Source organism: Semicossyphus pulcher, unplaced genomic scaffold (assembly GCF_022749685.1).
Source record: "Semicossyphus pulcher isolate SPU_LCO1_2020_fin unplaced genomic scaffold, fSemPul1.0.p SCAF_21, whole genome shotgun sequence".
NCBI lineage: Eukaryota > Metazoa > Chordata > Actinopteri > Labriformes > Labridae > Semicossyphus > Semicossyphus pulcher.
In genome coordinates, this window is record NW_027211695.1 from 19,795,549 (window position 1) to 19,867,562 (window position 72,014).

At 42.5% G+C, this 72,014-nt stretch overlaps 2 protein-coding genes across 2 annotated transcripts in view; both read left to right on the top strand.

Annotated features, from left to right (window-relative positions):
• The first annotated feature begins 861 nt into the window (after positions 1-861).
• On the top strand, positions 862-53,950 carry LOC138600873 (NACHT and WD repeat domain-containing protein 2). Its single transcript, XM_069672402.1, has 8 exons — positions 862-876; positions 1,838-2,009; positions 13,076-13,164; positions 27,721-27,837; positions 41,546-41,749; positions 43,095-43,245; positions 46,299-46,888; positions 49,638-53,950. The coding sequence occupies exons 1-8, from the start codon at positions 862-864 to the stop codon at positions 53,532-53,534; spliced, it is 5,235 nt and encodes a 1,744-aa protein (XP_069528503.1). The 3' UTR covers positions 53,535-53,950.
• Positions 53,951-60,482: 6,532 nt separating this feature from the next.
• Positions 60,483-72,014, top strand: part of LOC138601049 (uncharacterized) — a 21,502-nt gene continuing 9,970 nt past the window's right edge. The window contains exon 1 of the mRNA XM_069672624.1: positions 60,483-60,708. The gene's annotated coding sequence lies outside the window, so the exon portion shown is untranslated. The remainder of the gene's footprint in view (positions 60,709-72,014) is intronic.

The following is a 72,014-nucleotide window of genomic DNA, read 5'->3' on the forward strand; positions in this document are numbered from 1 at the left end:
TTTTGTGAAAGATAATTGGGCCATATTGCCAAGTCAAATATATTTCTGCTAGTAGGCCTACTTATTTTAGCTAGTTTAGAGTGTTAGTAAAGGAAAAGGCTGAAAATATCAGCCCAGGGAAGTGAAACAATTCAGGTACTTGACACTTTATGTGACTAACAAAACTTTATTTCAGGTATAACGACGGGTGGGAAAGCAATTGTCACTGAGTACCCGGTAATGTGGTTGACCGTTACTTCTACTTTGTTCATGTGACCGGTAAGAGTGCTAACGTCATTTACGAGACTTCACTGCTGACTTCGCTGTCCAGTGCAATTTTAATAGGGACGGGGAACTAAGGGAGGAGAGAGACAGAGAGAAAGACAGAAAGAGCTCCTTCTGTCACCTCCGTAAAGTTTTACTCAAAAAGCTAGAGCACGCCCGGAAATGGATAATTAGCTTTCAACGTAAAGGCACACATTTTTGTTAAAAGCTAAGTGAGTATACGGAGCTGTCATCAGTGAAAACATACTTTAAATTACATTGTTGTTGTTATTCTTCTATGTTTAGAATAGCTATATACGTCGAAAAAGGCCCTGAGTCTATTTTGGTTGAGGTGTAGTGTCAGTTTGCCTAAGTAACTATCTTATTTTGAAAATACAAGCCGGTAGTCGCGCTTTTATTTTGCCGGGCTTCACTCTCGCTCCATCTCTCAGAGCTCGGTCGGCTCGCAGAGACAGCAGGATGCCTAGGAGACCACTCCGACACACGGCGTCCGTTTTACCGTCTCCCGGCGTCGTCTCTCGGCCACAGCGACTCTGATGGGCGTTTTTATCTTCCTTTTACCGTCCTCGACGCTTGGATATTTTCGGAAGCCACGAAATGAAGCGAATGAATGTGAGCAACAAGAAGTGTCCTGTTGTTGTGCCTGTCTCCAGCATCACTAGTAGTCAAGTCCTCTCTGTGGATGCGCTGCCTCCGTGGTGTTTAGTTGTCTTCTTTTCAGAGGATTTTATTTAATATTCAGTAGCGGACTACCCAACTTTCCCTCGCTTTTTTTGTTGTTTTTCCTTTTGAGGTTTTCCGTCTTCGAAACAAAGATTTCAGGAACTCCGGAAAACCAGCGACTTGACAGCACCAGGCGGAATAACCTTTCTTAGCGGTTATTCGCCTTTACAAGCATCTTCTCCTGGGTGGGAATACGACTGATGCTTGCCTTGCTCGCCTATCCGAGTTTTGTATCGTCTCGTTCTGTTTTGTCTGTTTTGTCCCACAGTGGCATGAAAATTCATGAATGCGTCCAAGGACATGTACTATACAAATTACGCATGCACCATGACAGTAGTAGGCTGTGCGTAATATCCTATTATTATATCCCTACATCACGAATGCAATAACAAACAAATTCAGTGATTCATTTCTGTGTTTGGAGAAGATTTGGTGGATCCATCCTAACTTGATTGGTGTGTGTAACATGGGCGTTATGTGTGTGGCAAAGTGGATTACTGTCACGCTTAAAATTATTGTAATTTCCACAATTTGATGTCAGAAAAATCAAAGTAATGCCTCATTTAAAGTCTCACGTTGCACCCAAAGAAGAATGGAGCATACTGAAGTAATTCCTCCATGTGCTAAGCATCATTTTCTATTCTTGTGTCCAAAGTTAGCAGCAAATTACAACCTCCATGCCTTTTGCCACAATTAACGCCCCATGTGTGTGTGGATGAATCAGGGGAACCCGCGCGCAAGCATGCACTGTCTGTCCATGTGCCTGCGTGTGCGCCCCTGGCCGCGCTAACATTCCCCCTTCTGTGCCTTCTGTGTGTGTGTGTGTGTGTATGTGTTTGTTTGCGTACAGCCACGCTGGAAGTCGCCCCCCATGTGGCCGTCGGGAGTGGGGAGCAGGCAGCCCTGCCCGCGGGAGTCGGCGCTGCGCAGGGCGGCCATCAGCGGCAACATCAACGCGCTGCCGCCGCACAGCGTCCCCACCGGCCGCAGCGTCCGGGTCTTCATCTGTTCCAACCCCGACGGTAAGAGTCAGCCTGACACCCCTCCCCCTTACTATAACCTCATCCTATTCTGTTCAGCCTCTACATAAACTCACAATCATGGTGTGGAGTCTAAGTAGATTACCCAGAGTTTGCATCCATTTTTTTAAGCATTCTTTGGCCCATTAAAGGTAGTATTAAAGTCGTGTGTAGAAGTAGGATTAACATATTTTTCATTCAGACTTCTTTGGAATTTTTAGGGTGTTTTACGTGAAACAGGAAAACTATGAATGTAATGCATCTGGATATGAAATATGGGCACTTTGCACGCAGGTCAACTTGTAATCCTGTATTGATTCACGGCTATTTTGAAGGAAAATCAGGGGGCTTGGTCTGTGCCGTTCCAAGAGCCACGTAACGTCACAGAAAAACTGGAAAATATCTTCAAATAAGGTCAAACGTGGCCACCTGACATGTTGACAAAATAATGAATTGTTGCTTTCGACACCGGGGTGCATGGTGTGAGAGTGCGAGACAGATGGGTCGTGAGGAAGACACCCAATTGCAGCTCTGTATTTGAATATGCCCTCTGGGTGAAGGGGTAAAAATAGGCTCAGTAAAAGTGGAGTAAACAAGACATTGAAGTAGAGTAGGCTAAAAGAGAGAAGGAGGGCATGCAAGGATTAAAAAGGGGAGCTTCTTTTGTCATACTTCGCTGTCATTTAGTTTTCCTTATCGTGCAAATTGCTCCCGATGCATAGAAGGAATTGACCTCCGATTATTGCCCTGTGATGGTCCGCAGTAGACGGTGAAAAGGTCTGGTATTGTTAAGCCACCTGTAGCTGACTCAGACATTCACATCATCCCATCACAGTAAGAATTTAACGCTCTGATCGACTCATAGACGGAAAAAAGGATGAGGGAGGCAGCTCCAAGCGGCTCTTTTCACACCGTCGGCACAAACAGAAAGACACATGTCTAAGCTGAGAAAGAGCTAATTGTGAAATGCTGTTCGCAGTGAAGCGAGGATAAAGAAAGGGCGAAGGAGGTGAAGCCTGATATCGAGTGACATTTCCTTAAAATTAAGCCATATAAGGGTAGATGAACTCTCAAGCTGCGTTTCCCCCAAAAGAACCAGGAACATTTGGTCCCAGGAGCTTAGAATGAAGGTTCCCCCAATAAAGTCCTTCTCTTATTGTATCCCTTGATTTAAATACTGATCTTACAGGTGTAGAATGGGGAAACTGAAAGCCACAGCTTCATGCAACTGTTGCAGATATTGGATATGGCAACACATTAAGAAGGTCACACTACTTGCTGTCCTATGGGTCTTGAATGCTGCGAGAACTCGACCAATCAGTAAGATTAAGTGCTGCAAGGCCCGCCCCAAAAGTACCTGTACCTTCAGAAAGTACTGCCACTGGAGGAGGGAGCTTTGTTTGGGGGGTAAAATAAAGTCAGTGGGACTTTATTTAGATCCTCGTCCTTGAGGTGAAAATGCACCTCCCAAAGTCCCTAGTTCCTGGGCAGAGTTCCTGCAGTGGAAACACAAATGAGTACCTCCTAAAGTCCCTAGTTCCTGGGCAGAGTTCCTGCAGTGGAAACACATATGAGTACCTCCTAAAGTACCTATGAGTACCTCCTAAAGTCCCTAGTTCCTGGGCAGAGTTCCTGCAGTGGAAACACAAATGAGTACCTCTTAAGTCCCCAGTTCCTGGGAAGAGTTCCTGCAGTGGAAACACAAATGAGTACCCCCTAAAGTACCTGTGAGTGCCTCCCAACGTCCCTAGTCCCTGGGCAGAGTTCCTGCAGTGGAAACACAAATGAGTACCTCTTAAGTCCCTAGTCCCTGGGCAGAGTTCCTGCAGTGGAAACACAAATGAGTACCTCTTAAGTCCCTAGTCCCTGGGCAGAGTTCCTGCAGTGGTAACACAAATGAGTATGTCCTAAAGTCCCTAGTTCCTGGGCAGAGTTCCTGCAGTGGAAACACCAATGAGTACCTCCTAAAGTACCTATGAGTACTCCCTAAAGTCCCTAGTCCCTGGGCAAAGTTCCTGCAGTGGAAACGCAGCTTAATACTTCAATTAACAGGGTAGAAACAACGATGACTCCCCTACAAGTCATATTAATGATCTGATATTTTTTGATTTGTTTTTATCTGTTTTGGACAATCAGATTAGTTCGATACATTACAGTATTACATTTGCAGCTACTGAAGGTAACAGAACAGTTTGAGAATGTTTGCCTTCATTCTGGACAGACCTGCACATGGAGAAATACTCCATGTGCAGGTCTGCCCTCAGTGATGCCTCATAGCCTACTCCTCCATGTTCACTAGAGGGGGCTATCCATGCACGTATAATGTATAATAGCAATCACCTTACTGTACAGGTGCTGTTTACATTACCAAACTTAGACAACAGTGAACATGAGCCTGAGGGATAATAATCACATTTTAAAGGCAACCCCTCACAAACGTCCCCATAGGCACGCATACAGTAGTGAAACAGTTTACAGAATATATGTTCACATAACAGTGTAATATCACGATTTGTAACACCAGACACTAGTAATGTGAACACTGATATCCGCAGTCATGATCACAGCATCACAACAGCATAACTGCACCCTTTATTGTGTCTGTATTACTGGGGGACCTCTCTCTGCTTTGATCTACAGCGCCAAGAGTTTTATGCGCTCTCTGGCTACAGCGTCTGCTCTGCTGAACACACTGACCCTAATGCCCTTAATCAGAAGCCATACACAATTGCACCGTGCTCCCAACACTGTGTCTGTTATGTTATGTCTGTTTGTCTCTTCTGTAAAGGGGCAATTTGAGCGATAACATAGAACACAGACATTGTTGTGTCTAGTGACAGCATGCAGAAGCTATAATACAGATCGCATAAAGCAGTGGTTTTGAAATGTTTTTTCGCCAAGCACCCTCCAACCAGCGCTATTTTTTTTCTGTAGAAAACTGCCTTAAATAGAGTGGCAGACTACAGCGCTGCCCCATCAGTGTCTGATTTACTAAACAGCAACCTTGTAAGTGAAAAGCACTTCATGACGCGTTGTGGCTTCATGCAACTGTTGGCTAATTTAGGGCCTGTGTCCATTAACAGAGTTTTTTTGCGCTGGCAGCGCCCACAACCTCAATTTCAGAGCGCTTCTAACCGGCGCTTACTGTTGCTAGGTTACGAAAGCTTACGAAAAACTAAAGGATTAGCTTCTCCTCCACCATTGTTGTTGACAAAGTTGATAAGTCCCGCTTTTTCCCCCTACTGTTGTTAAGGCAACCACCGAATCATTAGCTGTCATTAACCTAACCGTTACATTGTAAACTGACAGAAGGCTCGTCTCTCCTTTCATCCGACTGGACAATGAGAAAAAACGCCCATGACGTCGGGCACTTTTCTGCTTTGAGTTGAAGTTTTTTGAACTCGAGGTGCTCCGAGCGTTTCCTCAAAAATGCGAGGCGCACGGAGCGGAAAAAAGCGAGGCGCTCTGCAAAGCAAAAGCAGCGCGCAAAAAGCCTCTCATTGAAAACAATGACAAAAAAGCCGCCCCCAGCTGCTAAAACACGTCCTGTCTGATCGGGCCCTTAGAGCCCAAACGCTGATTTAAGAGCTTATGTTGAACCGTAGTCATTCAATATCGAAAGTAGCTTCCTGTAAACATAAACAACGTAACAAACAAACTTTTGCACGGTTGGTATTATTACAACTGTTTATATTGTTTACGGCAGTGGATCCAAAATAGGAATCTTATATATAAAATGTGGTTTATCGAGCTTCCACCTAGATTTTTTTATTAAATGTACTATAGCATAATTATTCATGATTATATCTTGTTTCAATGTAATTTAAAAGAAAAAATCTACCCCCTGCAGCCCTCCAAAGCACCACTAGGGGCACTAGTACCCCCAGTTTAGAAACACTGCTATAGACTATACACGGGTTTCTTTAAAGTGTTTGCCAAACTCCTAATTTGAGTGGATTTACATCCACCTCCCATGATGTTAATGAATCACTCAAGTTCTTGGCTCAGGTCGAGGAATGTGTGTGTGTTTACGCGCGACTGTGTGTGTATGAGTGTGGCCACAGTTGATCAATTAAAAAACCCTGCTATCTGTTCTTTGCCAGTAACCAGACAGCAGCAACGAACCAGAGAAAAGCCTAACGTGATTTATTTTTGTGTGCATTATGCAGCCTGTCTCATCTGTCAATATGTGTGTGTGTGTGTGTGCGTTGGAGATCCATATAAGCATATCTAGACGACTCCATTACCTCGCTGTAGTCTCCTCCTCGGGGGCTCTGGCAGCGGCTGTTTGTATTTTGCATGCAAGCTATCACTTAAGCTGTTTAAAGTTGATAAAAGCACGAGGCCTTAGGGATGAAATCTTCTTACCCTCCAACGTAGCGCCATCAAGGCTATAGTATATCGCCACAGAGACCACTAATTACATTACTTATCACCTTGCAATTATTCCCAGTGTTCTGTGTTTATGTTTTGCAGGCTGAGGTTTTGTTTTTGGCTCAGATTTCAGTAATTTAGCGGTCTGTTTCCTTTAAAAATATATGCCTCTTCTTAAATGAGCCCTTTTTTGAATGGAGTCTGGTGTAAGAGAACAAAGGAGGGATGGCAGGGAGGACAAAGGGAGAGATGACAGGTGGATTAGACTGTGTCAAGGGTGGCTTTTGTTTAATAAATTGCTTCTCGGTGCCAGATTTTTTTGGGCGAGTCTGTTCTGCGGCATTGTGGGAGTTTATGACGCGTGCTAGCTGCTTATTTCTGCCCCTGGTGTATGCTCCTCTCCTCCTCCTGAAGCAAGAGAGGGAGCTCAGTCTGACTGGTTTTTGGCACAAGCAGCTTTTCACTGACCTCTCTCTGAGTTTTCCGGAGAGCTGTGGAGCGATTCTGCCCCCCAGGACGTCGTTCTGACAAATTCAGCAGTTGCCCTCTCGCTCTCGTCTTAACTCCCCGGGTGTTGGAGCCGTTTTATGGAACACGCTGTAAAAACATTTCACCGGGGAATGATGGCGATGATAGCAAGCAGCCCGCTAGAAACTGTACACCTGAGTAAAATTACACTGTGATTACCAACGTAATTAACCTCCAGAAAACTAGTGTGGTCTGCAAGTGGTTTTTAACTAATGGGAATTTTATTTTATGGGCACATTAAGGGCTCCACTGGGGAGGAGTTTGTGGGCTTTGTACTGATAATTGAGGCTGAAAATGAACTGAATCTTAACAGTAACTTCCACTGAATGTTTCTTGGACGATATTATTAATTTTAGACTTTAAAAAAGGGCCGGACGCTTGTATTTTTAAGCACTGGCCCAATGGGCAACCAAGCCCCAACATTTGGTAGCCAAAGTACATTTTTGGTGGCCCAAATTTAAACGTTTGTTAAAACAATACAGAAATGGTAATTTCAGGCTACTTTTCACAGCCTTTCTTAACTGAGACAGTACATGAAGACATTAACATTTTTTTAATGTTTAGTTATTTAAATTTGAGATGTCAGGTTCTTTGTAAACTAGGGATGCATGATATTGGATTTTTTGCCGATATCCGATATGCCGATATTTTACAACTCATTTAGCCGATACCGATATCGATATTTTTTTCCCGCATTGCAGAGATCATCAACTCTCTTCTGTATTGGAATTAGCGTACAGTATAATGGTGATACTCTTATCACATTTGTTACAACGGGGACATTGCGCCGAGGTCAGGCATTTGATCAAGTATGCAGCAGCCCATAATTTTATCGGTGAATTATATCGCCGGATATCGGTGTGTTGGCCGATATCCGTTCATTTTTAAGCCAATATCGGCCGATACCGATAACGTGCCGATAATATCGTGCATCCCTATTATTTTTCTCACAGTCATTAAATGTGTTCCAGTTTTGAATCACATATGATAAGCTGCATGCCATGAAAGCTGTAGAAAAAGATGTTCACAATGACATCGCAAAGTTTAAGGGCTAGGCTCAGCAGTAGCGTTAGCATTAGCGTTAGCGGTGGCTCATTAAAGGGGCAGAAAACAATATCTGATTTTAAAAATACGAAAAGCACAAAAGGAAGCGAATTTACGACATAAAATGAAACTGAGGTGTTCATTTGCTGTATGTTCGCTAAAACTACAAAGATGGCCTTTGCTAATGCTAATGCTAATGCTAACGCTAAAGCTAAAGCTAGGGAATCAAATGTTAATGAAACCGTTCAGTGGTAAAGGCTTGCACTTTGGAGATGTTGAACCTCAGATTTATAGACAAAAATATAATCTTTAAATCACATTTTGCCTCTTGTGATGTTTTCTATGAACTTTCTGGGGGGAGAAGTTCCTCTTTTCAAACTGTAAAACTTTCCTTTATTTTGAATATATCTCATTGTGATGAATTGCTACCTCACTTCAACACTCACATGAATATTTAACACGTCCCCTACACTTAAGTTCTGCTTGAACATAATACAGACTCTCTTCATTTCTCCAGATGCACCACATCAAGGACACGGGCGGAATTAAATAATGCACGCAAAGATTTGTCATCCTAAGAACAGACAGTTTCCAAGATTAGAAAGTACTACTGAGGATTATACAATGAAATGTGATGATGTGGCTGTGAGGTTCCCAGTGAGGAAGTATAAAAGCAGTGCTAGACCAAACCTCACTATAAAAACAGGCGATTGTGTGCTAGCTTCGCATTTGATTACACAACCATATCAAGGATGCTGCTCGTGGTCGTGAAAGGCAAAACCATTCATTCTGTCCATGAGGTCAATCATAACTCGAGGACCTGCCTTATCACGTGTGCAGGTTTGGCTTTAATTTTCAAACAGAGGAGATAAACAGTTATAAGCAGTTATTAGAATCTCTTCTCTTACAATAACTAGGCTGTAAAATGTGTAGTGTTCATAAACCTGAATGTGAATATTTCATGACACTAGTGGCTTTTGAGGCAGCAGCTGCTCGCACAGATGTTGTTCGAGTGCATTTTTACGTCGGGTGGACTAACACTTGTTCTGCTGTTATGGACGCTTAATCAGACATAATTTTGGTCACTGGCAGGGAGACGGGGAAGTCCCCCTCATGTGACATTCGGTTCCATGTTTCACTTCACAATCTTCCCTAGATGCTTCACACCGAGTGTGGATGGTGGCCAGTTTTCTTTGGTGGTACTGAAATAATGTGTGGGATTTTCTTGGCTCAGGGTATTTAAGAACATCTGGCCTCGATGGATGGCTGATTCACATTGCAACTGTTTGCCTTTAGCGTCTTCATTCAGGCCATTTGGTATCGATTTGCTCACCGGCTGTGCGTTTGAATTATGAGGATTCAGCTTTATATCTGCATAGAAGTGTGTATGAGAAGCTGAAGTCTGTTCTTGATGTAGTTTAGGCTTAGTGTTGAGGTTTTCAAGACATTTTAAGCTAATTTGAAAAATGCAACAAAATAGTGCCAGTCATGTTCCAGGGTGATGTCTTCAAATGTGTTCAAACTAAGGCCATGTCCACACGTACACGAGTACTATTGAAAACAGAGTTTTTGCCGTCCACACAAGCACAGTTATAAAAAATCCCCGCCCAAACGAAAATGCAAAATCACAACAGAAACGCTGTCATGAGAACGCCACACCAACAGGCGGCGATATAACCCGGTCATACAAAGAAGAAGAAGAAGAATCACAGCCAGTCAAAAGTCTGAAAAAAGTTCTCCCCACGCCTTTGTTCCTCAATATAGCAGACGAGTGACTGTACATATATGTGTAAACATGTAAAAAGTCCTGTTAAGCATCAATGTTTCTGTCACGTTCGTCATTTACCAAGGAATGTCGCCTCATTAGTGATGCGTCACCATGGAGGCGCACAGCCTGACGTCACAAGCCAAAAACGCCATTTACCCCGTACGCACGTCTCCGCGGAAACCGAGTTTCTACAAGTCTTCACCCTGGTCGGAGTTTTACAAAAGATCCGCTTTCAGTATCCTAAAGCGGCGTCTGTGTGGACGAGAGGCCAAAACGTTTAAAAAACACCCGTGTACGTGTGGGCGTGGCCTTACACACCAAAACGCAGACCTTTTTTTGCCTGTAGCCTTTTAAAAATAGTTTATGTAGCCATGACTGTGACCTTTGTAACAGTTATGAGTTCAACCAAAGAGTGACTTTTAATTTGTAGGAGCTGGAAGAGATAATCCAACTTAACTACCAATATGACGACCGAAGCACTAAGATGTTCAGCGTTGCTCTAAATATAAAGTACTCGTTTTAACTTATATTTACCTTTAATCATTATTTATCGAATTACTTTCAATGTTATTGAATTTGGATAGTTCATTTATGTAGTCAGTTTTATTGTTGTTGTTTTTTAACACGAAGAATTGACACACTTCCTGTCTGTTTCATAGATTATCCAAAGTAACAGAGGCACAGCTTCTGGAGGCAGACATTGTATAAGCAGATATCTCAAAACATGGGGAACCAACCGTTTACACACCTTAGTTTTACACCATGGACTTTATATGAGGAGTTTATAAGTAGTGGACGCAGCAACCATGAGGTCCAGGTTTCTGGACAGCCATTTTGAAACCTCCCGAAGGTGACCATATTTGGACGAGAGGGTGGATACACACTGAAATGTCCCTATCTTGTTTCAGAGGTCGCCACAGCAATAACTTCTCAATCACAGGTAGCCATGCCCTGAAGCATATTCTGCTTTATCATCTGTTTTACTCTAAATGTGACCGTGTTGTACAAAAGTAGCATCATGCCGTATTTAAGAAGACTTAAAGCTTCCAACTGAGACCATAAACTTGTTATAAAGATGTTTACAGAGCTGTAAATCAAGTGAGAAACACAATCGTTTTCTCATAGACTTCTATAAAATTGTACTTTTTTGCAATTAGCACAGGCGCCCCCTGCTGGCCATTAGAAATAATGCAGTTTTAAAGCACTTACAGTCTATGATACACAAACACTGTACCACCCATGTTAATATGTATACCCACAGTGTCACAGCGTTGTTCCATTTGCTACGACACTTGTCTCGTGGCCTCCCTCTCTCTCGTTTAATCAGAGATCTCTGAGCAGGTTAGCACGCTGAGAGTCTCTGGAGTGTCGGTGTGCGTCGCGGGGCGAGAGCAGAGTGATTGAGTCGTGTTGATGAGACGCAGAGAGGGCGGCTGGAGAGTGACCGCAGAGGCGATGTCAGGATAACTTACTGTTGTGGAAGATTGTGGTGTAGCTTTTTAGCTTGTCATACACAGACGTTATTAAGGGAAATGACAAACAGTCGCTCTGTTTTAGACTGTAGATTGAATATGTTACGGTTTGGACTGTTTTAATAAGCAGGGAGGGAAACAGAAAGGCAACCACACAGATGTGGCTGTTTTTCTGTCCCTAAAGGACGAGGGAGGACGAGAGAAAAGAAAACGACAGGAGAAAGAAAACAAGCTGACAGGACATTTCTGAAAAGGGGGGGAGACAGATTGGTCGGCACTATTGAAATAAACAGATTGGAAAATTGGAGGGAGGGACACACAGCGAGAGAGAGGGCGAACGAAACATCCAGTCTTTGTTTTCTTTGCATGTGGGTGCGTGCACGACAGACACGCACATTCTCCGGGCTGCCATAACTCATCATCATCCCACAAAAAAAAAAAAACACAAAATAAAGACACTTTCCAAACAGGTTTAAATCCCATAAACGCTTCTCTTTCTGCGGTTATGATGTCACCTGGGAGGTATTACCCATTTATTCACTGTAATGTTTCTCTGATGGGATGAGATGAGAGCTCCACTGATGCCATTTATTTCATTTGCATACTATTACCGCCGCTAGCTTCTGATTTGACATTTTGCCCGCGTAGCTGTGGGCGGACACTCGCACGGTCACGGCCCAGAGCCTTACTAAAGATAGACGAGAGGAAGATACGTCAGACTAAATTTGTTAGCGTTTTCGTGTGTGTTTGCGTATGTGTGTGCAATGTGCAAAGTCTTGGCCGAGCAGGGTTTTCTCTGTCGGGCATGTTCTGTTTTTTAAAGCATCCATCCTCACCCTTCAGAGGAAGAGAGGGCGGGCCTGTCCGAATACATTACAGTAACCATTTGGAAGACAGTGAGAAAGAGAGGAGAGGAGGGAAAAAGAAAAGTGGGACACAACAACAAGCCGTGGGCGCTCGCTGTGTGTGTGACACTCCGACTGTCCAATATGATCACTGCCTGTGTGAGGCCTGATCCCGCATTCTTCAACAGTGTGTGTCAGCATCAGCCCTCCTAACGAGTCATGGTGTTTATAGGTTTATAAAAAGGATGTTTATGTCCAGAAACCACATTTTGATGTTAAATTTACAATTATTTGATTCGAGGAGAAACGATTAGTTGATTAATCAATTGGTTGATTTATTCGTTACCTATTTGATCAATTTTTTGCCATTTTTTAAGCTGAATATGAAACAATTTGCTGATTTTCTTTGTCACACATGACAGTCGACCTTGACTATTTGATATTTTAGGATGTTAAAATGATGACCAACTATTTGAAGACATCACCTTAAGTCTGGGAAAGGATAAAGGGCACATGTCACTCTTAAATTTTGTTGTGTAATACAGAAATTTAGTGCAAGAACTTTACATTCAACTCATTATTCAACTGTTGTCCTTATTATTCAATTAGAGAACAACATCCTTATGAATGAATGTATAAAAAAGGTAAAAACACCTTGCAAAATCAAAACCGGCATTCTTTTTAAAGGAATTATTCAACGTGTTTTGGAAATACAAATATTTGCAAAGCCTCAGAGGGATTGGTGGAAGTATTAGTACCACTGGCATGGCTGTAGGGCTTTAGAGATGCAGATTAGGGTGTTTTTTATACTCTGGAGAACTTCATGCTATGCTAAGCTACGCTAATCACCCCCTGGATCTAGCTCTGTCCTTACCGCAAATGCATGAGAGTGGTATCAATTTGAATTCTTTAGGATCTAACAAAGTAAAAAAAGTGAATTCTGAATCATTTCTTTGCTCCTGCCCCTTTAAATAATGTTTGCTTTTCTTCATGTGTTAGTTCAACCCTTCAAAATCCTCTCTTTCTTTTTGCGTCCAGACACAGAGGCGGAGAGGAACGCACTGAAAGAGCACGTCTACCCCAAACTGCGAGACTTCTGCCGGGAGAACTATGGGATTGAATTCCAGGTAAAGAGGCTGTATTCCCTTTTATTCTACCTTTATTTCCCCTTGATTCCTTCTCTTTCTGCCTTCCCTTCCTCCTGTTTAAGCGACCTGTAACTTCCAGAGCTGTAGTTTGCCAGTTCTGACTGTTAAGTGCCTCCAAATGTACATCATGGCTTACACAGCCGTCAGCGCCTGCAGGGCCTCCCAGTGCTGCGTGCAGAGGTCCCTGTCGCTTTAAGCGGACAGAAGGCCAGCAGAGATAAGACATCCATCAGAGAAGGCTGGCACAAATCTGGCTGTGGATAAGGCGGGCGTGATGCGCGGGGCTTTCCCTTTGTTGTTGTCAGAGAATCGCCGCATTCTCCCCGCGGTGTCCGCTGATCGAGATCATTTGCATTGCAAATCAGCATCGGTGTACACGGAAAGATTGCTATCAGAGGTTTGTTTGTTTAACAAATCCAGGAGAGCCCTCGAGTCAGGGTGAGATCTCCGACACTGATTGTTCCTGGAAGGATGTGGGGAGATTTGTAGCCGATGAGGCGAGTCATGACCCCTGAATTGTTTCGGAGAGAAGCTAATTCACATTTCATGCTTTGAATGTTTGGATGGAAACGGCTCCAAGCACATTGTACCGTCTTAAATCTGTAAAAAAGAAGAGGTAGACTCCTGCTGCTCACAGGGTTTGGTTTGTTAAGATGTCGCAGTACAACAGTCTTTGAATATATTTTCATGGCTCTTGAAATGTTAACGGCCTTAATGAAGGACTTGTTTTTGAGGTGTGAAGGAGATATAAAGAATCTTGACTGATGAGGTGTGTCTGATGTTCAAAAGTTTAAATAAGAAAGCCATAAATATTCTCTTTCGTGCTGCGCACAAGTTGAATGTTCACTCTGGTAACCTGGTTTTTACTCGAGTTGCTAATTTTAGGGCAACGTGGCTACACCGCACGGAGATCAAAGATGGTACACTCGTGTATTGCAGCAGGATTTGCTTTGTTTGCTTGTGTTAAATAATTCATGTGTAATTATTATTTTTTACCCTGTTAATACTGTTTCTTGTGAAGCTTTGCCATGCTTTCTAAGTGGTCGTTGTTTCACTCTATTTAAGGCTCCGCTCTGGTGGTGTCTGTGGTTACAGGTTGTCTATGCGTCTGTTCCATTCTTTACACATAATATCTCAGGAACATCTGGGGAGAATGTATTCAAATTTGGCACAAACATCCACTTGGAGTCAGTGATTAAAGGATATGAATTTGTTGGTCAGAGGTCAAAGGTCAAGGCCTCTGTGATCTCTCAAAAATAACGGTGTTGGCCACAATTCACAACAAGAATTCATGTGTCAAAGGTTAAAGGTCAATGTCACTGTGATCTCTTTTAAAAAAGAGGCCATAACTAAAGCATGAATTCACTATTATGACACAATATCACACAAATTGCTAATAGGATAAAAATTACTGTGACATCATCATATCCTGAAAAATACGTTTATTATTGATTATTCCATCCCGTTCTTGTCTTTGAGATATCTTTGGAAAGCTCAGAGGGAATATTGTCAAATTTTGCATAAACATCCACTTGGACTCAACGTTTAAAGGATATGAATTTGTTGGTCAAAGGTCAATGTCGCTGGGATCTCCTTCAAAAAGACTAACTAAAGAATGAATTCACTAATTATGACAGAATATCACACAAATAACTGTGACATCAATATGTCCTGAAAAAACACTTTTATGGCCATTATTCTCGTCCCATTCTTGTCATTGCGATATCTCAGGAGAACCAGGAGGGAATATGTTCAAACTGGGACCAAACGCCCACTTAGATATAAAGATTAACTGTTCAGAATTTGTTTATCAAAGATCAAAGGCGACAGTCACTGTGATCTCTCAAAAAAAATGTTTGACCATCACTCGAAAATTTAAATGCATAATATGACAAAATGATACAAAAATGTCTAATAGGATAAAAAGACAAAGTGACATTACATTTAATACCCAAAAGGTCAAAGGTCAACTTATCTGAGATATTATCATACTGGAAAAAACTCTTTTTTTGGCCATTATTCGTCCCATTCTTGTTATTGCGATATCTCAGCAGGACCAGGAGGGAATATCATCACACTGGGAACAAACGCCTACTTGGCTATGAAGATGAACTGATTAAAATTTGTTTATCGAAGGTCAAAGGTCAAAGTCACTGTGATCTCTCAAAAGTATGTTGAATTAATTTCCCAACTAGGACACAATTTTACACAAATGTCTAATATGAGAAACCCATCGAGTTATGACGTGTAAGACGCAAAAGGTCAAAGGTTAACTTGTCTAAGACATTATAATTTACTGGGGGAAAGAAAAACACTTTTTTGGCCATTATTCCCTTCCAATTCTTTTGCGATATCTCAGAAGGTCAGTGTCAAAGATCACGCTCACTGTGACCTCACATTGGTCCTATCATTGTGAGCCTGATATCTCATTAACGCCTCAAAGGAACGGCACCTTTTGCGATGGATTAGTGGACAACCTTCCCTTAATATTTCCTTTAAATATACTTATATATAAAAAAATATCCCGAGAAGTATGCCCCGCCCTGGCCTCATTTTTTGGAAAACACCGATGGATGTAAACTGCAACCTGACAGGTTGGTGGAGGCAGACAGCCGCAGATATTCTGGTTTGTCTGTTTCTGTTCGTTAAATCAGCTGAAATTGTTGTGCTTGGAGAAGATCCAGTCGCTGAATGGGATGAATCATGCGGCGTTCAGTGTATAGCTCCAAATCAATGTAAATCCCCGTCATAGACAGATTCTCCACGGACTGATTGTCCAAATGAACCCGTGTTTAATGACGAGCACATATCTTACAGCCAATTTGCATAAATCAACATAAATTACTCTTATTACAAGCGGCAATTATATAAGGTGAAAGGGTCAAAGAGGCAGCGGAATGATCTGGAATCTCTGAGATGTGTGTAAGTGTGTGTGTGTGGCAGAGAAGTGGCAGTTAGAGCAGCAGCAGCCTGGCAATGACGTTCTGGCTCGGGTGTCCGCGGCCACGTGTCTGTCTGGTGATTCAGCGCTGTGACGAAGCGTGAGCTGAAATGATTATGCAGAAGGCCTCGGAGTTAATACTATGACTCACTTACTCGTCTCTCCCTCCTCCTCCTCCCCCAACTCCTCTTCCTCCCCCACGTAGAGTGAGAAATGGCACCTTGGCGTTTTTTTTAACGTGCGCTATCTCTTAGCTTCTTTTTCATTTGTTATTTATGTGTGATCCCGCCTTCCCCGTTCACACACACACACGCACGCTCTGTCTCTTTCACTGACACACATACGCCAAGCTGACGAAACCCAGATTCTCCGCGCTCCCTCATCACTTGACTCAATTTCCAAGCAGAATGTTCCCGTAAGAGGATGGAGAGGGATCGCGGGAGACGGAGAGAGGGATAGAGGGAGGAGGAAATCCAGCCCAGGGGCGGAGGGCTGCGTCCTCATTCAGTCAGGCGAGGAAGGGAGGGGGGATCAGGACTCTGTGATCCTCTTTTTATACCATTTCTATCCCCCCGTGTGGCCCCTCTCTCTCTCTTTCTGTCTTTCATCACTCGTTTGGATGCTCACGTTTTAAAATGACACAAAACAGACCTTAAAATGCAGCGAGGAAACAGAGGAGTGAGGCGAGATACTCAGAGGTCGCAGCGTGTTCGTAACCACACTACATCACTAGATTACTTACTCCTGCGGTGTGTGTGTGTGTCTAACCGTGTGCTTTGATTGGTCGGACATTTATCATTGTATTTGACTGTTTATTTTTTGGCTGCTTAAATACTAAAGATTCAACTTTGCTGTTGGTTCAACGTGCTGCTGTTTTGAGTGTAGTCATGGCGTAGGTCAGGGGTTTGATCCCGTCAGCGAGTGTTGCGGTCACCGTAAGTGTTGTGGTTTTGTTTGCTGTACGCTGCAGTAGCTCGTATTTACTTGGATGGATTGATACATTTTTTCTGCAATGGAGTCTGGCTGCCGACCTTTAACAATAAACACATTTGGTTGTCTGCAAACTAAGCGCACCAGCCAGGTCAGTCTGGATCAAGGTGCCTCAGTAGCTCAGTACAAGACTGCACTCCTCAGATTCATTCGGACTGAGTCTCTTCTGTTGAATTCTCGTTCAGGGACGTTTGAGTTGATTTGTTTTGATAAATAATGGACCCTTGACTGAGACCAAGCCTTCTGTAGCTCATCACATGCTGATCATAAATCAACCAATCCCTGATTTCTTACGTTGTATTCAGATTAAACACATGAGTTGTTTTCATTGTGAAACACCTGTAGTCGGGCTGAACAGTTAATCGCAATATGGGCGTTTGCAGTTCTCAAAGCGCAGGAGGTGCAATATTTTTTCAGGGTGAAACGTGTGTTAAAAAACATTTTAATTTAAGTATCGTGCTGCAGAGATGCTCCGGCCGACCACGCAGACCAAAGTATCAAAGATCTTCGCTTGGTACAGATCCCTGCAAAAACACACCATCATCACTAACTCGTGTTTTTCAATGAAAATGAAAATAATCTCAATTAGATATTTTTTCAATAATCTTTAGTTGTAAAAGTGGAATTTATTGACTGTTAATTTGGCTCTTTCTAAGATGTCTCATTTACAGCTGGTTCGGGCCGAACATTACTGTAAAATTCAGTGTATAAGACGCACTTTTAATACATTTTTGTTTCATCTAAAGAGTCGTCTGCGTCCAACAATTATATACTGGTGTGACCAATATTCCTGTATCAAAGACTAGCAGGTGTTTTATTGTGTTACGGTGCTTCGTCATGCGCCGTCATCATCGCCAGTGCAGCCGCCACCCTCACAACAATCAACGTTAGCGTCGGCTGAGCTCAACGACCGCACCGTTAGCTAGCAGGTTCGCAAACTCGACATGGTGGAAACAGATGGTTGGCTGTAATTTGTGAGTGTTAGAGTGTGTTTCAAATAAACGTTAATTGAAATAGTGTTGAAATAACTTTCCCCAACGCCCCCAAGAACAGACTGCGTCTTATATTCCAGATTTTAATCCCATTTTCATTTTAAGATTCATTTTAATCCTTTATTGATCCCCAGGGGGGAATTCTGGAAATCTGGGAAACTTTCAACGTGATGAAACACACTGCAAAACCTTGCTACTGCCACCCTGCCCGAATATAAACTATTTTATACACACTCCATGCATTCACACTCAGTGTCATGTGGAGCTCTGGATACGCGGGCCATCCATTCACACAATTTGGCCAATCAGATGAAGTCAGCCGTCAGCTCCCCTCAGATTACTTGGTATCAATATAAGCTAGCGTGATGGCTAAGGGAGTGGAGAGGAGCTAGGTGGTTGGTGAAAAGCCTTGCGATACTTGGGATGATTTCAGATTCAGAATAGACTTTAAAACACCAGAACTGTGTTAAACATGAGACAAAGGAACTATAGATTGCTGCAAACACGCATGTTTGTTTATTGCACGTCATGACGTCGTCTCAACGTTGAACGATGTCCCAGTTTTCACATCCTGCAGACTCAGGTCTCGGCTCTTTCTGTCATTAATGGATCCAGTAAATTAAATATGCTGGGTTTCAATTCAGCTGCACAGCAACAGAATGTGTTAATGAGTCGAATGTATTAACTACTATTTGTCACTGCGCAGTGCTGACCATCTCGTTTCCTGTCCTGGGATCAACAAAGGACAGAGAAGCTTTAGACTCAGCATGTTTGTTAAATTAACTTTACTGTTGTAGCACCTCGTTAGAGCACGTTAGTTTTGGTGATACGCAGCTGAAAATACATCCAGGTATCTGATAAAACTTTAAAGTGAGTCTTGATTACATGGAACTTTTCATTTGGGAAACTGTGTTTCAACACGTAGCAGCTTTTACGAGACGTCCTGGGCATATTTCTTTGGAATAAACTCAACAGTTATTCCGTAGTTACAGTCCCCAGCACACTTCTTAACACGGTGCACCTCCTGGACTCCCAAATCCCACTCCCCATTATCTCCACCCATCATGCATCTCCTCATAAATCATCTTGTTACAATACTTCGCTTCCTCCCACACGCAGCAGATAAACTGAATCTCAGGGTTACTGCAAGCAGCTCCATTAATAACGTGGTCGGACCTCTGAGTGGCTGCCAAACTCGCCGTCCGTCTCTCACACACACACACACACTCACACACACACACACACACACACACACACACACACACACACACACACAGACTCCTAGACAGTGCAATTAAAGTAAAAGTTTCTCGGCCACGGCTGTGAGGTTGCGTTCAGCGGCTGTCACTCAGACGTCTTTTAAGACTCACACACACGAGCGGCGAGGCGAGGGGAGAGACGACGTTTAAAGATGATTAAAAAAAACACTGAAACACAAATTAATCATCGTAAGGAAGAAAGGGAGACAGTTCAACCTTTTCTGAACTTTATGATGGGAAATTTCAACTCCACAGAAGAAGACGAGCTCGCACACATATACAATGCCAGTAAAAGTGTCGTGATCACAAGGTTTCAACGCGATGGTCTTCGTCAGGTGATCCACACCCATCGATTTGTACACCAGAAGGCTGATACGCACCATGCCAGGTGTGGTAAAACCATAGCTCCCTCAAAGTGAAGCCAAACCCTCTCTATCGCCCCCTGCTGACTGGCTGCAGTATAGGTCATAAGCCCCGCCTCCTCCATGTTAACAGATCAGTCAAACTATAAAATCAAAACACACGTCAAACATGGTTTCTGTCATTATAGTTAGTTCTTATCACGCTGATTTATGTCCAAGTTTAGTTTTAATTTGATTCTGTAAAAAGGATGATTGACAGCTCTGCTGACAAATCCGGCTCCTGCAGCCGATCTGTTCCGGATTAGCAGAGTGGAGGAGGAACGGCGAGAGGAGACGTAACTAAAACAATCACTACAGTCACTGAACAGTCGCTGTTCTGCTGTTAAACACGCCGACGTAAAGGGTCTCCTGTTTTTTTCAGTTAGTTAAATGTGTCTTGTGGTTAGCAGAAGTACGGCGGCTCCACCAGCCGATCTCTACTGCGCAGCTCTGGCTCCAAATGATGTCACCGTCGCGAGATGGCAGCGCCCGTCATGGAGGGTGTTTTAGCTTCAATTCTGTACAATGAGAGCAGATGGCAACGCGTCGTCCATCTTTATATGCAGCCCTGCACCGACGTGATGTGCGTATTACAACCCTCAAATTTCAAATCTAACCATGGATTTTTTTGTGTAGTTTTTGGCCGATGTTTCGAAGATGAAACACAGAGATATTCGTCACTCCTCCATCTGTCTACCTGGCTGCCATATTCCTCCTCTTTGTGCCTCTCAGCCTGTTTCTGTCTCACGCTGGCAGCAGGCCGACGTCTCCGTTCACCTGTTCGGTTTCTTTTTCTTACTCTCGACAGAAACACATCAGCGTGCCAGCGGACTCCACCGGGACGATACAGATACAAAGATAATCAGAAATCTGAAAAATACGTGAAAGCTTTCAGTTCCAGTGTATTTATAAAACATGTGGGAGAACTGTTCTTACTGTGACAGTGATGGTTATATTTTCAGCCCTGTCAGAACATGTGAGTATGTGTCTGTCACGTTTGATAGACATGGAGAAGACAAAGTGCTTCTACCCAAACGTATAAAAACAAAAACATGTACAGTAAGAAAAACAAAGCAGCAAACATCAAAGATTTTTAAGTCAAAGTGCAGAAAGTTCACATTCCTCTCGCAGCACTTCAGCAGCTCCGCTCACTCCAGCCTTCTTGAACCCGGCGGCCGCACTGACTCAGACACACACTGTCGCTCTGCTGGTCTGCAGTTTACTCAGCGGCTGGACAAGCGTGATGTTACCCAGAATCCTTCACTGCAGGCAGCGTTTCTCTGCCAGCAGGCTTTATGATGCCAGTTTGGCGCTAAATTAAAATGCAAAAATGTTCGCTGCAGGATATTCAGACATTTATTTGAAAATGCATGAAAGTGCATTTTGAAATACATTTCTCAGTAGAAATTTCAAACCTGAGCAGGCAGCAGGGAGACGACAGGACACAGAGGAAGCTGTGTGGAGACTCTGGCACGCTGGCACTCGAATTTTAAGAGACAGTTTTATCAAGTCTGTAAGATATCCTGGCCGAACGTGGCCTCCTGGCTTTAGCGATTGAGTGACCAGCAGGCTACATTAGCTAGCCTTTTCTCTACATCAGTACAGTTGAGGCTTTGTTCCTGGCGTACTTGAAAATAAGTTTTAGGAATGTTTGCAGGCAAAAAGAAGCTAAATTGGATCTTGAATAGGAGTTTACAAGTTGCGTCTGCTCACTTTAAAGCAGCTAGCACCTGCTAAGTGCTAAGGCAATGCTAAGCTTAATCGCTGGCTGTAAATGTGACAAACAGAGTCTCTAAATTACGCTTTGTTGTTAATTTTTAACAGACATGTAATCAAAACTTGTTTAAGCACTAAATAAAGCGTTTCATTTTTGTGGTTCTACTATTTTATTTTGCGTGCGCAGGATGTGAGGAGGGACTGCTAGCTGAGCTGATGCTAGCCTGTATGTAGCTTGTTTTAAGGTGAGGTTTTCCTCTGCTGCTAGCTTGTTTCGTGGTGATCAACCTTGTTTTTAGGTCAGGACTCTGTCAGTGTTAATCTTTTAAAGGACATGGTGATTAAAACTAGATTAAACACTGAATAAAGCAGTTTCATGTTAAAATCTAAAACTTATCTTTGGCGTGTGCAGGATGTCAGGAGAGGCTGTCAGCTGAACTGATGCTAGCTTGTATGTAGCTTGATTTTAGGTTAGGATTCCTTTCGTGTTCATTGTTAATATGTTTTTTACTCTCTGCTGAATTATCTAAAAAAGTGTCCGCCTCTCCAAAACAAACAAAACTGTTTATAAAAACCAGTTAAAACACGACAAAGCAGCTCAGTGTTTCTTCCATGGTCTTTGCTGGAAACGGGACCCAAAGATGGGCTGCGCGTCGAGCTGCTGCTAGCTTGTTTCTAGGTGATCAACTTGGTTTTTCGGTGAGGATTCCATCAGTGTTTATCATTCATGGTTTTTTCCAGGAGCAGTATTATCTTCAGAAGTCTCCTCTTCTTTAAAGCAAACAGATTAAGCTTCTAAAAACACTGAACAAAGCTCTCGCTAAGTTAGCGCATATTTAGCATTCAGCAGCTTTGAGTCTGGCGGACAGCGAGCGCTTAGGGAATGCTCTGTTAAACCTGCCAGTGTTGCCAACTTTTTTTCCAATGAATGTAGCTAGCACTAGCTCCAAAAGTCGCCAGATGACGTCATGCGCTAATTTGCATATCATCGCGTGGTCTTTCGCACAACGTTTAGTGATCGTGAGCGCTGCACGTGGAACAAGATGAGAGAGCAACTCGGAGCCATGAGCTGCAGTTACACTGAGCAGCATGCATGGGAATGAATAACAATATTATATGTTCACAGGTCTGAAAATGTCGCTAAAGTTGTCGCTAGTCGCTTTGTTGAAAATAAGGGTTATATCTAGCGAGAAAGTCGCTGAGTTGGCGTCACGGAAACCTGCTTCTTACAGGTAAACGACGAGGCTGAAGGAAGCTAATAAGAGGTTTAAGCCACAGGTCCCAAAGCTGAGCTCAACGTCACTTTGTTCTGCTATTAAGAATCTTCTGCCATAAATATGCTTCTCCCTGAGCGGCTTCGCTGAAAGGCCAGCTGCCTCCTCTTCTGCTGCCTCATTACAGTCACCGCGAGTCACGTGACCTCGTTACCTCGCGTCTTTGACTGGCTCTTAACCTTAACTCGCTCCAGTTGAGCTGCGACGTCTGAAACACTGTACCGTAATTACCCAGCATGCCAGAGCTCTCGTTATCGACAGCTCGAATCCAGTCGATGAAAGTGACCGATCACAACATGAAGAATAAGCAAAATAAAACACAGCATTAAAGGACATCACATTAAACTCCCTCTATGAGATGCGTCTGATTTTTTAATCTCACATCGCTGCAGAAATGTCATATTTCACCACAGATCTGCAGCCCTACGAAAGCTGCATTCATCAAACATTCTTAGAGATTTACTACATGTTCTTGATAAAAATCAGTAGAGAGCTTAAGATACATTAATGTCGGCTGCGCGTCTATTTTTACTCTTGTTTCCTGCCTGAGAGCCTTCCTGCACGTTGGTGGGGGGTTTTTCCCGCCCTTTTTCTCGCCTGATTTCACGCCCTTTCTTCTCGGGCATCTCGGGCATAATCCCAAAGTTTAATAGTCTCGCATTCAATAAATTAAAAAACGGCTCCTCCTGCACTTGACCCGCCACGGGCAAGAGCCTTCCAAGGGCGTCAGAAAGCCGCTTAGTGGAAGCGGCTTCGGGTGTTACGTAAGAAAAGGCACCCCCCCGCTTTTAGAGTTTAGGGGGGAAAGAGAGAGAGAGAGAGAGGGAGGATGAAGGAGAAGGAGAAGTTGGCGGGAAGGAAGAGGAGGAAGCTGTGAAAGAGTCCCAGAGGAGTCCTCTGTTCGTCTTTCTAACTAATCTCCCGCCAAAATAAAGTTCATTCAAGTGTCCTTGCCTGTTTTGGATAAACATTCCTCCACTGCTTCCCCTCCATCCGTCTCCTCATCCCTCCATTCCCCGGCAAATGTGACCGATGATGGGGCAAATTAAATCAGCGCTCCCGCCCTCACACGCGCGTCTACACATGAATAGATCTGACTAATGTCTTCATTTAGCTTTTAATTACCCTGAATCCTCCCCGTCACCTGCTGGAGCCCAGTGCAAACCCGCCGCAGTCAGGGTGGGGGCTCTTCTCTCCTTCCCCCCTCCCTCCCTCCGCTCCTCGTCAGCGCCGAGCCGTTCTCCGTCTCCCACGCGTGTGCGTTGGAAGCTGGAAGCAGATTAGAGACTGTGATACAAAGTGACTGATGTGAGTTTTCCACAGCGTGAGGGATGCTAATCATGTTTGTGTGAGTCAGGAGAGACTTTCAAAGTAAAAGCTGTCGGTGGTTCTGCCCACTTAAGTCGTTTATCTCTCTGTCGGTTGGAAGAAGTCTGTGTACTGAATATTTTGAGGAGTATTGACAATCAATGAAACCTTTTAATTCTTTATGAAGCAAACGTTTTCTTTCTCGAGAGGCAGGATGTGATTCTGTTCTCTTTTTTTACATTAAAGCTCCTGTGAGGAGTTTTTCACTGCTTATGAAACAGGCTGAAATTAATTGTGATGACTCTGTATGAGCTACAAAAGCAAACTAGAGCATCAGCGACGAGATTGATTATTTCCATAAAGTTATTTTTAATGCCTGAACCTGCTGGCGGGGGGGGGGTAGGTGTCAGACGGGGCAATTAACTGCACGCTGCCTTTGTTTACATTTTCCAGGGTAAAGATTTAAAGTGACACATCTGACTGTCACTTAAGCGTGTACAGGAGAAAATGAGCAAAGACAAGAAAAAAGAGGTACGGCTTTGTCCACAGGGGGCGCCAACATCAACTCAAACTGAAAGTTCCTCACGGCAGCTTTAAGTTGATCACTGAAGAGTTGGAGGACAGAAAAACACAAAGGTTTTAATACTCCATTTTTTCAAGTAAATGATCCACATTTAAATGGGAGAAAGTAGAAGTTTAGTTGTGGTTCTTTTCAAGGATTCGAGGTTTATGGGCGCCGGTTTGGCTCGGCACGTCCCGTATAACAAGGCTACAGTCCTCAATGTGGCGGCCCCGGGTTCGACTCCCACCCTCGGCCCTTTGCAGCGTGTCATCCCTCACTCTCTCTTCCCCTGTTTCCGACAAAATCCACTGTCCTCTCTCCTCTCCATCTCTAAATACAGGCATAAAAAGGCTAAAAAAGGGGCTCTGTTTAGCTCAGTCAGTAGAGCAGGCACCACATGTACAGAGGCTGCAGTCCTCGTCGCACCGATCGCAGGCTCGACTCCCGGTCTGCCGATCATTTGGTGCATGTCATCCCCCACTCTCTGCTCCCAACATTTCCTGTCTATCTTCAGCTGTCCTGTCAATAAAGCCCAAAAAAAGGCCAAAAAAAGAATCTTAAAAAAATAAAATAAAAGGCTAAAAAAATAAAATACAACAATATTATTATTAAAATTAATAAATGAATTAAAATAAAAATAATATTTTTTTTCATTCTTTATATGAAGCAGTTAAAGCAGGAAAATAAAACTTAGTTCAATAATTCATTTAAATATTTTTTTTTTTTTTTAAGGATTAAAGTTGTATTGTTATTCCAGAGCATGTTCATAAGGTCCTGTTTTAAAAGAAAACAGTAACATAAAATACAACAGTATTATAATAGTAATTTCATTGTATAGATTCGGCAGTTAAAAGCAGGAAAACAAAACTTTTAAATTGTTAATGAATGAATTAAGAGGATTATTTGTGGGTGTTGGTTTAGCTCAGCAGGTACATGGTGCGTCCCTTAAACAGAGGCTACAGGGTTCGACTCCCTCGGCCCTTTGCCGCCTGTCATCCCCACTCTCTCTGACACTATCTACTGTCCTCTCTCCTCTCCATCTCTAAATACTCTAAATATAGGCATAAAAAGGCCCAAAAAATACATTTGAATTAAAAAAAAAAAAGGATTCAAGGTTTATTGTCTTTCCAGAGAGATGCATGAAAATTAACAAAATGAGGTACTCAGGTCCCGGTTTGAAACTCGGTTTTTACTCTTCAGATTAAGCGGTTAAAAACAGTAAAATAAAACTTCTAAATAGTTCATGTTGCTGTCGTATTAGAGGTTAAAACTTTTTAACTTTTGGTTGGACACAAAAAAAAGAAAAAACTCTCTTTCTTTTATTTATGACATTGAACAGATGAAATGTACAGAACAGGAAGTCAGAGAAAATGTAATTCTATGTGCCTTTTTCTTGTCTAGCTTGTTTTTATCTGTCTTTACTGGAAGTAATAATCACTCCCACATACGTTCAGTAAACAGCTGCTGTATACAGTTTATTTTCAAAGAGTGGCACAGCAAAAAGGAACCACTGCAATAACTGCTGAAGCAAATATTCCTGATTTGCAGCCCTGCCCCTGCGCTGTGGAGGAATCTCACTTCCTCCTCAGCTGCTCACAGGTGCACATCAACAACCAGCCATATGAGCCGTGGTGCGTCTCCCCGCCTGTGACGGGGGAGGCGAACGTCTCCCACTCTGTCAAAGTAAAGTCCCGCTCTCTCTGTGTTTCAGGCCGAGCCGTAATGCAGAGCTGCCCGTCACTCTGCTCTCCGCCACGCTGCGGATGTGTCAGTCATCGTGTCGGCTAAACTCGTCCGAGCGCGCGCCGGTCTGCCGGGCAGCCGAGCGTGAAGGCAGATAGCAGCTCTTTGGCTTCACCTCGTCCGCCTGCTCCGCCTTCTGCTTTTTACTCCTCGTGCTCTGATATCAGGGAGGAAGAGCTGCAGAATAAAGAGCTTCGAGTAGTTAGACTACCATTTTACTCATCTAGATACAGATTCAGATACGAGAATGTGCGAATAACCCTGAACTGGTTAGTAGAACAGTATGAGTATTGTTATTTGTGTATGGCATTGCTAAAGTGAAAAAAAAAGCCGGAGAAACGCTGATTTTTAACATTAAGTTTCTGGTCATTCACACATGAAAAGTGACGGTATTATTCGGTGTATAGACGAGCGCACCTGTCGATACCCACCCTGCATTTCAGGCTGCATCAGAGGCATTCCTGTGACTGCTACCTACAGTGACCGACAGAAGCGAACGTGCTGCGGCGGCCCCAAAGATTTCCATCAGCAGAAACGTGCGGCTCGTTCATACAGCATGCAAATTCAAGACACATATTCAAAACAGAAACGTGCTTTAAATGTACAAACGTGCTGCAGAAATCCTAAACAAATGCATTTACAGCAAATACACACACGATGCAAAGTCACACAGACCCAGATAAACAAATGCAGGAACGCTGCAGGTAGGACGGTTTGTTCCCCTCTCTCTCTCCAAACCTCCAGAAGCAGCCGCGTGTTGTCTTCCACACACACATTTACAGTCTCTCTCCTCCGGTGGGAGACTTCCCCCTGCAGCGTGTTTACAGTTCAGATTGCCTGAGCTGCCAAAAGTTGTGATGAACGCGTTGAGGGAGACCCCCTCTGTGGCACACGCCTGCGTGCGTGTGTGTGTGTGTGTGTGTGTGCAGTCGCTCATCCCTGCTGGGCTCTATAGTCTGAGTGGTGTTGTAGTGACGCAGAGCAGGTGTGTGTATAAGTGAGTGTAAGCCTTCTTATCCTCATTGAGCTGTTTGGCTTTTGTTTAATTGTACTTTGACAAAACGTGGCATCAGTTTGCTTTAAATTCCCTTTAATACAGTTTTCAGTTACAAAAAGGCGCAAAATTAGGAGCTAACAATGTAGCTTAAACGCCCTCTGCTGCTGCCAAATCCCTCAGTAAAACCCTAATTTTTAAAAGTAAAATCCATCATTTTCTAGATGAACTTCTGCATAGAGGTGTAAGAGACATTCCTTACCTAAAGTGCCACACTGGATATATTTAAAGCATCTTTTTGCTCTTCTTAGAACCCGCTAACACCCATCTTTCTCTCCTGTTTGTGTGTCTGCAGGTGGTGGACCTGTACTGGGGCGTGGACCCGGAGGAGTGGGACAGTCCGGACCTGCAGAGACTCAGGATGAAGCTCCTGGAGGAGTGTCTGAAGACGTCAGCGGGGCCATGTTTTGTCGTAAGTACGACGCACAGGTTACAACTGCAAGTTAGCATGTTAGGGACGCCATGTGTGCACACTTCTCATGATAAGTTAAATTAGCGCCTGCTTCGTTTTTCCCCAACATCTGTGTTCGCTATCGTATTTCATGGCTCTGATGTGGCGTCAGACTTGAAGAATTTACTTTTGAAATCATTTAGTTGCAGATTTTGACCACAGGAAGTGTTTTGGTGTTCCAAAGAGGCTTTTTGTTAATAGCTGAATGGGTTTGTCAGGTCGCCAATAACTTTTTCCACTTTAGTAGCTTTTTTCGGGGGCAAGCCAGAAAAAAAAGCCTCTTAGAAAATATCTCAGGCGAGCGTATCAGAAACGAACAGGAAACCAATGCGAGGCCAGATTTACACTTCTGTGAATGAGTTATGCGCAGACCTCTGAGTGTCATGATGCGTAATTACGGCTGACATTTCACTGATCCGTTTGAGATAATTTTAGTCCACATTAAAAAAAAGAGAGAGTGAAAAAAAAGATTCAGGCTCGAGGAAGGAGAAGGGTGAAGGCTGGAGCGAAGAGCGGGAGACGACAGGAGGAGAAATTGATGGTGAATTATTCAAATGGAACAGATCCGTTCCCAGAGGTAGGAATTGAGGTGAGAGATCACAGGGAGAGGTGATGCATTATGGGTAGGACAGGAGCCCTGGTCTCAGGGGAGCATAATCTCTTTCACCAGGCTGTGTTTTTCTTCTTCTTCTACGACCCCGCGTGCACCGCTTCCTCACATAAAAGTTGTTCTGTTTGTTTGTCATGCAAACAAGAACACAAACTGAACAGCTGCACCTTAATGATTTATTCTAGTTTACTTTCAGAGGAGTGACAGTTACATGCACGCCTGAATCACTTGTTCAAGGATTTGTTCTTTTAAGAGATAAAACTGCTTTTAAAAGGAGTTTGGTATTATCGCGATACTTCAGTGCAATTCGATATGTAGCGCGATTCGATATGTAGCGCAATTAGACGTGTAGCGCAATTCGATATGTAGCGCAATTCGACGTGTAGCGCAATTCGACATGTAGTGTAATTTGATATGTAGCACGATTCGACATGTAGCGCCATTCGATATGTAGTGTAATTTGATATGTAGCACCATTCGATATGTAGCGCAATTCGACATGTAGTGTAATTTGATATGTAGCGCCATTCGATATGTAGCACCATTCGATATGTAGTGCGATTCGACATGTAGCACCATTCGATATGTAGCGCAATTCGACATGTAGTGTAATTTGATATGTAGCACCATTCGATATGTAGCGCAATTCGATATGTAGCGTGATTCGATATGTAGCGCAATTTAAAATGTAGTGCGATTCGACATGTAGCACCATTCGATATGTAGCGCGATTCAACATGTAGCGTGATTCGATATATAGCACGATTCGATATGTAGCGCAATTTGATAAATATTGCGATTCAATATTATAATTTATCACGATTTTTGTTTGTTTTCTTAACACCAAACCATGGGAAAAAGTTAAATACACTTATAAAGACTATAGAATGAGTCATAATTGCAAAAACATAGCACGGCAGTCTTTGTGGGTTTTATTTCAGCAGGCGTCTGCTGCTTCACAATAAAAGGGGGAGGGACGCAGGGTGGACGGCTGTCCTTGACCTGTCCAGGTTTTAGTATTAGAAAAAGAATTAAGTTTAGTTTTATTGTAGATTTAGTTTAATAATAATGAATATAATTATTATTTAGTAGAATAATAATCAACCTCAATAAAGCAGGGTTAAATGGCAATGGGCTGTACTTACATCGTGCTTTTCTAGTCCTGTGGCCACTCACTACATGTCACATTCAAGTGCCCAACTGTCAATCAGTACTAATCACATTCACACCCCGATGGCTGTGCCACCAGGAGAAACTTAAGGTTCAGCGTCTCGCCTAAGGACACTTTGACATATAGAGTAGCGGAGCTGGGAATCGAACCGCCAACCTTACGATTGAGAATCTACCGACTCTACCACTGATCCACAGCCGCCCCACAGAGCGTGTCAATAGCGTGCTATTTTGTGGGTAATAGTGACTGGACTGCAGTTATACAGAACACAGAGGGCGCTGACACACACATTCATACACTTCACTGTATGAATCCATGCACTAACTAAGTGACATGCAAGGCCACTAATCAGCTGATACACATACAAGCAAGTTGGGGTTCAGACAGTAAGACATTGAGTCTAGACTGGGAATCAAACCTCTCCAACCTTTTGATTGGAGGGCAACCCACTGTACCTCTGGGCCACAGCCACCCAAGAGTATAAAACACACAGCATATTTCTTTTCTATGACACAAACCTCCGTCAGCTGAGAAAGAGCATAAAATGTGGTTGAAAGCGTCTTAAAATAAACATACATCCTGACATGACATCCTCCACAGAAAAGCAGAATTTAGTGGCCAGCAAAGCGGTGACATCACACACAGGCAGATCTGCAGTACAGTAATAAACCAGCCTGTTCATGATGTCAGCACACACACACACACACACAGAAACACACAGCTGAGCAGAGCCAAGATGTAGCAGGAAGTGTTGGAGCTTACCTTGTAGAAGTAACGCAGTGACATCACAGCGAGGTAAAATCCCACATTTAGCTTGAAATGCTCAGAGCAGATAAAACCCAACAAACGAATGGGGAACACGTGTGGCATCATGGGAAGTGTAGTGCAAACATAATTTTCCTCTGAAATCGGCTTCAAAGCTTCAGAATCAAAGCAACTTAATGACAAACTTTTCTTCTGAAATGCTGCAGCAACAGGAAGTGTTTGCAAGTGATCGGGCAAATCAAAAAAAGGGGGCGGGGCTTAAACAGCTTAAATAGACCGCCCTCTCCCAAAGGGTGCGTTTGATGTATATGTCAGCATCTACAGTTTGGCATGTGAGCGAGGCAGTATTTGCCACACACTGACTTTTTTTCAAGGAGAATTAAAAATGAAAGTACAGATAAAAAAATGACATTTATTAATCTTTGTTTATTTATTTATTTTATGTCAAATCTTATGGGTGAAAATAATGTTCCAATTTCTCCCAATCTTATTAATCAATTTGTTTTTAACACAATTTGGTTTTACCCAACATGCAAACTACCCAAAATATATATTAAAAAAACTCTTTTTTTTATCATGATATGATTTAAAAACCTATTTAAATTTTGAAAACAAGTAAAAATTTTGCTATTGTGGATTTTTTTTTATACAGTACTTTATTTTCTGGGATCCCTTGGAGGACAGTCAGCAGTCCATGTTTGTTAAAAATGTTGTTCGGATCAAAACTGACATATTTAGCTGTTTTTACTCACAGCACTCTCAGCTGAAAATAGTTAAACTTTTGGAACACCGCCGTGCTCGTCAGCGACCAATCAAAACCAAGAAGGGGCGGGGCTTCAGACATCAACTGTGTTTCCATTCTTTTAATGTTTTCTTTGGAAACATTTCCTTGAATAAAAGTAAATATTAAACAAACAGAGCTAACGGACTTAACGGTCACTCCCAAGCGAAGCCGAAGTGCCACGAGGCAACTTTTGTAACCTAGCAACAGTAAGCGGCGGTGAGAAGCGCTCTGAAAATGAGCCACTAGTGGACACTGGCCCTTAAACTGCAACACTTTGTCTCCCTAATCTTCCCTGTTGTTCACCTCCAACAGCATCTGCGTCTTCACAGAGATCTCTACGTGTGTTTTAAATATGAAACTTAGTTTTCAACAATTAGCTCTGAGTAAAATTTAAATACATTCATCACAAAGTTTTACACTGCATCCGAAGAGTGTCACGGCTTGGCCTCCAAAGCGCATTAAGACATTGTATGTGGTATTTGGCCGTACAGTTGAAGCTCAATCAGACTGAAATGTCCGGATCCGTCTTGAACAGAAGTTACACACTCCCCTCTTTTGTGCCTCTGGCTTGTTGTTGTACACGCCGCACTGATTTCATTCATTCCCAGCAGCCCCAGCGCCCTCCGTCTCTGCTGCAATTTCACCATCTTAACCCCGACTGACCCCGAAAACAGCCACACAAAACTCACACACCTCTTTGTTCTCTCCGCCTTTCTTTCACTCTCATGATCTCAAACACACATGTGTGCACGAACAAACAGAGCGTCCTGACCCGAGGCGTTTCGTGTGTGGAGAGATTGAGAATGAGTCGGGGTAACACAGACGTAGAGCTGCCCATCTGGATTGCTGAATCTTTAATGTCACATTCTCTGTGGTGGTAGAAGAGGAGATTTTAGCTCCACAGAGTCTCCACAGACTCGTCGGAGCCAGCTGCCGCGTCCCTGCAGTCGGGCTCCCCATCGCCGCCACACATCGGGCCGGCCCCGTTTCCAGTAATGGGGGAGCTCCGAGCTCCGAGCGCCAACAACAGGGTCCTTTGATCAGGGACTCGGATCCCCGGTTATGACAGTTCTGGGTTGTCTGGGCTATCTCCAGAGTACCGCTGTTTATTTTTACAGGGTGGTAGACCTACATATACGTGTGAGGACGGGGAAAACGTCAGCAGAATTTAGCCTCTTGTTGTTTTGCTACAACATACAGTCGTGTGTGCGGCGGTGTGTCGCTCTGCTCTTTCAGGCAGCCTCTTCTTTTCTTTCTTCTTCTTTGTCTCAAGATTTCTACTTGCTTTGCTTTATTGTCTGTGTACTCTTCACTGTATGTGACACACTTTAAATTCTGGTTTTAATCTTGTTCATTGATGGGACAGCTCAGAGAAACGGGAAATGTGGGGAGGAGAGAGTGTTGGGCAGTCCCTAAACGCATTTTCATATATTCATATTCTTTGTGGAAGGTGACCTGAACAGATCAATTTGCAACTTGCATTGACTACTGCACCTCCCTCCTGACAGGCCTTCCTGCATGCACATTCAAACCTCTGCAGATGATCCACAACGCAGCAGCGCGACTCATCTTCAAATCAACCCAAAACAGAACATGTCCCTCCACTGTTCATATCCCTCCACTGGCTCCCAGTCGCCGCTCGCATCAAATTCAAACCCTGTCGCTCGCTTACAAAACAGCAACAAAAACGTCTCCTGCCTACCTGAACGCCCTCATCCAGATGTACTCTCCGTCCCGCCCACTACGCTCTGCCAATGAAAGGCGCCTGGTACTCCCATCACAACAGGGCCTGAAGTCTCTAACTAGACTCTTCTCCTCAGTCGTCCCCCGGTGGTGGAGCGAGCTACCAAACTCCACTCGGTCCGCAGAGTCCCTTTGACCTTTAATAAGAAGCTAAAGACCCAGCTCTTTATGACCTCTGAACTTAATGATATTGATGCTATTGATGATGATGACATCGAGGATGTAGTTTATGCTGACTAGGATTTTCATGATGATGATGATGACTTTACTGATCTTGTTGATTTTGCTGCCAAAAAAACGCCCGATCACACTTGCAGCTGTTTGTTGGCTCTTACCGACTTCGTTCCCTCCTGTCCTGATCGTTGCTTGTGTTGTATGAACTCTCAGATGTACGTTGCTTTGGACAGAAGCGTCACAACATGAGGAGAACATGAGTGTAGTTCACTCTGGAGACGGCGAACGACCGCGTTTTACGGCACCCGGCAGAGTTTTACAAACAAATCAGTGCAGATTCCAACGGGCCAGTTGGGTCTGGAAAAACAAGTCTCAGCGTCAGTCACACCAGCATCGAACTGAAGCATAAAGGCAGTCTTGGGAAATAAGTGCGAGTGAATGATGATTACAAGAAATCATTAACAATGATCGAGGGGCTCGAGGCTCAACTGACAAAGAGTCGCTCGTTGTGGGTGAAAAAACGATTCACGCTCACACCTACGGGCAATTTAGAGTCACCAATGAACCTAACGAGCATGTCTCTGGACCGTGGGAGGAAGCCGGAGTACCCGGAGGGAACCCACGTATGCACGGGGAGAACATGCAGACTCCGCACAGAAAGGCCCACTATGTCCGAACCGGGATTTGAACCAGGAACCTTCCTGCTGTGAGGCGACGGCGCTAACCCAAACCATAACTCTAAAATCAAAAGTCAACTCAGATTGTGGATTTCGAATATCATGATACCCCTAGTTTTTACAAACCATTATCATCACCTTTATCCGTTTAAGTGCCCACTTCAAATGAAGAGTCACCTCTAGCTAACACACACACACACACACACACACACACACACACACAGCCTCACAGGCAGTGAGAGGGAGACTTCAAAGAGAAGCTGATCTGGGAGGTCTGCAGCCCACAAATACTCTTAGAGGAAAAGAAGGCACGAGCAGAAGACGGAATAAAGACAGAAGGAAAATCTCTGGAAAACAAAACAGCATCCCGTCGTTTATTATTGATGTGACGGGGAAGTGAGAAGACGGGATTTGGGGAGAGAGGAGGAGAAGAGAAGAGAGGGGGGAGGGGAGGTTGAAGTGGGAATAACAGCTTCCTTAGAAACAACAGAGGAGACGGAGACGCTGGACTGACAGGCGTAGTGTAGGTGTGTTTCAGGAGACGTCTTAATGTTGCTCTTGGCACCTATATCTCACCTCGTTCACCTCTATGAGACACCTTTCTTTCATTTAAAGGAAGTTTCATTTAAATGTCACGATTTTTCATCTTAAACAAAGGAAAAAATCGTGAAACTAAAACTGTAAAAAAATCACCAAGGCGATTTCAAGCCACCTTATTTATTAAGAAAGGGACTCAAGTCTTATATTCCGCTTTTTATTGCGTGTGTCAGTCTTATTTTATGAGTGAGAATCAATAACTGAGTGTCTTTCAAAGGGCACGGCTGAACACAAGACAGGTGGCGGTGCAGGGTTGTTAAACACACACACACACACATCACTACACCTGGCTGAGGGGGGCTTTTCTCTAACCTGTCGATGCAATAAAGCAGGTTTCCATGGCGATCGCAAAGGGGTTGGCATGGTGATGGTGTCATTGACCTGGAGATTAAGCATCACAATGAGCCGCGTCTGTTTTTTCCTTCTTCTCCAGGCTCGAATTCCCGTCATGGAAGAAACAGGAAAACTTGCCTCGAGGACGCTGCCGGTCATGTGGCGGGTTGACTTCATGTAACAGGATATTGGAGGCTTTTATTTTCTCCTCCATTCAGTTAACATGATGTAAGTGTTAATGTGATAGCCCAGACCGGCGGGTTTAACTCTCAGCTGCAGTGGAAGTTGATACGCATAGTGAAATCCAGCCGAGAAGAATAGAGGAAGAATGTTCCCGAGAATTTACGCATTTTTGACCAGTCGGATGCGCTTTTAAAGTCCATACAGGATACTTATTCTACCCAAGGTTCAATAAGTAAGAGTGTTTAAGCTGGAGCTAGCTGCTATGCATACTACATAGTAAGAAGAAGAAATTAGAGGAAGTGTTGAGACAGCTCCTTGAAGATAAGGATTAGCGGATGCCGTGAGATGCTGTGATGCCCTTTACCTGTGGGGTTCCTCAGGGCTCAGTTTTAGTACCCCTTCTCTTCTCTCTGTACATGCTTCCACTGGATCCCATTATAAAGAATATAAGATTAAAAGGGGACCCAGTGGAAGCATTGACAGAGAGAAGAGAAGGGGTACCAAAACTGAGCCCTGAGGAACCCCACAGGTAAAGGGGGGCCGATGAGGACAAGGCATTCCTCAACAGTCCACCGTTTAATACTTACATTTTAGTGTTTCCCACCAAATATCAAGGTCAAGTCAACAACTTTACAGACAGTGTAGAAAGGGGATGGACTGGTTGACCCCCACCAACAGCGAGTTGCAGCAATCTAAGCGAGAAGTGGATGAGTTTTTCTGTATCCTTGAATTTTAGGAACGGCTTCTCTTTGGCGCAGCCTCTCAGTCGGAGGAAGCAGGCTCTCACCACAGAGTTTATTTGTTTGTCGAATTCAAAGGATGACTCAAAAACCACCCCAAGGTTTTTTATAGAGGGTTTTTCACCTGTTGACAGTGGACCAAGTTTGTTACAGATTTGTCTGGTGGAGTCAGAAGGAGGCCAAACAGAACTACTTCAGACCCCCTCCAGTGAACATCAAGTGTTTAACCTTGTAAACATCTCCATGTGGTGTTCTTCATGTGCTACAAGACATATCAGGGACAACATCAGCATCATCTCCATGGCTGGGCCTGTCTGCTTTTAACCTGCAGTGTACCAAGGACAGGCTGAACAACACGTTTTCAGATCGGCAGGTTTGAGACGTCACAAACCTAAGGAGCCAATACTGACTGCTAACGTTAACACTACTACTACTACTACTAATTACTACATTTCAGACTAGCTAAGTTGCCACTAAACGATGGCAGAGACGTGTTTTGTTTTCAGCTGTGATTTTATAAAAGGAGAAACGTAGTGGGCAGGGGAGATATATTTGGGTATCATCCGCGAAACAGTGGAATGAGATGCCGTGCTTCTTTATGAGGGGACCCAGTGGGAGCATGTACAGAGAGAACAGAAGGGGTGCCAAAATTGAGCCCTGAGGAACCCCACAGTTAAAAGGTGGCCGATGAGGACAAGGCATTTCTCGGGCTCACATTAAAGGTTCTGTTTCAACTTACATTAGTGTGAACTCATAAATGCTTTGTTCGTCACCTTGTTTTCCCTTTAATCCCCCCATTTGTGTCAGCCCTGTTGGTTTTGTTAGCCATATGTGTTTTATAAGGTCGCCCAAAAACCACAACATGCAATTCCATGTGGAGAACTCTCGTTAAAACATCGTGTACCAAAACTATAAAACATTTAACAGGAGATTTAACGTCACACCACAGTAACCACATTTTTAGGACGTATGTTGTAGCAGAGAACATCCCTCTCTCTCTCTCTTTCTCTCGCTCTCTCTCTCTTTCTCTCAGATTTTCTTAGTACAGCTAGAGGAGATTGTCCACTTCTTAATCTCTGCAGATAAAGTTGTTGTTTCGGTAAGATAAGTTGGGTCAAAAAAATTAACTTGGGCCACCTTTAATATTCCACGGCGGCCTGCCAAAGTGAAGTCTATGTGTGGGAATCACTCACACGCAGCCCTCTTAGCCCTAAGCTCATTGGTTCCCAGTGAGGATGCGATTTCTCAAACAGGTTTAAAAAGGTGTGATTTTAAGGGACTACTTTCAGCAGTGGATTAATATTTGCTGATCTTGTGAGTTTAAGATATATCAGGCTTTGGTGACAATGATAATGCCTCGATCGATTCGCTGTTGGGTTTGCTCTTTTTACGTGATTTATTGACAAAAAACGCAGCTTTTTCTCTATTTATTTCTTCCATTCTATCTGCTACATAAACTATTAAATTGGCTTGAACCTCTTGCTCCAACACCGCCCTTGTCACTGACAAATACGTGATCATAACAAAGAAATATTTCTTTCTTTTTCAAGTCATTTCTCCTTCTGCGCTGCCAAAGCTTATGCAGCAAAAAATCAAAGCAGTCTACTGCGTGTTTCATTGATTGATTGACCGCGTGAGTGATTGATTTGTTGATTCGTACTGTAGCTGAGTACAATATCTTAGTCGCCTCTCCCAACCAGCTCATCAGATAAAGTGCACTTAGCCGGAGTATAAAAACCCGTCCAAGGATGAAAAACTGGGAGGAGGGAGGGAGGGAGGCGGAGGAATGCGGCTCAAACTGGGAATTTGAACACCTGATTTTGTCATTTTGATTTAAACACCGGTTGGTTTTATCCCAATCTCTATCCACACACTCAGCCGGTCAGCTCCTTCATTCATGCTGCGATATCACCACGAGGAGAGCTGACAGAGGCTTCGTCAGCAACTTTCAGAGAGACTGTCTCGCACGCGCTATTTGTCCCTCTCCCAGCATTGCTGTAGTTCAGCTCAGTGCCTCCATCCTCTACAGACACATCACTGCAGCACTGTGACTCATAGGATACGATTTAAAGAGGGTGGATGAGGTCACCTGCAGGGCAGACCGCTGGTTCAATAATCCGTCCCGTCACATGTTTTAAGATGATCAAAGGTGTCTCTAAACAGCCACAAGTTTCTAGGCAGGTTTAATTTACATTTCAATGTCAGCATCAAGGTGTTCACTACCCACTCAAACTCACAGAACCTGACAAACATTCAATATAAGCCTCAAAAGCCAATAATCGAGCGCTTGCTAAACCCTTTTGCACTAATGTTAGCATTAACGGCTAACTAGCTTACTACCAAAAGAAAAACTTTATGTAGCATTAGCTTCTGAATCTGAAGAATTTCACACTAAATAATTTGGTGGGTTTCATGTTACATTTAAAAATACCTTTAATAAAGATAACACATCATTTGCAGAGCTGGTCTTGGATGCTAATTTGACTTTAGGCTAACTAGCTTACTACCAACAGTACTTACTAAACCCAGCATTACATCCAGTGCTAGTTAGCTGAATTACGCACTACATATTTTTTGGTTAAAGGTTACATGAATTAAAAGCTCTGTTTGTGAAAGCACATCCATTGAGGAGCAGATCTTGGATGCTAATATGTCAGAATGTAAGCTAGTTAGCTTCCTTAAGTTATCCCTGAACCCTGAACCCTGAATTTGACGCTACGTAACTTTTTAGGTTAAATGTAACATGAAATAAAAGCTGTGTTTATGATAGCACACCCATTATAATGTTGGTTTATGATGCTACTATATCAGAGTGTAAGCTAACGTTAGCGTGCACCGTCTTTGCTTGAGGGGAAGTTTACATAGACGCATGACAATCACATCATGTAGTCCTCATCTTAACAGAGTCCTTTTTGCCTGTAGCTTTCAAAGTAAAACAACTAAGAGTCAGTTGTCAACTGTTTTCTTGTTATACTAAACAGGATATAAGATTTATGTTTTAAAATGTGGAAACATTATGCTAGAAAAGGTGTTTCAATCAAGCTCATGGAGCAATTGTTAGCTTGAATAGGAAGCTAGCTAGCTACAGACAGATACAATCTTGTAGCAACATTTGTCGTTTCTATCCTTTTCAACGACTTGACCTTTTTGTGTTTGTGAGAGCGAATGTATAAAATGCAGTTAATATTGTGTTTTACAGTTCCCTAAGCTGAAACCTGCACCTGTCACTTGTAAGATTGTGTGCTTTTACACAGCTCGTGACCTTTCCCATCAATCACAACTAAAGATTGTGAGCCACCTGCCCGAGATATATAAAACTCTTTATTTGGCAGGAAGAGAGCACAGGGACAGTTACTTTACGGAGGGAGTCCTTTTTTTCTTTCCTTTATTTTCCTTTTCTGTCTTTTAGGAAAAGCTTAGCTCTTATTCCACTTAAATAAACATTATTTTCTAATTAGACGTCTTGCTTTATGAACATACTTGAACTGAGCATCTTTCTTTGTCTTTTATGCAAAATACTTTCTTAATTAAGGAGATTTAAAAATAACTTCTACTGTTGTTTGTCTTCCTTGGTCATCGGGTCAGCTTTATTGTTTATATAATTTACATTTTGGGTTTGGATCCAATATGTAACCTTGAAAATGGCACCTCCTCCTCCAAAACAGCTGAGACTGCACATGTTGACTATCTTAGAAATCTAAAATAAGCTGCAAAATAACCTTTTGTACCAAATATGTGCAACAAAAAACTGCAGGAATGTAAATTAATCCACCATGGGTGTTCGTGGGCTTTGAGAGTAGGCCGCTCCTACAGTCCGTGCCACATGCCATCATCTGATTCTGCTTGTTCTCTGCATCTGTTCCCACTGCGAATGCCAAAGGAACGAGGAGTCCAACATGGAACGGCTTTGAAGCGTCATTGCCCTGAGCGAACACCAACGTCGTTTTCCTGCTCATCGGAGCTCACTGTCCCTCGCTCGCTCTGCGTCTTCGCCCTGAGGCTTCAGCTGCACGGGAATTACGACACATGAAGTAAAGATCAGCTGGTCATGAAGTGGAGGATTTCCTGTGATATTTTTTCTCCTACTGTCCTCAATTGTGAGTGATAGAGTGCATGAAGGAGAGTGCCAGGAAATGGCCATGATCATTTCCGATGGTATTGAATCAGCTGCCACTCGGAAGCGAGTGTGCAGAGATGCCGAGAGGAAGAGCTTACAGTAGATACGCCATGTGGAGTGGGAGATAATGGTGGGATGAAAAGGCCACTATTTAATTTGATGATGCCTAATTATGCAGCTAGTGTGTCGAGTGTTCTGGTTCCTGACTGATATTGGCTTTGGTGTATAAGACTGAAATTGGAATCTGCCATCTTCATCATCCGTCTTCAGTTCTGTTCCCACAAACCTTCATACCTCCCTTTCATTGATGCATTAATTTCCTTTCATTCAAAACCTCCCATCTGTTCTACATATAAAGCAAATCTGCTCATTTTCTTAATACTACTGATTAAGAAGCATTAGCAAATTTGGCCGAGGCCGCGTGTTTTACATAACTGTGCCATTCAAGCATTCGCTGTGCAACAGCTGAACGAATCCGCTTTTTCTCACTGAAAACAAAAAATTATGAAGAAGAAAAGAAGAAAGGTTTTAAAACGGCCTGTAAGGGTAATTCGCTATTTGCTTTGTTGTTATTTTACGCACAAAGGCCTAAAATACTCACATGCACAAACCACATAAGTTGCATTTCCACTGCAGGAGTTTTCCCCAGGAACTACGGACCTTAGGAGGTACTTAGTTTTGTTTCCACTTTCAGAACTTTCCCCAGGAACTAGGGAATTTGGTAAGTACTCAGTTGTGTTTCAGGAGCAGAAACTTTCCCCAGGAACTAGGGACTTTAGGAGCTACTCAGTGATTTTTCCGCTGCAGGAATTTGCCCCAGGGACTAGGGACTTTGGGAAGCATTCAGTCGCGTTTCCACCGCAGGAACTTTCCCCCAGAACTAAGGACTTTAGGAGGTACTCAGTTGCATTTCCACTGCAGGAACCTTCCTCAGGAACTAGGGACTTTAGGAGCTACTCAGTTGTGTTTCAGGAGCAGAAACTCGCCCCAGGAACTAGGAACTTTAGGAGCTACTCAGTGTGTTTTCACAGCAGGGAACAGGGTCCATATAAAGTTTCAGGACCTTTACCTCCTGCTGGTGGGGGGGTATTACTTTCTGAAAGTACTGGGATGTAGAAATGGGCCACCTAGGTCTGTTCTGATTGGTAGAGTAGGATTCAGAAGAGTCTTTCAAACATTAGGAGTCTCTAATTTTGCCTTCTTGTTGGCTTATTGTCCTTGGTGGAAACACAGCGAATAATGGGCTGGAGGAACCTTTTAATCTCTTGAGAAGTAGACCCTGGAACTCCCGTGGAAACGCAGTTATAGTCAGGCTTCCTGCAGTGACCCAGACGATCCCTCTTTTCTTAGCTTTAATGCTGTAAGTCGTCCTTTAAATATCTTTCTGTTTTGATATTTTTGTGGTTGTGTTTGACGTATGGCGGGCAGATGGCGTTTCTCTTTCACAGGATTTTTTATGTTTAACACTTTCTGTAAACAAGTTTCTCCGTGGGAAGAGCGGTGCCACATTTTCTAATTTAAACAGTACATATGCAGCTCTGGCTTAAAGCAATTCTGATGTGACATAGAGCTGGTGGATTTCCCAGCTGCACCACACTTGCACCTATGGCTCGGAAATTGCCTCAAATAAGTCACACTCTTTAGTTTATTGACTCCACTTTTCACCCTGTGCCAAAGATACAAAAAAAAAACAACCTGAAAGCAGTTTCAAGGACCACGATGAATCACATTTCCTGTCTCTCTTTCTCCCCTCTTTCCTTTCTTTCCTTCTGCAGGGCCTGGTGGGAGAGAAGTATGGCAGCATCCGAGTGCCGGGGGAGGTGGAGTCGGCCGAGTTTGAGATGATCTTGGATGCAGCTGTGGAGGCGGGGCTGGACACACACATCTTGGAGGAGTGGTACTGCAGGGATGAAAACTCTGTGCCACCCGCATACTACCTCAAACCCAAAGCCCAGATGCTCAAGAACTACCAGAACTCTGTGAGTCCAGCTGACATGCATCGACGGTGATAAAAAAAGGGACATTTAATGGCCCTGATGTACTAAATCTTTTATTTAGCTTATAATAGATTCTTGTCCTTGAGCTCCTTGGTACATGAGGAACAAACAGAAGAGAAATGCAGCTTTGTTTTGAGTTTTTGAGCTGTTTAGTCTCAGGCAGTGTTTGAGCCCTTTTGAAGTCTTGTGTGCCGAAAGAAGATTTAGAAAAGTTTCAGTGTACTTGCAAAAGTCCCTATAACATTCCTTAAACAATTTTTTGAGAGGAAAGTTTAATTTTTAACCATTCAATTTAGCGTTCAGCTCCAACTTTCTGTAGATACTAAGATATCTGGTGGAGTTTTCCTCCAAACTTCATGCGATTTCACTTTTAGCGTTACTTAAAATTGTACTTTTTCATGCAGTGTAACAAAAAATTCAGACATGAAGATTTTCATTTGGAGAATCTTCAAACTCTCCAACATCACGAGTTAAGATACTACCGGATAATCAAGCTGATTTAGGGCCAGATTTATCCCCCCTTTGGGGACAAAACAGAGCAAAGTCTCAATTCTTTGATGGTGCTAAAGATGATCTCGCCAGCCTGTGGTGTGAGGGATGTTAAGAGTGATTTGACTACCCCGATCTGCTCGGAAGAATGTTGTGGCCTCACACGGGGCCCCACACTAGCCACTGATATCCTGTAGTGTGGGGGGAACCCCGAGGACAGCCGAGCACGCACTCTGTGGATTGTCATGCGGAACGAAACGATAGCCTATTAGGAAGCAAGCTGACTGAAGAAGGAAGCGCAACAACCACATGTAACATGTACAGCCCGTGCTCACACCATCTCCACGACTTCATCCATAGTTTTTTCTTTTTCAGCCAAAATTTGAATTTTCAGTAAAAAAGTCGATTCTTCCTGCCTGTTGTCCTTCATGTTTGTTTACTCTGAAGTCACGTTTGACCACAAGAGATTTTGCGAGATTTCCAGTGTTGAGAGTCGGACTCTGGTTGTTGGTGAATGAATCTGTTAGTGTGTGGTGTGCTGTTCTGGTCATATTGTTTCTCTCCACACACTACAGGAACAAAACTTACATCTGTCATTATTCGTCATCATGTGTGGGCTCTCTCACATTTTCAACGTCTGTTAAGATTTTAAGAATCTTTTAGTGCGAGCCAGCCTGAAGAAATTCCACCTACATAAAACAGTCTAAATGAGAGCTCACATAAACACAGACGGATATTCCCTTTGTAAAGTAAAACATTCTGTCAGTGCACGCTGAGAGTTCTCCATCTAAACTGTAAAGCTCAATCTGTCCTCTCGCTGCCCTCCCGTCCCGCTCAGATGGAGTCGAGCAGCGCAGCCAAGACGAAGAACGACAAGGCCTGGAGGAACGTGTCGGAGGAGATCAAGAGGATCTTCAGGACGGCGGTGCTGCAGCTGCAGGAGAAAGGGACCATGAAGAGCGCTCAGGCCAAGAAATTCCTCTGCTCTGGTGAGTTCCTGCTCGACTTCTACTTTCTTTTTCATGCTTTCATGTCGGATCTTTGGAGGACTTCTTTTCAAGTTGGAACATGTCTGACTCTCAGATGGGTTACGTTAGATCGGTCTGTGAAATCATTATTTATTTTTACATTAGATTAATCTTTAATCTTCAGTACATGTAGCCTTTTTTATGTTGGGTCAAATATACTTCTTTCACCTAGCTTTAAGAAAGGAACAACTCCAACAGTTGAGTAATGCCAAACTTCTACTGGTTTATCTGGTAATACTTACAGGGTTTTATTCTTTTAGTATTCTAAATGGAATATTTTTGTGTTATGGACCGTTGTTCGGAAACAAAAAGCTATTCAACTGTATTAATTTTGCCTTTTGGTGCATTTTTATGGACATATTTTGTCTTGATTCTTACGGACAAAAATGTTAAGAACGTCAAGAGACATTCAACAGAAAAATCACTAATTAAAACAATCGTTAGTTGCATCTCCAGAAAAACAATTAGGAAATCAAAAGCTCATAACTTTCAACAAGCAGCATGTCTTATAATTATTGTGTTGTATTATTACACGGCTGTGTTAAATACTTGATTCTGATTGGTTAATCACCGCATTCCGAGGTCTGTTATTTCTCTATAACAGACCGTTGCTAGGGATGCAGCTCTAATCACACAATCTGGAGGACTAATGCTGCGTTCACATGGATTCAGGCAGACGGTGGACGGCAAACCGGATGTCATTTTAGTGGACGAGAGCAGGACGGTAAAATGTGGTGAGATCGCCGGCAACGGAAACGGTAGATGGCATTGCCGTCCAAAGTTAAAATAGTTTTAACTGTTACGCCAAGCGCTCATTTCCAAAGGCATCCCTAGCAACGGTCTGTTCTTTATAACAATGGTCTGTTATCGAGAAATAACAGACCTCGGAATGCCGTACTTAACCAATTGGAATCAAGTATTTAACACAGCCGTGTAATTACCCACTGTAACAACCTACTTACTATAGCTTATCCCTTACATACAGTGTTTGTCTGATTAAAATAAAATATACATGTCCGGGTTTCTCACACTTGTTATAGCAGAGGTCAGCCATCGAGCCTTTGCTAACATAATGAATGATAACAACATGAGAGAGAATTATTTACCTTCAGTGGAAAAGAACCCCAGGAAAAAAGTGCTTTATTTAATGTTGTTTGGAGCGTCATCTTGTTGTGAAATGATAACACGAGATGAGAAGCAATCAGGATCCGTCAGACTGAACTCAGCAGATGACAGTGATTGATCGATCACGTTGTTCGTTCACCTCACAGTGCGCTGCAATGTCAGGGGAAAAAAAGGTTTGCAAAGTGACTTTTTACTCACTCTCATGTTTTAATTCATTACTTTTTTATCACATTTACTCAAAATCAAAATCACACTTGTACTATCACTGTGGCTTAAAAATAGTTTTCATTTTTCATCAAAGCGGCCCATCTGAGCTCCTCCATAAAAATAGAACATTGAAGTAAAAACAAAAACAGTTATTATGAGTTTTTCTCTTCTGGTGCAAAAGTTAACAACCAAAGCTAAAAGTTAATCTCTGACATTCGAACACGTCCTCCCACTGTTTATTTCCTCAGAGCTCCGTGTGCTTCATCTCAGGATTGTCTCCATTTGGGAATCAGCCAGTTATTACTGAATTGTTATGACAGCTCTGAACTCATCTTTAAAGACATCTCTTTATTTTCTCAGGCTGTCGGTGTGGGAGATGAGCTATGAAACATGATGACAGGTGCCGTATAGTCCTGGTTCTGTTCCTATAGAGCAGACACTATGGAGGCATATGAGTGCCATAAAAAACAATAAGTCTTTAAAAGGAATAAGACAATAAAAATAAGAGATAAACAAGAGAGATCAATTGAAAAAAATGTTGACACACTAAAACAAATGAAAAATAAAAAAATAAGAGTTTTTAAGTATTTTTCCATATATTTTTTTAAACTATTTTTAAAATTTTTAATCAGTTTTATGGATATAATAATCAAAAATATGTATTTTTCTGTATAGAAATATCTTTTTTTTTTTTTAATCTATTCTTTTATGATGTCATACATTTTTTAAATGCTTTTTTTTGAAAGACCAAGCTGTCAATCAAGTCTGTGGGCAGGTCTTCCAGGTCTATCCAGGATTTAAATGAAGTCATACAAATGTAAAAAAAAAAAAAAAAAAAATTATTATTTTTTTTTTTTAATTTAAATACAAGAAAATGCAGATGCATAAAATATAATAAATAATAAAAACATATCATTTATATATATTATAATAAGAAGAATAATAATAATAAAGTATATGCAGAAAAAATATATAAATGAATAAAATTGATTGTCATTATTGTTTAATTTTTTTTGTTACATTTATCCTCATTTATTTAAAACATTTGTGGCACTCCTGTGACTCCGTAAAGCACCGCACGCAGCCTGAAAACACAGTGTGATACAAAGCCAATTAAGTTATTCCAGCTGAACTTTTATAATCTCATATAAGCAAAAGGTCGCAGCTCTTTGTGTCAGGAAACGGTTGTTTTTATGCTCTCTAATTGAGCTCGCTGGGCTTTAAGCGTTGCAGGACTTTGCTACATGGAGGAAGTTGTGTCGTCTCCTGGAACTTTCATTTCACACTCCTCTCTCTCTCCCACCTAATTAGCTGCTACCATGTGAGCAGAACTACACAGGAGATGCTGGCGGAGATCCAGTGAGCCGGTGATACGGCTCAGCAGTGCTGGCTTATGTGATTTTATCAACTTTGTTTCTGCTTAAATAAGGCTCAAGAGAAATCTGTGTAATCGGAGGGTAAAGGCTTCTGAAATCTCTCCTGCTTTGCTGGAAATCCTTCATCTGATAGACGTTTATCTCTGCAGGTTTTACATTATAATCCAGCTGTGCTCCTTATCAGCACTAAGCCTTTTTAAGAACTTGCCATACGCGTTGCTGGAGTTTGAAGAGTTATTAAAAAACACATAAATTAAAGATTTCTTTGTCATTTCCCAAAAAATGACACAGTTTCTCTTTTTCCAGCCTTGGAGGATGAACTCGACTTCGCCCTTGGGAAACAAACTCCAGCCTTTCTCAGGAAATGTGTCTGCTACATCCGCAAGATCTCCAACTTCGACCGCTTCGCCAAACTCCCCGACATGACCCGCTACATGGACATCGTGGTGAGCGGCGACCGCGTCATGCGCAACCAGGAAGCCTACGAACGCCTTCTGAAGGTCCGGGACGAGTTCATCCCCACCGTCGTCGCTGCCTCCAACCTCCGCGTCTACTCCTCTGTCACGCACTGCGACATGAAGCTGGGCTACTCGCAGGAAGTGGAGAGTCACTATGTGGAGGGTCTGTGTAAACAGTTCTACGAGGACATGGTGGATATCATCCAGGCCACGGTGCAGCAGAACTTCGACACGGAGACCGACCCGCTGTACGACGAGATCCTGCAGCACCTGTCGCTGTGTAAAAGCTACGCGGCGCTCTACGAGTTCAAGACGGAGTCGTTGGATTACATTCAAGAGTATCTGATGCCGTCTAAGGGGAGCAGGATGAGCCCGATGGTGGTGTACGGGGGGCCGTGCACGGGGAAGACGCTGCTGCTTTCAGAGGTGGCAAAACAGGTGAGACATGAGAGGGACCATTTTTGTATTTAATCACGGCGTTTTGTTTGATCCCGATCCGTCCTTCTCCTTCACTTTGTCCGCCCCTCGTCTTCACGCTTCCTCACATCTGTCCCTCTGATCCGAGCATGTGCCCGTCTTTGTACAACAGAGCGTGAGGAGGCGTGCAGCCGTTCATCTCTGCCCATCAAACGCTCGCTTGACCATCTGTGCGTCTGCCAGGAGAGCACCGCGCTGCCCCTGTGAAGCATCTGCATACGGCTTCGTAGGTGTGCGCTAGGTTGCTTTTGTGTAGACATCTCTCTGTACTCTTGTTTAATGTAAATGTGAGCGCAGGTCTGCGATTGGACTCTCTGGCCTTGTGCGTGCCATCTGGCTGCCCGGCAACATTAGGATCACACCAGCGCACACCCACTGATCTGCCCCTCCTGTCCGACCTTTGCAGTAACTGTCACGTTGATACACTCGTTTATTGTGAGTGCTAAAACTATAGTGTAGATGTATAAGGTACCACAAGATACAATTAAGTGTTAAAACTTACAAGGCGATGAAGCTAGAGATGAGCAAAGGTTCAGGAAAACACTAAATGTGCATACATACGCTTAAAGGTGTGTATAAGAACAGGGGGAAGGGTTAAAGAAGAAGAAGTGAATAATAATCGTATTAAAAAAAAGCCTCATCCTGCTACAAATGAATCCTATTACTTCAGTGAAATAGGATCTGGTTTCCGTCGGGGGAGTTTACCTGCTCTCTCAGAGCCTGTCCTGATTTCTGCACCGTAACATCTTCAAACATCTTTGTTCTTTCATGTTTTAATACCAGGTGGATCTTTGGAAAGCTTCCGTGCAGCATGCTGATTCTGTGTACTCGGTGAAAAAACAGAAAAAAGGGAAAAATCTGCGTCTTTAAATCATCAAAACAAGTTTTAGAAAGTCACAATGAGCCAAAAAAAAAACCTTTTTTGGGCTACACTTAATGATTCACATGAATTATAGTATTCATTGTGTGACTGATCAACTACTGCCCACACAGATTAGCCTACTGATTTATCACGTAACCCTGCTGCACTTGTACACAAATAGTGTGTGAGTGGGCTGCCATTGGCGTAGCTGTGATGAACCTGTACACCTTTTTAAAGGGGGGGTATTACGCTAATTTTAAGCTTCATATTTCACTCTGTGAAACCTGTGGAGCAGCTCTGCATCATTTACAGTTTTAAAAAAACTCTGGTGCTCTGTGCAGGCCCTCATACAGCCTGAAACGACTCAGTCAGCTCTGTCCCTTTAAGAAACCCTGCCCCCCCACCCCCCTGATTGTGATGTCACAAAGTGCAGCGTGTAGAAAAACCTGTGTGAAACCTGGCGTTCACAGCAGACTGAGCTGAGAAGCCCGGGGATTACTCCGACATACTTTTACCTACAGATTTGAAACTCCCACGTTTAATCGGGTATAAATGTCTTAAAATGTGAGACAGCATCATTCCCCATCTTTAAGACTTAAAGACGACTGCACTACAAAATACTTCCAAACCCAAGAAGATATAGTTTTACTCATATGTTGGATGTAAGCCAGAGTAAAAGAGAGGATACTCATTGGTCGAGTCTGCAGGGTGTAATTCACACCTTACTTGTTTGGTTGGATTCATCGGACCCCTGGAGCATTTAGGACTTTACTTTTAAGCTCAGACAAAACAACATCTTTAAAAAAAACACTCCTCCTTTGAGTGGCCCGAGCAATGCTCTGTTCTAGTGTAACTACACAGAGAAAAACACGATCAAGTGTGATGCAGAAATGTGGAAAAAGGTGCCTTTCATCTCATCTTGTACTTCTTTTGTTCTTAATATGTTTGACAAAGAAAAGTCAATTGGAAAATGTACAAATAGTTAGCAAACATCTGCCTGCACACACACTGAAACTACGATAAAGCACAGCCAGGCGACCTCAGTGTGGTGAGCAAAGTAGATAAAAGCAAGAATAAGATTGAAAATGTAACACACTGGGTTTGATACATAATTCAAACCAGAGAACTGAGACAAGAGGAATCCAGGTCAAAGTGTGGACTCGGGGCAGAGCTTTGTGTTGCACTGTGATCCGTCTGTCAGTCTCGGGGATCCTGGAGATATTTTCTTTGGAGCGTTCGCTTTCATTTCACCACAATAAGAACGACAGCGGCGGGTTGTGATGTGAGGTTTCTTATCATCAGCCAAATCGCACACAGTTGCAGGAAAAGAGGTTTATCAGCTGATGGATTAAACTAGTTGTTTAATAGACGATTATAGCTTAAAAACAGCAGTATTTAATTGGCTCCTGACAGTGCGGTTGCTGCTGGGGCACAGTTAGAGAATATTATGAAATGTAGAAATGAGTCTCCAGAGACTGCAGAGATTTAAGCTTGTGATAATCGCTGGCGTTTACTGTACATAAGAATCAGGTTATTTACAGTCACGTAGACTTTCATTTATGGCTTATTGTACTTTGGAAATGTCTTGAAGCACAGATATACTGTTGTTGGGTAAAATGTGTTAAACCTCTCTCCCAGGCTGTTAATGAGCCCTGACTGTTGAAAAAACCCCCAATTAATTAGATTCCTTTTCCCTCACTCTGGAGCTTTGATTAGTCTCGTTCTAGCAGAACAGAAGTAGTTTTACTCACACTACATATAAACCAATGTCCAAAAATGTTCTCCCTCTTTTTTTGTTGTACAGATTTGATTCGATCCTAACAATCGTCTCTCACTGCTGTTTTTCAGGCCTACACGTGGCTCCAGACAGAGATGGGCCCTGAAACGGACCCAGTGGTCATCGTCCGTTTTATTGGCTCCAGCCAGCTCTCCACAGACCTACGCACCCTCCTCCAGAGCATTTGTGAACAGATTGCACTAAACTACCGCTGCCTGATTCACTTTTTGCCTAACAAGATCCAGGAGATGAAGGAGCTGCTCATCAACCTTCTTGGGGAATCGTCATTTCACAGGCCCTTGGTAATTGTCCTGGACGCCCTTGAGCAGCTCTCAGACTCCGATGAAGTTCGTAAGCTTTGGTGGCTTCCCATACACCTGCCTCGGACAGTTCGCATTGTAGTCTCAACGCTGCCCAACAAACACGGCATCCTGCAGAAGCTTCGACATCTCATCCATGATGAGGGGTATTATGTGGAATTAATTCAGAGGGACCGCAAGGTCTGCAGCCAAACATTAAAACAGCAGTTGCTTGGGGTGAAAAGAAAGGTCACCTCAGGCCAACAGATCTATGTCAACGAGGCACTTGCCAAGTGTACATTGCCAATGTTTGTCAACCTCATCTACAGAGAAGTAGTTCATTGGAGGTCTCACAAAGACGTGGACGATCGGTCCCTGTGCTCCACGGTGCACGAAAGCATAGAACAGCTCTTCTATTCAGTGGAGAACAAGTTGGGCCAACGATTTGTCTTCAGAGCCTTAGGGTACATCACCATGGCAAAGGCCGGGCTAACGGAGGTCGAGCTGGAGGATATTCTGTCCCTTGATAATATAGTTCTCGGCGATGTCATTGTGGCAACTTACCTCAAAAACCCCTTGAGAATCTCTTATGATTTGGTTGCAAGGCTCAAAGAGGAACTGGATGGTTATCTGGTTGAGCGTCAGGTACGCAATGTCACCTTGATGGTGTGGGCTAACAGACACCTGCATCTCATTGCCCAGAAGCTGTACCTTAGCAATGAGGAAGACGTCCATCAAATGCACAGCCTGCTAGCCGAGTACTTCCTGGGGGCATGGTCAGGAGGCAGGAAGAAGATCTTCACTTATGATAACAACCACTTCACCTCCCTGAATATATCGCATCACAAAAACCCCCACAATCAGCAGTCCCATGAAAAAGCATCCTCTGACAAGTACTCATATGACAGACAAACTCCCGAGCAGCCTTGGGTGTTCCAGTGCAACCTTTTGGAGCCTGACATTTTCTTTGTCAACCACAGGAAGATGACAGAGCTGGTGTACCACCTCACCAGGAGTGGGCGCACTGATGACCTCATGTTCGGCGTCATCATGAACTTTAGCTGGCTGTACACAATGATTAAGATTGGCCAGTTTGAAAAGGCTTTAACAGACATTGACTTAGCTTACAGCTACACCCAAGAAAAAGAACTGAAGTTTCTGGCCACCACTCTCCGCAGCATTAAGGTAAAGGTGCTGAAAAACCCTGCATCGCTTTCTGCAGAACTGCAGCAAAGGCTTCTGCCAGTTGTAACCTCCCTCCCCAAGCTCAGACACCTCCTCCTGGAGTGTGACAAAGATGGCCCAAAGTACTGCTCCATTGTGCCTCTCCACTCCTCAATGGATGTCACCTACAGTCCAGAGAGGCTTCCTCTGTGCGCTAGCTACATGCAGATTGTTGAGGTCTTGCCCACTCTGGCCCCAAACATCGTGCTTGTAGCCCTGGAAGATGGGTCTGTCAGCACCTGGGATGTAGAAAGCAGACAACTTTTAAGGCAGATTGACACAGCTAGATCTGTTGTGCTTGGAATCAGGCTAACCACAGATGAAAAGTATCTTGTCGTTGCCACAACCAAAAACACACTACTGATCTATGATAATCACAAGTCCTGCCTTTTATCTGAGGTTGAAATCAAGGGGTCCAAGCATAGTGGCGTTGCTGGCGGAGTGGCCTTTATTAACGGCTTTACTTTGTCCACCCATCATGCCTTGGCTTGGCTTGAAGCGAGCAAAGATGTCAATGTCATTGACCTACTCTATGGTTGGCCCCTCTACCAGTTCCACTGCTGGTATGAGGTGACTTGTGTCCAGTGCTCTCCAGATGGAATGTATGCCTTCTGTGGCCAGTACCTCAACACGGCAACTATCTTTCATCTGGGGAACGGGGACAAGTTGGCTACCGTGACCTCTGAGTTTTCAGGGGGATTCGTGAAGTCCATTCTAGTTCTGGATACCCTTCACCAAATGGTGATGATTGACAATGAAGGAAGTCTGTCAGTATGGAACACCAAAGAGATCACCAACCCACGGCTGATGGAGGACTACGATTGTAGAGGGGATGACAGCGAAGTGGTGGGCATTGAGTTATCCGAAGACCAGCGTTCCATTCTCATTTGCAAGGCCAGAAGTATCGAGGTTCTGGACACAAAAGTATGGAAAATGGTCGAGAAGTTCAAGGCCAAACGTACTGAGCGCTTCGTGGCTGCTGTTCTCTCCAAGAATGGACAAAGCATTGTGGCCTCCATGGAGAATACCTCCTCTATCTTTGTCTGGAGACGGGACAGTGGACAGTGCATGGCAAGCCTGATTGAGATCTCAGGGGCTATTGTCAAACTCATTAAATCAGTCCACCACAACCTGCTCCTTTCTGTTGCCAGCAGTGGAGTGCTGTCTGTTTGGGACATTGATATCATCACCGCCATGTCCAACATTGACAAAACAGGCAAGAAGATCCAGACCTTGCAGCTGACCGGTAGAGAGGATTATGTGTTTACCATGGACGGTTCAGAAGCTGTCCACAAGTGGAACTTCGGCACAGGCTTTATAGAGACAGTCTTTAAGCACGAGGGCATAGTGGAGAACTGCGTCCTAACCTCCTCAGGGGATCTCATGGTGACCTCAGATGACAAGTCCAGTCAGTACATCTGGCAAACCACAACTGGAGAAAACATCTTCCGCATCAATGGACAAAGAATATCACAGCTGCTAATCACCCACAACGACCAGTTTGTGGTGTCCCTATGTGAGCAGAATGCTTCCAGAGTCTGGAGGCTCGCAACTGGCCACAAAGTCTGCAACATTTTAGTCACCCTCCAGAATGCGCTGATCACAACAGCAAACACTTTCCTTGTGGGAACCTCCAAAAACAAGCTCCTTGCAGTCAGCCTGTGGTCAGGCAGTGTGTCCAAGAAGTTCGTCTGTGACGATGGAATCACCATTGTCAACTTCAAGCTCATTCCTGACTGCCCTGACTGTGTGGTGTTCATCACATCCACAGAAACCGTCTTCATCTGGAGCGTGGCAGATGAGTCGGTTTGTAGGCGAGTCCAGCTGCCGACCAACTTCCTCAAAAATCTAGAGGACTTCCAGATTTCACCCAATGGGAAACTAGGAATCGTCTCTAAAGGTGATGAGAATATCAATGTCCTGGATCTTCATAGCGGGAAGCTGAGGCTGGTCCACGCTGCTGGTATAATTTGGCGTCAGAAATTATCAAGAGATGGACGTTATCTAGTGTATGTCTGTTTCCGGAACTGTGATGAAGACGATGATGCTGGTGTCGTGTCCAATCTGATCGTGATGCGCCTTGCAGATGGTAAAAGCATCGGCACGTGTTCCCTATACAAGACACCCACTTTTCTGTCTCTCTCCCAACGAGCACTAAACATCATCATTGGCTTTGAAGACGGCAGCATTGGCACATACACAGTAGTGGACCGTGTGGATGCTGCCCTCAAGATAAAGATAGCCACCTCCAACAGCCGACAGATTGTCAACAATGCCTCGCAGAAGGTGCGACCAAAATGTGGCAACCATTCCTTTAAGAGTGTAGCCGACTGTATTTGGAGGGAGTCAACTGAAGTCTTCTCTAGGGACAGCCCCATCAACGTGTCCGACTCCGGTGAAGGTGAGTCGACCACGCCTACAAAAAAGGCTGAACTGCTGCAGTGATTGGGGGAATCGGAGAAGTTGGTGGAGTTAGGACGGGCGGGTGGAGATATGTGACAAAGTTTAGAATCTCTGGGGTTGCAGTTGATTCTTGTTTACAGCCACGTGATTCAGCTGCAGATGTCAGCCCTCTGGGTAGTTAATGGGCCGACCATTTTAACGCTGCACTCAAATTATGTATTCCTTACGTTCGAGTTATGATACGGTTTCTCTTTCTTTTACACATGAAGACTGTTAGAAAATACTGTTTTTGAAAAGAAGAAAAATGTAAATTCTGTGAGGTATTAGTTTGCCATTATGTGTCCTTTTGCATTTGAAGAACAACGTTATAATTCAAATGTCTTGGTCGAACATTTCAAAGCCATTCCAGTGATCTTAGCCACTTTCATTGTACACTATCTTTATTTTCATTGTGCACATTAAGCCATAATGTTGTCCTTAAAAACAGAGTATATTTATGTTTGTATCAACATCAGTCAGTACTGTACAAAAAGGAAGAACTATGAACATATGTACATATCCCTTTTTGGCTGCTGCAATTTGTGCAACTCCTTAAAAATGTTATGTTGTGCTTAATGCAATCAAAGTGAGTGCCTGGAATTTAAAATGTTCTTTATGTGCAGATTACAAGATTTATGAAAATGCAGGGAATTTGTAAACACAGTATACACACAGTTACATAATACTTGCATTGACGTTAAATCTAAACGATCAGTGTACTGATAACCAGTCGACAACACGAGAGATTGACGGCATTGCTCTTTGTAGTGATAGTTGTAGAAATGACAGTTTACGTAAATTTGATGTGAATTTACTTGCAGTTCCATCGGTTTGTGTGCTGTTTGTGTTAAGGGAAACACCACTATTGAGCATACAGTGTAGCATAGCACCATACACATTCACGCCTTAAACAGTGTACTTGCTTTAGGTTTAGTGGAGTTCGGTTAAATGTTCCAATAGAGAAGGACAGAGCGATTAGCCGAATGTTTCACTGAGACATTGTGGCAAAGGTTTAGACTGTCGGTGGAAGCACTTTATGAGTGGTTTGTGAGAAAAAATGTTAGATTTATTTATATGAAAAGTTGTATAAATTGTTTTAAGTGATCTAGTGATGGATCTGCCTACGAGAATACACAAGGCCATCCAGGTACTTGCAGGCTACAGCTAACACACTTGAATGCTACAGTCTGTTTATATAGGCCTGGAGTTTATAAAAAACTGACAGCATACAGAGGACATGAGGAAATATAGAGTCAAATAAGGGTCGGTAAGAATTAGAGCTTGTGAAATATCAGCTTCTGTAAATCTGTGCAAAAAATAAAAAATGTTGCATGGACGATTCAAGTTGTGAATGTCGGTAAAAAATTGTCTTCGTAGAAAACATTTGGGACTTTCAAAATAAAATGTATGACAAATTGTGAGGTTCCACAAAAAAAAAAATGTGTTTGTGAACAGTTCGGATTCAAAGCGGTTAAGTTAAGTTAAAAGTATACATTTTTTACTTAATTTAACAGCAAAAATTTTTGCTAAAACTCACAATTTTTTTTTACATTTTTTTTTCGGTTTTTGAATCTGTGACAAGATGTTCATCAAAGCAGTTTAGTTACCTCACTGTTGAAAATAATGATGTCACATATTTACAAGAATGACATATAACCACATTATTACCCAAGCTCTAAATCTTTTTGACCCTCATGTGAGCCCATAGAAATACGACTCATGATCGGCTGAAGTTGAAGCTGTTACGATCTAGTTTGCTGAAGATGTAAGAGTTCATCTACGAGGTGTTACCTTGCAGATACCGCGATTGCTTCTGTTAAGCATGTCTGTAATAACCCAACGAGACCAACCATCTGCCAGGCATGATTGAAAACACACCTACACTTTGACATATACTTTTTAAGGGCTAATCCATCTTATTGTACGTTTACTAGTTTTGAACTGTCGAGGTTAATGGCCCTTGGATAACTTCAGAGCAGGTAGCAGCATCGAGCTTTAAAACACTTTATTTCCCTACGACACAAGAGTTTCTGAATCGAACACGATATCATGTGATTGCCAAAGTCCCGATTATAGTTTGTGTTTGATTCTGTTGTCTCATTTGTTTCTTGAGGCTTGTACTGTAATTATATTGTTACCAAATTGTTTCAGTGTTGGACTGTGGTTATGTTTATGATAGAGAAAACGTGCTATCTTTGCTAAAACAGTTTAAAAAGAGTCCTCTTATGAAATATATTGGAATGCCAGTTTAAGAGTATATTTGAATGTGTCCATATGGAAGCCAGTAAATGGTATTATTGTATGTTCAGTAACTTGAATGACTTTTAATAACTTACATGTTTGCAACTCATAGTTGACATACTGGTATAATGAATGTTTCTATGGTATTCTTTGTATTGTCAGGACTGACTTACCTGTTTAGAGATTTATATTTTCATAAATGTTGTACTTACATTTTGTTACAGAGTTGTTTAACTGGAATTCAAACAGAAAAGAAACTTATGTCTGAAGCAATATGAAACTAGTGTGTATGCATTGTTTGTATGAAACATTTTAATGTAATAAAATGGTTCACTTTTTGCCTCCAGTGCACCGCCTCGGGCTTTTTCACTTTAGTCCCATTGTGATCCGTCTGCTGCTCCAGAAGTGTTTTAATTACCGCCTTTGCTTTCAGAGACGACAACGACTGACAGGAATAAAGTTTTCATTTGCTAAAATTAGCGACAAGTTACCTTGTCTTTTTTTTTAGGGTGATTTCCCGAGCCAGAAAACACAGACGGCAGTGACAGTCTCTGAAACACACACACACACACACACACACACACTCAGAACACAGCTGTAAAATGATTTGATAGGCCAGTAATTGCTCCTCTGCGCTTGATGCCGACTGCCAGACGAGCGTGGTGAATATTTCTCCAACAGCGGCTGACATTGTCATTATAATTAGGGGATGCATGCACAAGTGCACCTGTACAGTGCCCCGCGCCAAACACACACACACACACACACAAACTTGCAAAACAAACACATCCAGGATCAAGCTGCGATTAAAAGCCGTGTTGCTTTGGGCTACCGTTTTAATTTCCCAGCGGTGTCACTCTAAGCCAATCTGTATATTTCTGTGTGTTAGTGTGTGTGTGTGTGTGTCCTGTCACCACGGCAACATCAAGCGTGGCCACGCCTCTCATTGTAATGGCGGTGAGCTCATGTCTGTTGGCCGCTGGGGCTGCTGCTTCCAGTCCTTATGACAACAAGGGCTCGGCTATCGCTCGCACATTCCACCTGCAGGCATATAATTACACGGCTTGTTTGTTGAGCAGGAGGTCTCCACAGGTCACACGGTGCGTTTTTTGTGTGCGCGCAGGTGTGTGTGTGTCCTACAGTAGGTACTGTATTTACACAGCCCTAAAATAGCCGCTTCATTGTCAGCAGCGTTTACTCTCTAAGCCAGGGCCCTCCTTCTGTCATCCTTGTGTTTTCTCAACTGTAACCTGTATTTTCAGCGACAGGGAAGCCTATGAGTCACCCATATACCCCTCCCCCCTTCCTCTCTCTGGCAGAGCAGATAAACCAGCCACAACTAAACACTTTAACCTTCCTGGCAGCTGAAATTGAAGTAAAACCCTGCGCAGCATAAGCTCTAAAAAATCCTCCTCTGGTTGTTTGAGTTGCCCGTGTTTGACTAACTAAAAGCCTTTAACCAAATATTAAGTGTTTGCGTAGCGAATTCACATCAATTTCAGGCCGCTCAAAGACAGAGCGCTCATTTTGAAAAGCGCCATACCTCGTCTGTGAGGGGAGCTTTCATAAATTCAATCTCTGGAACACAACAGCTAAACATTCATTTCATCCCTTTTATCTTGTTTTCTTTCCCCACATTTCCCCAGTTTTCTCCACTCTAGACCCCCAGTTTGGGAAGATAACTACCGACAAGCCTTGACCTAATTCCAGTGAAGCATGCTGGGAAGAGATATACACTGAAACGTGAAGGCTTCCTTCTGCGAGTCTGTTGCTCTAGTTTGATTTCAGGTAAACATTAGATCATGGGGGATGTTCAGAGAGCAGGCAAACGGCGCCAGTCCAGCAATGACACAGTGCAAACCAAAGTCCATTTATTTTTCTGTCAACTCTCACGTCACCGCTAAAGCTAAACAATCAAAGCCATAGCTTTGGTATTAAGAGCCTTTAAAATGACAAAGGTGACATACATAAAGATTTAGACCAAGGTCAAGCACACCCAAGAAAAAGATTTGAAATATTTCTTGTTGTTTCAGTAGAAGAAGAAAGAGGTCAGCTTACACTTCACTTAGCTCTGCAAAAAAATGCAAATAATGCTATCCTGGCTTCGTGCCACTGTCGTCTCTAAAACTCATTTTCTCTGTTCAAAAAACATTTAAAAGGTTTCAACACAACAAGTTTTGGGTCTATGGGAGGTTATGTGCAAGACTGTATTCGGTCAGGTTGACTTCAGGAGGCTGTTACGCTAAGCTAACAATCCTCTATCGGTAGGGTTACTTCTAACAAAGATATATAAGAGCAATATTGATCCTCTTATCGAAGCAACAAATATATTTCCAACATTTAAGACTATATTTTAAAGTTAAAGGAAGAGCTAGCAGATGGTTAGCTTAGCATAGCATACAACTGGAAACAGCGAGGAACAACAAGCCCTGTCGAAAAGGAAATAATCTGTCTACTATACCTCTTTGTATTAAAGTATTAAAGTGTAAAAACAACAAGTTGAGATTTACTAAAGGTTAACTGTTGTAGTCATCCTCATGCTAAGCTAACTGTCTCTGGCTGTGGGGTTACTCATAACACACAGATATGAGAGCAGTACTGATCCTCTCATCTTACTCAGACAGAAAGCAAAAAGCATATTTCCCACATGTAAGACTTTATTTTAAAGTTAAAGGAAGGCTAACAGATGGTTAGCTTAGCTTAGCATAAGGACAAGAAACTGTAAGGATCAACTAGCTTTGCCCTGTCCAAAGAAGAACAAATCTGTGTACTATACCTCTTTGTCTGATGTGTACAAGTATAAAGTGTAAAAGCAAAAAGTTGAGATTTACTGAAGGTTATCTGTTTCCTGTTGCTGTCTTCATGCTAAGCTAACAGTCTCCTGGCTGTGCGGGTTACTTTTAACACACAGATATGAGAGCAGTATTGATTCTCTCATTGAGCTCATTGACAGAAAGCAAAAAGCATATTTCCCACATGTAAGACTATATTTAAAAGTTAGGGACGAGCTAGCAGACTGTTAGCTTAGCTTAGCTTAAAGACAGGAAACCATAAGGTATAACTGGCTTTGTCTTGTACAAAAAAAGAACAACTATGTGTACTTTATATCTTTGTATAATGTGGACAAGAATTAAAGTGTAAAAGCAACAAGTTGAGCTTTACTGAAACGTCCTCATGCTAAGCTAACAGTCTTCCAGCAGTTGACATTGAACAGACATGCATATTTACTAAACCATTAACCCACCTTATTTACTTTTATGGTTCTAATTTTTGTCAACTCTCTCTCCTTCGTGTCAAAGTTTCATTGGTTCTCTTTCACAGAAGCTTAAATGTAAATAAAAACGGACGAAGCAGTGGAGTGTAAACAGACGAGGAATTCATTTATGCGGCCCCACCGACCGTGTCTTTGAAAGTGTCTAGATGGGCCATATTTTGCATTCAACGTGTCACATTGTTGTCATGTTTTGTGTCAGCAGCAAAGTGTTAGCCGCCATCCTGTCAAGCTGAAAAACATCTCCAGTGTTTTACTGATATTCGGAATATCTGAAAACACTCCTAAATACCTTTACACATACCTACAGAAAAATGCAACACACACAGGTGCCTACATTTTTACATCTTTCCGCTACAGTTTTTCTTCTTACTGTGATCTTCAAGAAGAATTACACTTGTTTTGTTAATTTGAATATAAAGAACAACACAGGGCAAAATAAGGCCAACATGCTGTTATGATTTCCGTTTCTGACCCCTCCAAAGATAAACCTACCTGTTAGTGTATCTGTAAACACAAACCGGTTTTCAGTTGTGCGTCATCAAAGTAATTTGTCTATCAAGAAATATTAACAGTCTCCCCACTGAACTATAAAAAGAAACACATTTGCTTCCTCGTTCCCTAACTTGCTGATAAAAACACACATTTTCAATGGTAATGATAATAAACAAATTTTTGTACATGTTTTCAGTCTTAATATCGGACTCACACTTTGGGACTTGCTGTATCTATATTTTTATTTGATTTTTACCGGGCCGGAGACGGGTTTTGTTTCGTGGGCAGCAAGTGTTAAAGGGTGATCCCACTCTGATCACATCCAAGTCATATGATCAACCAGTCACTGTGAGGAGGCAGGTCAGGGTTAAGCTGAGTCAAGCTGTACAGCAGGTTGCCAGGTTAGAACAGGAAGTCAGGTATGTTAAAGCCTCATATGGTATCTAAAGGTTGTAGCATTAACATTCATGTGGGTCAATTTTATTTAGGATGGTAATAAGCTTTTTATAAGGCAAACATCCCCCAGTATAACTTAGATTCAAGTGGGCTGTCTTTTAAAATAACTTAGTTTGATACTATGGTGTATTTATGGGAGGTTTTCAAGGGGATTTAATAGTGTTAAGTATTTAAAAATTGATTAAAAGTTAAATGAGCCTTTTTACTAGGAATATTTACACGACTATTACTATTATTTTCTATGTTTCAACTCCTTTTCAATGTGTAAAGCGCGTATAACTTTAGCTTCATGATAACGAAGTAAGCCCAGATGTATAAACAATAAAGGTGTTTTAAACAGTTTTGCTTTTTCAGCGTTTCCTTAAGTTTTATTTTGAAAGTATTGACAGGAAACAGTTGTGTTACACTGCGTTACCTTGATAGCGGTCCACCACTCTCGCAGACTAACTAACCATCAGCAGTCGGCTGTTCAAACAGGAGACATGGGACCGTGGAGTCACCGAGGGGGGGGAAACTCTTCTCAGCGATTCACAGACCGAAGGAGGGAAGTTTTATCAAACTGAAGATGTTGAAAGGAGCCTCTACTTTTTCACCTGTGTTTTTTATTTTTGCTCAGTAAAGGACCGGAAGTGAAACAACTTAAATGACAACTGAAGTTATCCGTTCATTTTTGATACCTAGGGCAAAGTGCCACACCTTCGCTTAGCGCAACAGGTAGGTTGAAACAGCATTTTGTCACTGTTGCTTTTCTTTGTGGCTTGCTGAGATGAAAAATAGTGCTTTGAACTAACTTTAAAAAGCGTTAAAAGTGTTCGCTCGTGCGTTATTTAACCTTTGATAAAGCGGCTTCGACGGTTAGTCACAACAACAGGTGGACGTTGAGAAGTGATGTCAGCCATATGGCGCCTCTCCGCTTTAAAGAACAAACCAGTACATTTTTACTTTATATCATACAAAATAAGAAAGTTACAGGTATAATAAATGCACGTTTTAGTGGTGACACAATACGTTAAAAAACACATACAGCATAGGCTGAAATATAAGTAGCGTCGTCAAAATGTAAGGCAGCTTTTACACTAGCAAACAGAGATGTAGGAGTACACCTGTTGCACTGTACACCTCTTTATGAACTGAAAGTAGATATGATCTAAAACAGGAATTTATCAACACTAATATTATATATATATATATATATATATATATATATATATATTTAAATTGTGTAAAAAATAAAAATAGAACTTTAAAGCTTTCAGTTACTTTAGTCTTTAATGTTTTATTTATGTATTTAAGTGTCCATATAGGTGCCTACATGTCTAAATACTTTTTGTTAGAGAAATATCTCATTTAATATCTAATTTTAATGCCCACCCTGTTGATTATTGATTATCTTATTTTGAAATCCACCTGTTACTCTTCTTTAAAGTGTCACGCAAAGACACACCAACGTCTATTCAATGAACGCTCCAGAAATCCAAAGATATTGCATTCAGAGTTGCATCATCATCAAGAAAAGACACAAATCGTCACATTTAAGATGCTGTTAAATGACAATGTTGTTTTTTTTTGCTCTAAAAGTGACTAAAATTGTTACATAGTTATCAGAAAACTTGCCAAAAATATATGTACCTTCTACTCAAGCTCTACTGTTTGTAAATCATTGTTTTAAATGCTTCTAGAATGTACTCAATTTTAGGCATCTAAAAGTAACTACTGCATATATATATATATATATATATAGTGTGTATGTTTGTAAAAATTCCCATCAGACCCTGAACACACGCACTTGTGCAGGTGAAGTTAATGAGTGAATGGAGGGACTGATATTGGGGCCGTATGTTCTTTGTTGGGATGAAGTGAGGAGGAGTTAGACAGAACTCACGTACACGGCCTTGAGCTGTGTTTGCACATCCAACACGCAGACACACTGAACCCTGTGTTACATAAAACTTTAGGCCTCCAACAAATGCCTGCATGTAAAGATGGACGACGCGCCTCCACCTCCTGTGTACAAAAGTGAGGCCAAAATACGCCCTGGAAGCGGGTGCTGCCATCTTGTATCACCAAAACACACATTTAACATTTTTACCAAAAACAACCTACGCTGCATCTCGTCGATATTTTTTTTTTTTTATTACATTGCTCAAACATGCACGTCTGTCATGCTAACAGCAGCTATCGTACATCAATGTGTCCATTAAGCTCCATGATGGATCTCCGATGGGAAGGTGGGATTAACAACCATCATGCCGGCTGATTTACACAGGATGCTTTGCTGCGGTTTGTTAAGCCCAGTCTCCACCCGTGTGGCAGCCTATTAGACAAAGCAAGCATTAAAATGCATGCAAATGATATTTGCCGTGGGCCGAGTTTGCTTTGCAGCGCTGCATGACTCGGCTCAAACAGGATGTAAACACGAGGCCGAGCTCGACAAAGGCTCGTGTTGACGTATTGGTCTGGAAAACAAACTTTACAGAGGGGTTGTTTTTCAGACTAAAGGATGTGTTGTGTAACAGCAGAGAAATTCTAGTCCATTTAACATTATATAATTATTTAACTGGTAGAGGAGTGGACAGTAGCACATAACAGAATCGGAATAATCCACGTTAAAGTACTTAATTATAACACAACTGACTCCAGCTAATCATTTACAGTATAATAAGTATACATGGTGATGTACTGAGGATGGAGGATGTCCTGCTGTCTTCCTTCTGGTTTGCATCTGTTGAGCTTTCCGTCTTCACGTGGCACGTTTGTTTATTAAGTGGTTTTATTTTGAAAAGACTTGTTTAAAAAGCAAAGACGCGCTCCAGTTTTTTACCTTTTTGACTTGTAAATGAGTCACTTTGATCTTTTCCTCAAAGAGGGTTCGGGTAATTTTGGCTGTCAGTCAGAAGTGATGACACTTCGGGGCCGTTGCACTGTTGCTGTTGTCAAACAATCAATCAGCAGGGTGATTTATTGTTCAAAATGGAACACTATCAATATAATAAGTTATATAATAAGTTTAAGTAATTATTAATCATAAATTGTCTTTGTTGTCTGGTCCCCTCTGGGAATTATGGTTCTGGTTTTTCACTATTTTCTGACATATCATAGACTCTATTAAGTCCAAATATATTAATACACAGATTAATACTGTAAAATGAAATTATTTTTTACCTACTAGTGTCACAAATCAGAAAAATAACCAATGAAAATAATCTAAAAGAAATGTGTCATTATTTATACAACAGTTCCAACCAAGTCATCTGATTGGATAAGAGGCATTCCATGAGTGCTGATATACAGAATAACATCACTGGGACTTTTCACTCTGTATCACTCCGCCTCAGCCAGGTGTTCTGAAAACTGTTAGTTAACGTTACAGCAGACCGTGTGTGTCTACATTGATCGAGCTGGTAAATTAATTGATAAAATAAAACAAACAGAGAAATGTACATGATAAAAACAGCTGATCTGTGGTAACCTGGAGACACAGAGGACAGCGGAATGTTTGGGTTGCTTGGCAACAAAAGTCCAGTTTCAGTTAAGTTGTGGAACTAGTTGAATTTGTTGTTGAATCTGTTTACTGCTATTTGCGGCTTGTATAACTGTTGTATAAAAGCTATATCACACTCGAGGGCGTGCTGTTATACTGAATATCAGCACGGCTGTGCTTGATTATTATTGCTTGATTATCTTATATAAATACAGACACTATGAGTCGATTGATGTAAAGATTTGCTTCTTTTGGTTTTTATATGATTTAGATTGACAGTCTTTGGGTTTTGATTGGACAAAACAAGAGATTTGACGACATCATCGGCTCATATTAGATTAAAAACGTTTTGGGCCCTAAATCTAAGCTGACCTGTTCACAAATTCACCTTGTGTCTGAGTAGGTCAAGATTTCTGATGTAAATACAGAATAACTTTAATTTTTAGGACAACAAATAAGCACAAAAATCCACCGCTGCATCCCCGCCTCTATATCATGTGAAGTTGACTCTTCAGGCTCTTGTTTACCTGCTAAAGTGCGACTCTGAGCTGCTGAGGTGAGGAGGATCATGGGAGGAAAACAGCAGCAGGTCTGTTTGCAGAGCGAGCGAGCAGGGGAGAGATATTGATAAGCGAGGGCTGCTGGGTAATAGAGAGGAGACAGGACTTGTTTTTATCTGACTGCTGCCCAAGGCCGTCAGAGAGGGATGTTTGGACACGGGACATCTTATTAATACACACAGTGTCATGATGGGATCAGGTGCTTCTTATTGGACCTGCTGATCAATAAAAGGAAACAACAGGAAACGGCAAAGAACAGACTCATGTTGATCTGACTTCAAAATAAAAGATTGAACAGTATGTCAGAGCCTCTGAGCTGTAAAAGAAAAAGCTGGAGCTGCTTCATGTCAAGTGTTATCTCCTCTGTATGTTCACGTTATTAACCTTTTACTTTGAAATCTTGTATTGACATTCCAGCTGGTTCTCAAAGCCTCAGAGCTGATAAGAGGCCTGAAGTGACAGCTGTGTTGAATGTTCAATCTAACATTGAAACTATAAAAGCAAGAGCCTTTTCTTTTTAGAGCCCAAAGCTAGGTCGTCCGTCTTTTATGTTGATGACATCATCACATTCCGTTACGTGTCTTTCAAAAAACAGTCCCAACACTCAGGGAGAACAAATATGGCCGCCATGTTACATAATACTGTCAAAAATGTGTCTTATATTAAAACTAAAAAAGCTGAAGCCCTCATTCTTTTTTCTTCTGTCTTACGCGACGTCACTGTGTACATTAGCTGATGATGTCATGGTGCTTCGTGTGGTATGAGGTGTTGAAAATTGTTTTTATGATCCAGTTTAAATTGATCTAAAAGAAACACCATGAAAGTGATCATTTACAAAAGTTACATTACTTTTAACCATTTGAAGATACTCTTAGTTTAATCTACAATAGAAAATCCTGCATTCATTTAGCTGGTTGTGGTGTAACTACTATCTTTGAAATATGATAGAAATTTAAATGTAAGCAATAGTTTCAAAAACCTTCTGAAGTGCAAATATTTAATGTTTCTAAATTCAGAGGGTCTGTATGTTTTGGTTTATTTGACAAAATATTATGAAAAAAATTCTACTTTTTGTATTTTTAATGACAAAATTTAAATTTTTTATAGATTATTGACCAACAAAAAATGTGAATTAACTTGTGGAGACTTTAGCGGATATAAAGCATAAAACACTCCATTACATCACAATAAGACATTACATCACAGTACACAAATGTTATTTAGGCACGGACGGACTTATTTACATAGCAGCTTAAAGGTTTAACTTTACCTACATGAGAACGTATGAAATCAAACAGCTGCAGCTTGTTACAGTTTCATTACAAGTTCGATTATTAGTGTAGATTTGGTTTAATTCAACACAGAGGAGAGAAGCTCCGTCTCAAAACAAGGCGGCATGTTCAGATTAAATAAAAAAAGAGGTTTAAAGCTTTAAGAATAGTTATGTGAGGCAAAGCAACATTTGCATCGGACCGTCAATAAAGTTTACTGAAGAGTTACACAACACATCAGTTACGTAAGTCAGAAGAACAACACTAAATGAGAAGTGGCTGACGCTGATCACTGGTTGGTTTCCCACCATGTTTCTTGTCTCAGCATCACATGTTCTGAAAGTTCAAATTTCAAGGTAGAAAACGATGATGGAACAAACTGTAGATAAATAAGAAACTTAAACAGTCGGACCTGTTGGCCCACTTTTCCTTCAGCGCAGCTTCACCCACATGAACACAATCTGCCTCGAACACACAAAACACAGGCACGCCAATGACCAGTGTGTCAACATGTACATGATGACTTAACATGACACAGATCAGGTGACGGAGCAGGATCCTGTACGCAACAGACCGGACTCCTTTGTGTTCTGGAGGGTCTACAGTGACGAGTTCAACAGTCAGAGTGTGAATTCAGTTACTGTCAGCAGATAATAAGGTGGATGTTTGCGATCTATTCGCAGGACGTTATTCAAGCTCTTTGTTTTTGTCTCTGAAGCTCGCCTGCCTGTATTTAGTTTTATAACGTTGGCAGTGTTTAGACCTGCAACTCAAACCCACAGAATACAGAAGTAGTTGGATAGATTTCAAGTACAGCTGGTATCAGATGTGGGACACTTGAGGGACGAAAACATGTTTGTGTTATTGGAATGCAAGCACGAGGATCAAATGACCACAGTTAATGTTTATGTTTAACATTAAAGCTGCTCAGTCAAGTTTTCTCTAAACGCAAACAAAGTTTTTTGTTTACATTCTGTGTTGTTGTCCGTCCATGTTTAGTGGCTCGCTGTCTTTGTGTTTCTTGGCATGATACCCGCATCTGTAGATCAGTGGATTATTATGATACCGTTGGCAGGACAAAACTGCAGCCCACACTCGAAAATAATGCCAGTAGTCTGAGTCCTGCTTTAATCTCATAGTTAAGTTTAAAGGATTTTGATTTGTATGTTGAAATAGTCGTCTTCATAGGGTTTCGTTCAGATAGCATTTAGCATCACGTTTCCTGTGGGCTAAATGATTGGAAATGGACCTGTTAGCTTTCTTGCTGAGTGTAAGATGAGAAGGCCGAAACCACTTTCATATCCGTCAGCTAAAAATCAAACCACAAACAGGAGTCAGTTCAGGACAGAGCTATGCTGACTTCCAGCTAACAATGTTGTAGTTCGTTTGTTCAGTTTGTACAGAAACCAAAGTGTAAAACCAGGGGCGGATCCAGACTTTGACTGGGGTGGCATGAAGTATGTGTCCACACACACACACGCAAATGAACAGCATTTAAATAACCCTTCCTTCTAAGATTCTTTAAGGACTCAAACAGAAGATGTGGTCAGAATAACAATGTAAAGTAATAAAGGGAATGTGCCACATTGACATGGAAAGAAAGCTTCAAGCAGCCTGTTGCAACACAGCCCAAATAGTTGGTGTGGCTAATCAGATTTCAAGGGGGGGCCTGGGCCACCCCTGGCCACCCCCCTGGATCCGCCCCGGAATCCGAAATATCAGCGAGAGATCAAAGCACATCTTATCCTAAAAGAAGTTCCGTATTTGTCTTATGGTCATCTCATTCTCACGATGTCCCTACAGGTTTTGTCGAACAATTAAGCTACCACTCAACAGACGTCAAACCTGTGTATCAGGATGTAAACCAGCAGCTCTTTGAGGTTTGGAAAATCCCCAAACAGGTCATCAATGAATATCTAAGGAAACTCACATTTAAGGAGGTCATCAGTCGACAGACAAAGAAGCCCCAAGTATCAAACGACAGCTTTAAAGACTTCCTGGTCAAACCACATTGCTACTAACAAGGGTACATTTCACACTCTTAAAGCTAATTAAGATATTCATAAAAATATTCTTTTCATTTCGGCTTTAAAATGTACAATTACTCCATGACAAGTCTCTTAGCTAGAGTTAATTTACTGTGACGGATTTGAAACAAAATACAAAAAGATTCTTCCCCCATCCCAGAGCCCCACATGGTACAGTCCAAATTGCCAACACCTGGTGGAGTGAGGGGCATTCATGTGCACGTGTTCATGAGAGCACCGTCCTCAACCAGGAAGTTATACTCACAGAGGCTGTAAATCAAAGTGAAAACAAACAGTTGATAACATTTTCAAACAGAACTCTTCACAGGTCAAATACGTTTCAACCACAGGAAGAATTATTCTAAGCTTTATCTCCCTGGATGTAATTTAGATTAAACTCAGCCCTCCTTCTGACTGCCACCTCCTCGGGTTTCCCCTGGCTTTCAATCGAATCCACATTTAGGGGACACTTCACAGCAATCTCACTTTTATAGCACCCTTTTCTCCAAGATGAAATGTTTCAATTTCCTCTGAGGAAAACTGGAAAAAGCTGGAGCTCGGCCAAGCTGCCGGCGCTGAGGCATCTCTCCCCTTCAGTAATCGTCCCCGCGATCTTCCCCGTCGTAAAAAGCACAGGAGCAATATATGATGTATTGACCGGCACGGGGAGCAGATAAAGCTCCGTTATTGCCGCCAAACAATGGCTGATATCTGAATGAATGATGGTGATTTGATGCTCAGATTGAATCATTGATCTCATTATGACTTGGGAGAGTCTCCAGGGGAACAACACGAAGGGTCAGTGGGACGTTCTGATGGGAATCTGTGGGTTACTGTGCAGGAGGCTTCAGATGCAGAGGGACTCGTTACTGACACGTCTGCAGGGCTCCTTATGTTCCTCTAATATGCTGCAACACTTCGAGGTACATCCTGCCTGCTTTCACCCAAGTATCATTAATCCATAGCTCTGTGTAAAGAAGGGAAAATGTTGCTCACTTTATACACGGTTAGACATGATCGTCTGTATACGTCATTTTGTATGCTGGTCAATATTTTGGAACAAAAATGTTACCTGTAAAAGAAACCATTATTTTAAATGTTTGTATTACTACAGCACTGATAGTAATAATAATAATAATGATACATTTATTTATACAGCACATTTAAAAACAGCTGCAGCTGACAAAGTGCTGTACAAAGTCAAAAACCAGACACAGGAGAGTTAAACATCCACACAGGGGAAAAACTAAACATAGAAAACACAAGCAAGATGTAAAAGACGTGCTATAAATAAAATATCAAGGAACACACACTGAAAGACACACGCACATCATAAAGCAGCCTGTTCAGAGCAGGAAGGCTCCAAAGCTAGTCTGTTGAAGCCGTGGGGGGCCGTGACAGAGAGCGCGCTCACCTCTGTGTTTAAGTCTGGAGCGAGGGACGGCCAGGAGGCCCATGTCGGGCGATGTGAGGGGCGAGGGAGTCGTGTAAGGGCTGAAGAGCTCTGTGATATAGGAGGGGGCCCGTCCAGTCAGCGTGCTGGAAGTGAAGGGAAGAGAGGCCAGAATGGGAGCAACATGGTCCCTCTTCCTGATCGATTCACCTCATCTATTTATTTGATCTTTTTTGTGTTATGTTTCTGTCAGCCGACGTGAAAAGAAGGCGATGTCTTATTTTGTCATCTTCAGCATTTTGTCTCCCTGAGTTTTATTGTTACTTTACTTCAGTACAAAATTAAATAAACTCAAAATCAATCAGTTCTTTACCTAAATCCATTCATCCAACTGATCATAGCAATAATCTTTACCTGCGTCCCCTTCCTGATATAAAGCTGAGAGCAGTTGCTCTCAGGTGTGTTGCTCTTAACGATGCAGTCGCAGGTCTTTGGATCGATTCATCATAAAACGCGTCGCAGCGATGGGACTTCGTGGGTGTTCACGGCTCCATCATGTTTCCTGGTCTGCAGCTGTTTACTCTGCACACACAGTGAAGCTAAGATGACATGTCGACTCACTGGAGCCAGAGCACACATCAGCCTGCATGTTAGTCATGTTTGTCATTCTCTTCAAGCACACTTCTTCTGAGTCGTCTTTGACTTTTACTGACGCTTCTTTAGAACAATGATGTCACCAGCTGGTTGCTTATGAGCCCGTGTTGCTTGGAGGAGCGTCGTTAGCTTCTCCGGCTAACGGCGTCATCTCCTCTGCCCTGCTGGACTCGCTGCTCTCTGCTGCCGGTCAGCAGGACGACGCTCAGAGTTCAGCCCGAGGCAGGTCACGCTTACAATCACATTGGCAGTTTTTGCCTTGCAAATTTGCAACCCAACTCCGTGCTGGTGCAGACCTACTTTTTCCGACGCAGTCAGCCGAGCGTCAGTCTGCCTGTCTGAGGGAGTGACCTCGATGGATGATAGATATGCATGTACACTGCACATAACAAAAAATTACACATTTCTGGTGGCAAGCAATAAAAACATCTTCAGTTTTTTAAATTATAAACATTTAACTAAACTTACCGTTTTACATTAAAAATATTGATTAGAAACTTCCGCTTACCTGACAGAAACCTCGACTCTTTGGCGAACAAGCCGTCTGCCCTGGACAGAGACAAACATGCAGCAGGCAATAAAGTTACAGAAACTTTGACCTGAAGTCTGATGTTCAGATTTTTGATTGAAGTTTTCACATCATAAAGTCAGAAGAGGTTTTATTACACAGCTCGTATCAGCACCGTCGTCTCTAAGAACACAGCTGATTCTTGTGACACTTACGTAAGACGGAGAAAATGTGTATTAAATACAGAGTTAAGTAATTATGAAACTGCTTCTTCAGCGTGTCCGCTCTCACTGATTATCATCTTGTTGTGCAGTTTCTCCACGGCGTGTTGAATCTCTGTGATTAGACACGAGAGAGAAAGTCATGAGACAGACTTGAGGGGAAAGTGAGACGCTGGAAGATCTCGTGTTGTTCCAGCCGCTCGATGACGCTCTTCAGTTTTATCCAGATTTATCCGACAGATACAAACAAATACCTTGAAAAGAAGAAAAAGGCTTAACACTCGTGCTTAAGTTCATTAGGAGTATCGCTAATACATCAACTCGTTATGTTAGATAAGAAAAGGTCAGATAGAACAGAACCAACTCAGAGTCATACATAAATAACAACTCAAATATAAGTGACATAAAATATATAGTTGTCACGGTTTTGAGGTTAAACCTAAAAGGTGAGGACCCAGACGCAGACTTAGATTTAATTAAACAAAAGGCAAAAACAAAATCTAAAATCCAACAAAAGACAAAAAAAGGAAAATCAAAAGGCAGAGCAAAAAACCGTACAAACAAAACGAGGACACGGGTAATCGAAGGGAACACGAGGAGCTACGAGGAAATCGGGAACAAAGTCACAGGAAGGTCACAAACAGAGACTCGATGACGTGACACAGAAGGGTTTGAACACAGAGACTAAATACACACAGGGTAATCAGGGACAGGTGAGGCTAATCAACTCAGGTGAACACGATGAGGGCAGGGCACACAATCTGAGAAGGCGGGAAACGGAACAAAGGAAGGAAGTAAAACAAGACGTGACATACAAGGGGCAAGAACTACAAAATAAAACAGGAAACACTAGGACAGGACTACAAAGTAAAACAGGAAATAATCTAACCAATGAAACACAAACGAAATGCAGAACCGAACAAGACCAAAGCCCGACGAGAACACAGAATAAACTAAACGATGAGAACTCATGACAACAGTAGCATATATGCTGAAGAGATGCAAGAGTGCATTCATACTTTTTTTGAATTTGTCAATGGTTTTCATATTACCGTGTTTAGTCTGTTTTTTTTTTAAGTACTGGTACGAACGAGTCCAGAACAACCATCAATCGCCCATCAGCTGATCTAAAATAAAACTAGTGGCCCATTGTTTCTGTCAGGTTTGGGGTTTAACAAAAAGGGGGAGGAGCCAGATGCAGACAATGATATTTTATTTACGACAAAAAATACAAAACAAAAGGCTCACAGGTTTTAGAGTCCAGAGGGGTCGACGAGGAAGCAAGAGGGAGAGAGTTAGCCAGGTCTGATGAGCCTAAACACGGGGCTTTCAGTGTCACAAAGCTGGCGCTCTATTAACATGGCTACATCACCATGGTAACTGACTCTGCGGAGCTAACGTCTTAAAATTTAAAATCCAACAAAAGGGAGAAAACGCAGGTGATGTGACGAAACGGTTTTCATGAGGGTCGGCGTACGACGAGCGGCCGCAGAGACGTGCCAAGACTAAACACGCTGGGGAGGTGAGGCTCATCAGGCACAGCTGAGACAGGTGAGAACAATAAGGGCAGGTCACATAGTCAACAGGCAGGAAGCAGAGCATCATGGGAGACAAGCTGACAAAGTGAAACATTTTTTAATCAACTCTCTGTGATTCTAATCGTCAGGTTAACAGACGGTGAAAATCAGCTCTTACGTGAGTGTGTGAAAGTTTTGGCTTCATTGCCTCCTGTCACAACGATCACGTCTCCGTGTTCCCTCAGAGTTTAATCTGTAGTGAAATCAGCAGCCAGAGAGGAACTAACCTCATTCATAATTAATGCATAAAAATTTACGAGCGTTTACTGCAACAAACACGCAGTCGTCTCCGGCAGAGGAGGCTGATCATCCCTGAAGAATCCGGGCA

What these genes read in the sequence shown, in the direction of transcription:
- LOC138600873 (XM_069672402.1), top strand. An exon ending in CAGCGGGGCCATGTTTTGTC is followed by an intron (nt 27,838 to 41,545) that starts GTAAGTACGACG and finishes TTCCTTCTGCAG; the next exon opens with GGCCTGGTGGGAGAGAAGTA. An exon ending in TCAAGAACTACCAGAACTCT is followed by an intron (nt 41,750 to 43,094) that starts GTGAGTCCAGCT and finishes CGTCCCGCTCAG; the next exon opens with ATGGAGTCGAGCAGCGCAGC.